Source organism: Zalophus californianus, chromosome 15, assembly GCF_009762305.2.
Source record: "Zalophus californianus isolate mZalCal1 chromosome 15, mZalCal1.pri.v2, whole genome shotgun sequence".
NCBI classification, from domain to species: Eukaryota; Metazoa; Chordata; class Mammalia; order Carnivora; family Otariidae; genus Zalophus; species Zalophus californianus.
In genome coordinates, this window is record NC_045609.1 from 69,751,392 (window position 1) to 69,823,480 (window position 72,089).

General features: G+C 40.8%; 1 pseudogene; it reads left to right on the forward strand.

The window, feature by feature from the left end:
• The first annotated feature begins 7,246 nt into the window (after window positions 1–7,246).
• LOC113920216 lies at window positions 7,247–33,345 on the forward strand (annotated as a pseudogene).
• The last annotated feature ends 38,744 nt before the right edge of the window (window positions 33,346–72,089 follow it).

The window sequence follows — 72,089 nt, forward strand, 5'->3', positions numbered from 1 at the left end:
AATTTGCTGGCATAGAATTGCTCATAATATGTTCTTATAATTGTTTGTATTTCTTTGGTGTTGGTTGTGATCTCTCCCTTTCATTCATGATTTTGTTGATTTGGGTCATTTCTCTTTTCTTTTTGATCAGTCTGGCCAGGGGTTTATCAATCTTGTTAATTCTTTCAAAGAACCAGCTCCTAGTTTCGTTGATCCATTCTATTGTTCTTTTGGTTTCTATTTCATTGATTTCTGCTCTGATCTTTATTATTTCTCTTCTCCTGCTGGGTTTAGGCTTTATTTGCTGTTTTTTTCTCTAGCTCCTTTAGGTGTAGGGTTAGGTTGTGTATTTGAGACCTTTCTTGTTTCTTGAGAAAGGCTTGTATTGCTATATACTTTCCTCTCAGGACTGCCTTTGCTGCATCCCAAAGATTTTGAACAGTTGTGTTTTCATTTTCATTGGTTTCCAGGAATTTTTTAAATTCTTCTTTAATTTCCTGGTTGACCCATTCATTCCTTAGTAGGATGCTCTTTAGCCTCCATGTATTTGAGTTCTTTCCGACTTTCCTCTTGTGATTGAGTTCTAGTTTCAATGCACTGTGGTCTGAAAATATGCAGGGAATGATCCCAATCTTTTGGTACCGGTTGAGACCTGATTTGTGACCTAGGATGTGATCTATTCTGGAGAATGTTCCATGGGCACTAGAGAAGAATGTGTATTCCATTGCTTTGGGATGGAATGTTCTGAATATGTCTGTGAAGTCCATTTGGTCCAGTGTGTCATTTAAGGTCTTTATTTCCTTGTTGATCTTTTGCTTAGATGATCTGTTCATTTCAATCAGGGGGGTGTTAAAGTCCCCCAGTATTATTGTATTGTTGTCAATGTGTTTCTTTGCTTTTGTTATTAATTGCCTTATATAATTGGCTGCTCCCATGTTAGGGGCATAGATATTTACAATTGTTAGATCTTCTTGTTGGATAGACTCTTTAAGTAGGATATAGTGTCCTTCCTCATCTCTTTTTACAGTCTTTGTTTTAAAATCTAGTTTGTCTGATATAAGGATTGCCACCCCAGCTTTCTTTTGGTTTCCATTAGCATGGTAAATGCTTTTCCACCCCTTCACTTTGAATGTGGGGTTGTCTTTGGGTCTAAAATGAGTCTCTTGCAGACAGTATATCGATGGGTCTTGTTTTTTAATCCAATCTGATAGCCTGTGTCTTTTGATTGGGGCATTTAGCCCATTTACATTCAGGGTAACTATTGAAAGATATGAATTTAGTGCCATTGTATTGCGTGTAAAGTGACTGTTACTGTATATTGTCTGTATTCCTTTCTGGTCCATACTGCTTTTAGGCTCTCTGTTTCCTTAGAGGACCCCTTTCAATATTTCTCGGAGGGCTGGTTTCATGTTTGCAAATTCCTTTAGTTTTTGTTTGTCCTGTAAGCTTTTTATCTCTCCTTCTATTTTCAATGACAGCTTAGCTGGATATAGTATTCTTGGCTGCATATTTTTCTCGTTTAGTGCTCTGAATATATTATGCCAGTCCTTTCTGGCCTGCCAGGTCTCTGTGGAGAGGTCTGTTGCCAATCTAATGTTTCTACCATTATAGTTTACATATCTCTTCTCCCGAGCTGCTTTTAGGATTTTCTCTTTGTCTCTGAGACTCGTAAGTTTTACTATTAGATGTCGGGGTGTTGACCTATTTTTATTGATTTTGAGAGGGGTTCTCTGTGCCTCCTGGATTTTGATGCCTGTTTGCTTTCCCACATTAGGGAAGTTCTCTGCTATAATTTGCTCCAATATACCTTCTGCCCCTCTCTCCCTTTCTTCTTCTTCTGGGATCCCAGTTATTCTAGTGTTGTTCCATCTTATGGTATCGCTTATCTCTGGAATTCTGCCTTCGTGATCCAGTAGTTGTTTATCTCTCTTTTTCTCAGCCTCTGTATTTTCCATCATTTGGTCTTCTATATCGCTGATTCTCTCTTCTGCCTCATTTATCCTAGCAGTTAGTGCCTCCATTTTTTATTGCACCTCATTAATAGCCTTTTTGATTTTGACTTGGTTAGATTTTAGTTCTTTTATTTCTCCAGGAAGGATTTCTCTAATAACTTCCATGCTTTTTTCAAGCCCAGCTAGTGTCTTTAAAGTCATGATTCTGAACTCTAGGTCCGACATTGCACTAATGTCTGTATTGAGTAGGTCCCTGGCAGATGGTACTACCTCTTGTTCTTCTTGTTGAGGTGATTTTTTCCGTCTTGTCATTTTGTCCAGAGGAGAATAGATGAATGAGAGAACAAAATGCTAACGGGGTAACAACGTCCCCAGAAAATATACTCTAATCAAATCAGAAAAGACCTGAAACCAGGGGAAAAGAAAGGGAGAGAAAGAAAAAAGAAAGAGAAAAAAAAAGAAAAAGAGAAAGATAGAAACAAACAAAAACAGAACAAAACAAAATAAACACAATGTGATCAAATATGATCAGGCTGGTGCATAGATCAGTGCCATACACTACATTTTGGGTGTATTTTGGTCTGTTAGAAGAAAGTGCCTCCTAAAATTTTAAAGAAAGAAAGACTTATATATGTACAAAATAAGGGTTGATACGATGAAGTGATGGAATATGACTGTAAAGATGAAAATTATTAAAATTTTAAAAAAGAAATTGATAAGAAGATGTTTGAAAAAAGAAAGAAGAGGATTAAAAATAGGAAGGAAAGAAAGAAAAAAAAGGAGGGGGGAGAATGTGATCAGGCAGGAGACTAGAACAAAGCCATACGCTAGAGATTTAGGGTATATTTTGATGAGTTAGAAGAAACTATCTCAACATTTTAAGGAGGGAACAACTTATATATATATCTGCCAAAAATAAGGGTAACTACTATGAAGGGATAGAATGTGACTCTAAAAATGAAAAATAACAATTTTTTTTTTAAAAAAGGGATTGATAAGATGTTGGTTGAAAAAGGGAAAAAGAAAAAATAAAAAAAACACAGTTAAAAAAATTAAGTTTGAAAGACTAATGAATCATGGTAAAAAAGCCATGAATTCTTTGTGCAGTATTCCCCTAGCGCTGGAGTTCTGCTGTTCTCATTGATCGGTAAACTTGGTCTTGGCTGGCTGTTCGTGCTGATCTTCTGGGGGAGGGACCTGTTGCCGTGGTTCCCAAATGTCTTTGCCGAGGTGGAACTGCCCTGCCCTTGTCGGTCCGGCTAAGCAATCTGCTCGGGTTTGCTCTCAGGAGCTTTTGTTCCCTGCAAACTTTCCGTACAGCTTTGGAGGACGAGAGTGAAAATGGCGGCCTCCCAATCTCCGCCCTGGAGGAGCCAAGAACTTGGGGCCCCGCTCCTCAGTGCGCCCTCAGAGAAAAGCATTCACTCCCGTCTCCCTGGTCTCTGGCCACACTCCGTGCTCACCTGGCCTGTGACCGAGCATTTTTATCTCTGGCAATCGACCCCGTGTGGAGTCTACAAACCTAGCAGATCCCTGCGGTGTGCTCCCGCGGCGCTCCTCCCCGGGGAGGAAGGGGAGTCTCCCCGGCTCTGCTGCTTGCTGGGTCCCTGCTGGAGGAGCAGTGGCCCAACTGTCACCAATCACAGTTTATGGCAACCCCGAGCTGAGAGCCTGCACTTCGGCTCTGTCTCTGCAGCCGGCTTCCCTGCTCTGATACCTGGGAGCTCTGCCACACTCAGGCACCCCCGGTCTTTCTGTGACCCCGAGGGTCCTGGGACCACACTGTCCTGCGAGGTTTCCACCCGCAGCTTAGCCACTGGAGCGATGTCCCTCAGTGGAGCCAACTTCTAAAAGTTCCAATTTTGTGCTCCGCTGCTCTATCACTTGCCAGAAGCGGCTGACGGAGGCCCCCTCCCCCCCGCCATCTATCCTCCCAAATATTGCCTCAGATTCACTTCTCCGCACATCCTACCTTCCAGAAAGTGGTCCCTTTTCTGTTCAGAGAGTTGTTGCTATTCTTTTCTTCGATCTCCTGTTGAGTTCGTAGGTGTTCAGAATGATTTGATCCCTATCCAGCTGAATTCTTGAGACCAGAGGAAATCCAGGTCTCCTACTCCTCCGCCATCTTGCTCCACCCCCCTTATGTAAGTTTCTTATCTCTCAAGTCTCTGATTCTCATCTATAAAATGGGAATGATAATTACCTTCTAGAAGCTATTGTTATGATGAAATAGGATTCTGCATGTAGGACACTTGGCTCCTCACCTGGCCTCTGGGGAATCCTCCGTAATCGGCAGTCCCACGGTTTTGTTTCTTTTATGGCTGCTGTCAGCGTAAATTCCCACTGACCCAACTCTGCAGGGGCAAAAGTGGACGCTGTCTTCTGACTGCCCAGCACGTGGTAGGTGCCTTAAAAAGTGTGTGATGAATGCTTAATCTGCACAACAGCCAGCGAAGTGAGCCAGATAATATTTTCCTCATGATCTGACTTAATAATCTCAAGAGCCCCGGGACATAGATTTTATTTCTCCCAGTTTGGAGATGATGACTCTGAGGCTCTGGATCAGTAGGAAATTCGCTCATGGTCACACCGTGACTAGGTACTGATTTAAGTCTACTCCTCCTCCTGCCTGATGCAATACTCTCTTTGTTTCATTGCACTGCTTCCTTTTAGGTTCATTTTTTTCTTAAATCTGTAGGGCTCGGGGACACTTGAAAATATGTCATAGGTGGGAAAGAGGAGATTCTTAATGTTTTGTTTATTGACCACCGAGTAGCAGCTAAGAAAAGGAAAAGAATTTTTTATCATCTACCCTAAATCCAGCTGGCTGCTCTGTGAACCCATCTGTCCAGAATATTGTTTCTCAAAGTCAAGTCTTGGACCCACTGCTTGCACCATTTTGCACATGTCTGAATACCACCCATGCTATTTGATTTCCACTTTCTATATCAGCTCACTTTTCTTTTTTTTACTTAAACAAATGTTTTCAGATGAAACCATATCACTGCCATAAGTGGAAATCTAGCATCACCTTCCAATAATAGAAAATAGCAATAAAAATAAATACAATGCAAGCAAAATTATGTCCTTTAATTCTAAGTGGACGCTGTTGCCTGCAGAAGGCTCTGTGCCTGAGGCCTTTTTCTTCCTTCAAAGTGAGATTAACAAGTGCTGGTTAGTTCCAGGATGGCCTTGACATCCAAGCTTTCTTTCTGACATAATCAGAAGAATTGGGAAACAAAGAGAAGAAAGCCATGAAAAACAAATGCACATATCACCATGGGATTCAGTGCTATTTAATGATCTTAAGGAATCAATACAATCATTTCCAAAGCCTCCAGGAATTCCATTCCCTGGGAAACAACATTCTAGCACATGCTATGCCATCAGATACTATTGTTACACGATAGTATCTATTGTTAGCCGATAGCATCTAATGGCATCAAGACAGGTGTGTCTTGAATCCCCAACCAGTCTGTCTGGTGCACAGGTAATAGGACATGGACTCTGGAGCAAAAGGCCTGGGGTTTGTATTCCAGGTTGGACTCTTAATAACCACTGACTCAGAGAAGTTACTGTACCTCTTCTGCCTGAGTTTTCTCATCTGTAAAAAGAGGATATCTTTTTACTATCTCAAGAAGGTGTTGTGAAGAATTAAATGCATAGTGAAACACTTAAAACAGGGCTTGGCACATGATAAGTGCCCCGTAAGTAAATCCTAGCCTTGCTGCTGGGGCTGTAGATGTGCTCAGGCCAGAGTAGGACAAGGAAGTCCTGGCCTATGTGGTGCATGGCAGAATTCTTCATCTGTCTGGGGATACTGTGCAGGATTCCGCCCTTCTGAGTCTCCAGGCTAAATAATCTCCATACTGTAGTCTCCTTTAAAAAGAAGGTGCTGGGAGGACAGGACTCCAAAGGATGGGGACATTTCTCTGGAGGGAGGTGGCACGCGCTTGGCTCCTGCTGCATACCAGGCACTTTGGCACGCCATCTGTATACTCTCTCCCATAGACCTATAGTTGGTGCCATCCTCCACGTATTTCCTGTTCCTTGACTTCCGTGAGAAATTAGACATATCCACGTGCATGTGACTTCCTGTGGCCAGGGAAATGTAGAGGTGATGCGTGCCATGGCTGGCAGAAGCTTTCAGACCTAGTGGGTAAGTCACCACATTCCCCTCTTCCTATTTCAATAACCATGAAAATATGGAGTTCCTGAGTAAGTAGAACATGAGCAAGAGTGGCCAGCCAGCACACACTGGAAAGTGTGGCAGAGAGGAAAATCAACTTGTTGTTTTAAGCCACTGAAATTTTGTTTAATACTCCAGCAAAGCCTGCCCCTATCCAGCTAAAATGAACTCCTAGATGTTGACACGTACTTGAACTCTTGCACCTCGCAAGAATTTGCTGTTCTTGGAGTCCACGCTAGAGCCTGGGTCAAGGTTGTAGTTGAGGTGGGAGTATAGTACTTGTAAACACTCTCACTTTTTTCCTCTCTCTCATTTCCTTGCTCCTGATCAGTATCTAGTAAAGAAGGGGAGGAAACTTGCACTCAGGACTCTTCCTCAGCTGGTATGTTCTTGCAGAAACTTGAGCAACTGTTTCCACTCTGGGTCTGTTTCTTGCTGAATCTCTGATTCTTGCAGAATCTTGGGGAAAGAAGGAACCCCATAAAGTCATTGTCTTAGGTTGGTCCCTGTTTGCTGGCTGTATCTCCTTTACCTCATCTCCTTATCTAGCTTTTGCCGGAATCATTCCAGAGACAGGAAACTTACCACCTCATCATGAATGGACATAGAGCTGGGCTATGAGAGGTAACAGTCCCTATGCTACTAGATTTAGGGTTTGACTTACCTGAAAGGTGAATGGTTTTGAAGATCTTTACTTTGAGGATGGCCGTATAGTTGATCATCCTAACCAGGACATGTGTAAGAACGAAAGCTGGTGCTAGTAACAATTATCGGAACAATAGGTTTAAAACAGAACTATCGTGGGCAAACCAGGAGGTACTGTTGCTGGGCTTCTATGATTTTGTAGCCACCAACAAATGGTAAAATTAAATTCCATGGGTAGGACTGCATCCCAGCTTTGGTCATTAACCCTGACTTTTGGTCTACTCCCTCCCCAAAACTGTTGACAGCCAACAGAAATCAGGTGATTTCCCATTCTTTTAACCATGTGAGTCCCAAAGCCATTTCAGAGGCAAAGGATGTACATATGGCTGTAATTTCAAGCAAATTTCCCCTATAGGTGCTTCATATTCCTAACTACTATCTTGATCAAATGCATATTTAATGCCTTTTGATGGAGACACAGATGCGAACTGCTGAACCCTTCCTGGAACTTCAGAGTGCTGCCAGGTCCCAGTGCAGTTCTGTGACAGCCTGTGGAATGCCTGAAGGTACGCTCACTCAGTGCCCTCACAAGACCCGGACTCTCAGAAGCTTACTCACAAGATAATAGAAGGAGAGGCAGGGCTTATTAAGTTTCCTTCTGCAGGCTGTTTGATTGCAATTCTGCCCTGGGTACAGGCTCATTTACATAGCTGATTTGTAGCTTTCATTTGAACATTACAGTTACTTTACATAAACCAATACTCTAGTCCCTCTTTGGATTTTTATTTTGACAATCCACTCAATACCACATGAAACCCAATGAGACCAGGAGCTGCTAATATGAGAAGATTTACATTCCCCCTTTCCACCGGGATAGAGGAATATAAAAAGTGAAGAATGGAAAATGAACAAACTGCTAAGTTTCAGAAATGCTTGATTTCTACTTGAGGGCAGACTGACGATTATACACAGTGCAGGCACATTCAGCTTCAGGAATCTTTGATCACTGAGGTTTTTTTTTTTTTTAAGATTTTTATTTATTTGAGAGAGAGAGAATGAGAGATAGAGAGCACGAGAGGGAAGAGGGTCAGAGGGAGAAGCAGACTCCCCACTGAGCAGGGAGCCCGATGTGGGACTCGATCCTGGGACTCCAGGATCATGACCCGAGCTGAAGGCAGTCGCCCAACCAACTGAGCCACCCAGGCGCCCACTGAGGTTTGTTTTTATACGATTGTTTCTCTAAGGGGCACTTTCCCTTAAAGTTGCCTCTTCTTGTTCTTTCCTTTGTTCTTTGCAAAATATAAAGATTTACTGAATGCATACTATATGCCAAGCACTGAGCTACTTAATTAGATTATAGTATTACAAAGGCAAGTTTGTCTTGGCCATCAGGAAAATTATACTCTTGACAGACATTACATATTTCAAGAAAGATATTATACATCCCATTAATTATGTATCCTAAGAATCTGCTGTTCCCATTCCTTCAGGATGAGCAGCCTCTGTATATAGTGAGTGTGTGTATGTGTGTGTATCATATAGTAACTACAGGGAGCTTTTGATCTTATGTCATCTGTTCTTTGTTGGGCACCTTGAAGTTCTTTTTTAATATCAGATATGCTGCTGGGTTTCTCCCAGGCCTGCTGTGGCTCAGTGTAGAGTTCTTCTTTGGAGCTCTAGAGCAAAGACCCATCCATAAGAGGCTGTGCCCTCCCAGTATGGAGCAGGGACCAAAGTATCCTTCCGCTTGGTTGTGGAATCTTTTCAGTCTTCCTGTTTATGTTGGTGTGGATTTTTTACTGAAGATTTTAGATCATAAAAAATAAGTATGATGGGTATTTAGATGGCTTATAGCAGATCAATATTCTCACCAAGAATGGTTGGGAAAGTTGGGTGAAATTTGAAAATATATTTGAAAGCACAGGGGAGATCCTAAGTCTACCAGAACTTGAGGGGCCCAGATGCAATAATGTGAGTCTGACATAGTTAATCTCTTGAGGCATTTGCTTTTTTTTTTTTTTTTTTAAGCTGGAGAGAGACAGCTACAGAGAAACAGAGCCGAATGTAGCTGAAAAGTGAAGTGGCACTTCCAGCAGCCTCATGCTACCAATGAGATTTAAAAAAAAAATTGAAGTTCAATACCTCAAAGGATGAAGGATCCTGGAAATTACTCAAGGCCTTCATGTAGGACCCTTCAAGAACTACAAAATAAAAGTAAGTAGCATTGAATCGAAGCTAGACAAACTTTATGATGTCTAAAACTGAGCCTCAAAAAAGTGAATCTCCTCATTGGAGTGAGGTATTATGCCCCTACTCTAGCTACCTACCAACAACTAAAATCTTTCTTGAAATATGTAATGTTTGTCAAGAGTATAATTTTCCTGATGGCCAAGACAAACTTGCCTTTGTAATACTATAATTAAGTAGCTCAGTGCTTGGCATAATGTTGTAACACTTAATGCTGGGGATGATGTGCTTCCTCTGTAACTCAAAGAGGTCTACCAGATACTGTGTTTCTTTGGGGTAGGGGATGCAAGATGCAGCCATTTGTCTTTTGCTTCGGGGGGATATCCTAGTACCCTGACCACGAGAGCCCTAGAAACCTTTCTGAAATGAAAGATCCGTGAAATTCAAAGGGTTTCTCTCCAATCCTCTTTAGCAATGTATCTTGCCAAGGTGCCACTTCTTGTTTATACTGCTCAATCAATGGCATCAGTGTAATGGATCAATATGACATTCTGTAAGATATCCACAAGGTCTAGATCTCTAGATCTTAAAGGACTGTGATTGGGCTATATTATTATAGAGGGAAAAAGAATTAATACAGGCCTAGGGCAAAACTGTGAGTGAATGTCATTATCTATGCTTCTTTGCAGGAGATAAGAACCTCCTTTAAGCTGCCAAATAGATCCTCTGGCTCTTACACTCAGCCTTTAGCTGTTTGTCGACCATCTTTAGTTTCTCTTTATCCCTCTGTGGAGCATCTGTGCAACTTACCAGTGTCCAGCCAACTCTGCTCTCCTTGTAGGCTTAGTTTCTCCATTATCTTCAAAGTACCTGAATGATCATACTGGTAGGGATGTTTCCCTCCATTAACATGTCTTCTCAGGTTGCTTCAGTGATTCTTAGCTATTGGGCCACCACCTTGTGGCTGAAACTATTCATGTCTCATGTCCCACTCATGACCAGCTAGGTAGTGAATGTGCTCATCCTCAAGCTTTCTCAGACCACTTCCAATACCCGGGATCCATTCAGGTCTTCTGAGAAGCAGATACTAAGATAGGATCAGATGTGCAAGAGATTTGAGGGAGGAAAACCTATGAAGGATAAAGAGGGAAGAGGCAGCGGAGGACTCGAAAAACCTTTGTGGCTGACATCTAAGAAGGGATAGGGAAGAAGGGGAGGACTTAGACAAAGGACAACAGACCATGCAGTTCTTTTTTTTTTTTTTTAAGATTTTATTTATTTATTTGACAGAGAGAGAGAGAGACAGCAAGAGAGGGAACACAAGCAGGGGGAGTGGGAGAGGGAGAAGCAGGCTTCCCGATGAGCAGGGAGCCTGATGTGGGGCTCAATCCCAGGACCCTGGCATCATGACCTGAGCCGAAGGCAGACGTCTAACGACTGAGCCACCCAGGCACCCCCAGACCATGCAGTTCTGAGGAATATTTGGCCAGACCAATGAGGACTCCCTGAGCAAGGTTGCCCTTTAGAAGAGTCCTTGCCTAAGGTCACTCAGCCATTCATTTTGGAGTTGAGATTCAAGCCTATGGTCTCCAAAGTTCATGCTATTTCCATCCTACCATAGTTGCTATACGTTCTCAACTGCTGGTTATAATTGGCAGTTCCTTTGATATTTGGGGCTTTGCTCTTTGGGACTGAATTCAGGTTTATTTTTACCTTTTCTCAAGTTCACTACTGTTCATTAAATCTTGGATCTGGAGGGTTTCCAGGCTCTCAGCCATTTTTTTTTTTTTTTTTTTTTTTTAGTTCTCCTGGCTTCCTATGGATAGGATCCTCTCGAAAACTTAGACAAAGAAGGTTGCAAATGTGAAAGGTTTGCTTAACCCCATGTGAGTGGGTAAGGACCTCATTGACTCTGAGGCAAGGAAATAATATGGAACTTGAGTTTTATATTCTCTATCCGGAGACACATGCACTTTCCTGTATGCATCTCCACCCATTCTTTACTCAATGAAGGTAGGCTCTGGCCACATTCTGAGTGAGGGTAGGTGATGTATAGATTCTAAACCTCTAAGTATCCCTCTAGGATGGTGGCAATCTTTTCAAAATCACAAAATGGTTACAGATGCAGAAATTGAGGAGGAAATCAGATAGGTTAAGTAACTTGCCAAATTCACTCAGCTACTAAATGGTGGTTCTCAAACCTAGGACAAATGGAACAATCATCAATAAAGTGAGACCCTGGCCCTGAGTGTCCTAAGCCAACCTCCTGCACATTCACTACATGCTTTGTGGAAGGTGGTCTTGTAGAGAGGTTAGGGCATAAGCTTTGGAGTTAGGCAGGCTTGGGTTATAAATGACTGTCAATTTCCAAATGTGTGTCCTCAGGCAAGTTAAGTGCTCAGCCCTGAATGTCCTCATCTGTAAAACAGAGTTAATTATACCTAATTTATAAGATCGATAAGATACTTAAATTTGTACATGCAAAAGCAGCTGGTATAGGCAAGCACATGGCAGGGGCTTAAAAAATACTCATTCCCACCTTTGGAAGATATTATTATGATGGACAGAATCACTTCCTCAGTCTCCCAGGGCAGCAAGAAGCTGATCAACAGAGGCTTTCCCTGACCCCACTGAGAAACTGAGGCCTCACTGTGCATCAGCTTCGAGGTTGCCATTTGGAAAGCAGTTGTACCAATAGTAATTAATTTCCTCAGTCCTGGCTTTCCTGTTAATTATTCTGAAAACATACTCACATTCTCTCAACAAGGCTGCTTTCAAAATTGTAGCCATTTTTCATCCTTAATAAAGTCTCTCTCCTCTCTTCTGTTTCACAATGGAAAACATCTCAATACTAGGAATTTAAAGAATATGGGAAAGTAGGAAGTATAGAGCTCCTTTCTCCACTCCCCTAAAAGAGAAGCCGACCTCCCCTTTACCCACTGGATGCAGGGACTTCCCATTCTCTGCCTCGCTCAGTCTTCGCACCAAGGCTCCATGTCTGTGACTGTGAGGTTGTGATTCTCACTTCAGGCAAGAGGAAACCGACGCTAAGGAAGGTGGCTAAGGTCACATGGTAGCTGCTGTCAGAGTTGATATTTGAACCCAATCTGTCTAATATGAAAAACCATGCATGAGTTAGATACATGCCATTTCAGCCTAAAACTACCCCCCCCCCACCACACACACACTCCATACCACGCCACTCATGCAATGGATGCACACACAGTTTACTGCCTCCTATTTCTGGTTTGTTATAGAGAGAAGAAAGTACCTCCCTTCTCTGTCAGCTTCTGTTCTCCATACCTAAAACCATTATTTCCCACTGATCCCAGTAAATGCTAAGGAAAATAGTAGCTGAGAATTAAGCTTCTTTCTTTGTTGAAAAGGAAGGTGTTGCGTTAAATACCATCTAAGGGGTTCTCCTCAGTGGGCCTAACTCAAAAAGAGTGATGATAGTATTTCATAGGGTGATTAGAAGAATCAAAAGCTCTTTGTGTGGGGGGACTACATCATTTACTTTCTCTGGATCCACATAGCACTGAGCACTTATGAATTAATGAAATAAAAGACAGTAAATCGGGGATCATTCTGGTGTTGAAGAAAGGTCTTTGTAGAAGATTAGGTTATCCTGGGGACACATCTCAGCAGCACCGCTGATTTGCCATGTGACTTGGAAAAGTCACTTACCTCCCCTAAGCCGCCATTTTCTCATCTCTAGAATCAGAGGTTGAGCAGGAAGGATAATTCTCTAGGTCCCTTAGTCTCTGTGTCTATGGTGTTCAGCCATGTTTGGGGACTAGGATGTCTTCCAGCCCCATCTCCATAGCTGGGGACAGGCTACTGCAGTAGTAATGCATCCCTTTCACCAGGCACCCCTGCTGGAGGGCAAAAACACCTTTCCACCTTTTTGGAGGATAGTGCACATTTTTAAGTTTACAAATATCTTTCCTCATTTATTCTAATTGCAAATAAATAGGTTCTTCTATCAAAGAAGAGGCAGTCCAAACATTTCAAAACATCTTTCTCAAAGATAACAATGTATCGTAATTTCCCTAAATATTTCAGAATCCCATTTCTGCTGCCAAGTAACCCTTCCTTCAAAGAGCCCTGGTGGGCAAGGCTGAGTCAATACTATTTCAGTCAGAGCAACGTCCATCTTTGCGTTCAGCTGTAGAAGAAAAAGATGTTGAGAGGCAACCGTTAGTTTTCCCTGTGGTTATTGGTTCTGAAGGTGAAGGAAGAATAGTATTGCTGGTGCCTTGAGGCCATCTTTGTCACAGCTGAGAATCATCTCCCTGACCAGTGAAATTAGTAGGAAAGTATGCAAATGTCTCTTAAACACTTCTAACTGTTTAAAGTGCCTTTAGATCAGACTTGGAGCCAAACTCTGAAAAAGAATGCAATGGATCAAAACGCCTCCTCTTTCTGAGGGGGAGAATAAGTAATGATTCCCAATATACGTTGTAAAGGTTGTTCTCTAAATGGTAATGAGGCATCACTAGGTAAATGTTGGCTGGGAATATTGGAAAACAAAATATTTCCATGCAGTCCAACCCAAGGTCATGGATGACTTCAGGGAAGAGAGGCTAATCTGAAGGCAGGGATGCCAAATGCACCCAGTCAGGATGCAAAGTCTTGGGGAGGAAATTCAAGATTTGGTTAGATCTGGTGAGCCTCAAACCAGGCAGAGGCTGAGAATATCATGCAACATCCCCGAACAAGCCAACAGAGAAAATGCTTCTAGGGAAGCCCCTGCATTATTGCTTTTGTCCCAATCTTTTGCTGATATACCATGAAGAAGAGTAACAATAGAAGAAACTGGCTTGATAGTCTTGTCAATATGGAGCCAAACGTGGGAGACTCATTGTGTGAAAGGCAGACTCATGCCCCATGGCAGCCGTCAGCCCTTGCTCCTTGGCCCAGTGCCCTTGTGCAAGACACAACCTACACAACTAGGCATGGCAGCCCTGGACCCTCACAGTCCCTCAGAGGTACGATGTTTTCTCTTAGGAATTTGTACCAGGCTGGGGCACTCCCTACACCTCTTCAGGCCCTTTGCTGGTTTACTGCACCTTCACCTCTTAGGTGTCTGCTTAGACATCACTTCCTTGAACTGCAGTCTGGATTAGATGCCTATTTTAGGTGTCTGCACTTTCCTGCTTATAACTGAATTGCAGTTGCCTGTTCTTGGGATCTTCCCCCATGATTTGGGACCTCCAAGAGGCCACTGATAGTGTGTTTCTCTTTCTTCAGTGCTATCCACGGGGCTGGGCCCAGAGTGGACACCTGCCCAATGTTTGTGGCAAAATGAAGAGAAAGGTGAGGGGGAGGGAAGGAGAAAAAGAAGAAAAGAGGAAACAGAGAGAAAGAGCGAGGAAGAGAAAGTGGGAGGGGAAGAGAGACACAAGGAGAGGGAATTCCAGAGGAAGAGAGCCAAGGGAAAGGAGACAGGGGAGAGAGAAACTAGGCAAGTGGGAAAAAAATAAAAAAAAGAACTTGGATGCCCTGGAGGTGGAGCAGGGCTTCCCTGAGGCCCTGCCTATCTCTCTGGCCTTCTGTCTCTTCTTCATTTCTCACCAGCATCAGCACACCCCACCTCATTAAAGTCTGCCTGTCCAACAGAACTGGCTGGAGCAAAACCTCTTCACCTATGAAATGTCTTGCTTTCTTGCCAGGGTCTTGCTTCTCTCCTCTCCCAGAACTGTGTTCTGGGATTTCCATCAACGATGTCAAGGCCCATATCTGGGGAGTAGGCTCAAGCCAGCTAAGACCCTGGTCATGGAGGGTCTCCTCTTTCAAGTTTAGTAAGATCCTTCCCATCCATGGGGTACTAGGAGGCTGCTGCAGGCTGTGCAGGCTGCAGAGGAAATTGTGTTCCAAGCTTATTAAAAGTACTTCCTTGGGAAAATATCCTCTTTCTGCCAGAGTTGGGGCTCACAGTCTTGTTCTGGGGCTTCGTGTTTAGTGATATGTTCTGGAGAAGGGTTTGGGGTCTGGGATTTCCTAACAGGCTGTTGAGAGAGAAACTCTCTGGGGGATTGAGAATTACATTTAAGTTTTCATTGAAGTTTCTGATTTCTAACTTGGCACAGCATTACCTGGGGAGCTGGTTTAAAATGAGCAGTCTAAGGTCCCCACCCCAAAGACTCTGATTCAGTGGGTTTGGAGAGGGCCCTGGGGCTCTGCCTATTTAGCAGACACCCTCTTCAGGCTTACTGCTGGTGCCGGCCTCAGGGCCCTTTGGCAGGGGCCTGGACGGGGAGGCTGTGGGCTGGCAGCTGTCAGTGCAGTTGAAAGCTCTGTGGAGGACTTGGGTCCCACCGTGAGCAGAAAAGAGGCTCATGGAATCTCCATGCATACATATAGTTTCAGGGAGGGGACACTGACCATTTTTCATCTGCGGGCCAGCTCTTGGTGGGGGTGGAATTCCTTGTTTGGGCCTTAGTTTCTTCTTCTCCAACGGGATTCCTTCTTGCTGGGGCACCGTCACCGGGAAGTGGGCCAGAGCACTGTCTCATTACCTTCTCCGGGAACTCCACCAGGGGATGCGCGCTGCTGGGGAGGGAGGTAACTTCCAGAGAAGCGATAGCCTGGGCAGTTCACAATAGTGCACTGACAAGGACGGACTGAGCAGGGAGAGGGGCTGGCAAGTGACAGCGGGAGGAGGGAAGACAGGGAAGTGAAGCAGGAGCGGGAGTCCCTGCATCCCTATCCTCTCTCAGCTCCTAATTAGTCGTGGGACACAGCTTTTGTTCTCAGGGCTTCCTTTTGCTCCTGCCAAACAGAGAACCTACCACAGGTGAACTCTCAGAGTGGAGTAATTTTTTTTCCTACACTTGTCTCCTCTGAAGCAATGCTTTTCCTTGTTGTTTGTTTTCCCCTATTGCACATTCTCCTCCCCTCCAGGTTTGTTTCCCATATCCCAGAGACTGCTATTGAACTAGTGAGTTCTTTAAAAAAAAAAAAAACCTTTTTAAAAGTTGTGTTTTTCCGCAGTCTGTTCTTCAGTTAATTATTTATTGCTTCACCTCTTTACAAAAACCAAGTGACATGATCATACTGTAAGGACTTGACTCTAGGAAAGTGAGTAGAACATTCCTCTGAGGCACAGCCTCCGTGGCATGGGACCTTTCTTCCAACATTTCTACCAAATCTATACTTGCTGCCCCAGCCTGTTCTTCACCTCTGGCCTCGCTCTTTCCTCTCACCTTCCGATGGCACCAAGGCTCTCTGGCTTCATTTAGATCTTAGCTCAAACATTTCCTCTTTAGAAAGTCTTCCCTTGCCTCCAAATCTTACACAACTCTCTCATTGTTCTAGAATCCCCCATCCCACCTATGTTTCCTTCAGCGCACTTTAATCAGTGATTCTCAAAATTAGCAGCAAATTAGAATCACCTGGAGAGCTGGTCAGTCACGTGGATTCCCAAGTTCCAATCCCTGGTTTAATTGGTCTGCAGTGGAGGATCTGCTATTTTTTTTTAAAGAAGCCCTCCAGAGAATTCTTAGGTGGAGCCGGGATTGAGAACTTCTGCCTCGGGGCGACTGGGTGGCTCAGTAGGTTAAGCGTCTGCCTTTGGCTCAGGTCATGATCCCAGGGTTCCTTCGTGGGGCGCTCTGCTCAGCGGGGAGCCTGCTTCTCCCTCTCCCTCTGCCTGCCACTCTGCCTACTTGTGCTGTCTATCTCTATCAAATAAATAAAATCTTTAAAAAAACACAACTTTTGCCTAAGTATTGTTATATATTTGCTGTTGTCTCAACTGCTGACAAATACAGTAAATTGCAAAAAAAAAGAGGGGGCAACAAATTTCTTCCCAAACTGTATACATGCAATTTGCAATGTATCTTTGAAGTGTCTCCCATCAGGAGATGGAGTACCCCTTACACTGGAATGGCCTTGTGACCGGCTTTAACCAATTGAGTATCATGGACATGACATTGTAGAACTTCTGAGGCTAGTCTAACTGGAGGAAGAAGGGCTATGTGTGGCAGACGTAAGCTGTCCCAGGGGAGGGCCCTTAGACCAAACAGCTGAGAACTAGCACCACCTGCCTGCTGCAGGCCAGGCCATCTCTGAACACGCTGCCCCAGTTGAGGCACCAAATGACTGCAGTTACATGAGTGACCCCAGGTGAGACAAAAAGAACAGCCCAGCTGAGCCCAGCCCGAACTGCTAACCTACAGAATGTAGAGCAAATGGTTATTGCTCTAAGCCAATAACTTTGGTACCATTTGTTATGGAGCAATAGATAATACAGAATGTAAGCTTCAGGAGGGCAGAGACGATGGGGTTTTTGTTGTTGTTTCCTTATTTTCATTACTCTATCCTCATTACCTGCATACCTCATTACCTGGATGCCTATTAAGGCACATAGTAGGTCCTCAATAGATATTTTCTAAGTGGATCAATGATATCTGATAGACCTTTACAAAGAACTGTTTTGCACTATGCTATAAGTCTAGTTGGCAGCATAGATACTTCCCTAAGTCCTTAGAATCAGATAATGAGACAGAATACAACTTGTCTCTTCCCCCAAGATATCCCTCAAACTGCTACAGTGAAGCTCTCCTTTCTCAGTGGGTTGTTTTGTCCAAGGATTATTTAGCATAAATCTTCGCTGATTCAGGAAATCTGCTTTATTTTTTTTTCCCCTAAATCCTCAGCTCAAACACTCCTTAGTTTGGAAATAATATAGACATTGATGGCTTTCTCCGGTCCTCCCCTGAGAAGCGCATCGGGGTAACCCAGGGTGTGGGGGCCCCATGCTGAGCAGTAGGTCAGGGTGGTGGGGGGGCTGGGGCAGTGGAGAATGAGACATTTGTGAAAAACTGGTAATCTGGCTGGTGACACTGATTCAGTTCCAGTCCCTGTTACAAGCAAACTGGGTGTTTGGGTAATAAGTTATATTTAGAAGCCAAAAAGCTGTCATTATAAGTCCCAGTGGGAAGAGGGACTGAGAGAGGGTGTCATCTTATTTGATGTCACAGACAACATGCACTGAGACCACCGAGGCACCAGGCAAGCATTATGTCATTGAATTCCCAACAATGTTGTATGAGAGATATTGTCATGAAAAAATAGTTTGTATCTGAGAGAACAGGCACAAGGAGATGAAATAATTTGCCTAAATCACACAGTTAGAGGAGTTCAAATCCCAGCTCTGTCCCCAGACCTCACCACATTCTTGATCTTTAGCCCCTGTTGCCTCCTTGTGACAGGGAAAATAACAGAGGGTTCCAGGTCAGACACAACTCGTATCGTGGGGTGGACTCTGAATAACTGGATGACTTTGAACAAATCATTCAACTGCTCTGAAGCTGAGTGTTCTCATCTGTAAAATGGGCTTAAGCATCTCTCCCAGTGGGGCATGGGAGGAATAAATGAGAATGTGTGTTGTGGTGGCTGATACACAGGAGGCACGCCACAAAAGTGTGCCCCCTTCATCTCCTACAACTCAGCCTTCTCTCAAGGGAACATCTTTCTTGCTCTCCTCTGTGGTGCTTAGGGGGAAGCCCAAGTCTTGCCCTTGTGCTGCTTTGAGATGTTTTTTAAAAAGATTCTATTTATTTGAGAGAGAGAGTACAAGCAAGGGGAGTGGCAGGCAGAGGGAGAAGCAGACTCCCCGCTGAGCAGGGAGCCCAACACAGGACTCGATTCCAGGACCCTGAGATCAGGAGCCGAGCCGAAGGCAGACGCTTAACCGACTGAGCTACCTGGGTGCCCCTGCTTTGAGATTGTTGACCCAAGAGTTCGTGTAGATCTTGCAGTTGGCAGTGTGCTTCTTAAGGAGGAAAACTAAGTTTGGCCTTTTGTTCATTTTTGCCCTTCTTTTCTCCAGAGCATGGGCTTAGTGCTGGCACCCAGTGAGTGCTTGGTAATGACTACTGATGCCTCTTTTTGCTAATAAGAAAATTAAATAAGTATTTTGAATACAGAGAAATCTACTGACAACCTGATTCTGGTATCTCTGGGTGGCACTTTCTGTCTATGCTGAGCTCTGCACCAGCCCTCAACCTAAGTGTTTGGGGCTTGTGATCAACAGTAAGGACCACTGTCACCAAGTTGGATTCTTGTCATACATATCAGTCAGTCTTTGCAGTTAACTTGATGAGTTTCGCTGGTTCTCCACAACCAACAGCTTTATCAGTAGGGATGCTGCATAATTTTAACAGTAAGCAACAGCTACTATGGAAGATATAGATATTGCCTTTTTTAAATGTATACCCCAAACCTAAGATGTAGGCAGTATTACTATAGTTGAGGAAACCAAGGTACAGGGAGGGTAAGTAACTGACCCAAAGTCACACAGCTAGGAAGGAGTAGAGCTTGATTTGAAATATGTCTCTCCTACAGTATTTTTTTATGGGCTCTGCTGATATTGGGCTCTTGAAACTCTCCCTTTTCCATTCTTCTATATCTTCCCAACCCCCTCCCCTCTGGGTGGATGACACCTTCAATCGTGGAGGTGAAAGTGGGAGCTTGTAGAGCTGGGAGATATCCATTCTTCTTAGGATGACTTTGCCTGTCTTTGCTGAGAACCAGTGGGTCAGCTCCTAACTGACCTTATGGTAAATATTTACACATTTATTTGCTTATTTTCATTCTTTCCGTACTAGGATGTAAGCTCCAGAAAATGTTTCTTTTGTTCACTGCTATTCCCATTGTGTAAAAACAGTTCCTGCCATATTAGTCGGTGCTCTGTAAATATTTCTTAAACAAATCCATTGCTTATTGATTTCATAGTTTAACTGCCAGAGGAGCCATCTTGTTTCTGAGCTATTTGGAGCCACCTCGCTCCTCCCTGCTCTCTCCCGGCAAATGCCATCATCACTATGTTTTATCCTCACAAGATTGTGCTTAACTGGTGAGATCACATACGTGAAATCATTAAGCACTTTAGATGTGTAACCATCATAAAAGCTGGGTCCTTAAATGTCTCAGTCTCTGTAGAGCTGTAATCTGAGAACCCGGTCCAAAGCACAGATTATAATGGGAAGCTCAACTTTTACTTGTGTCCCTCGAAGAGCATTAAACGTGATCCAATTCATAATCTACAGCAATGTTTCTGAAAAGCAGTTCTTCTCTCCTTAATTCTTTCCTACCTACTGTTGTTCTGGCGTCTCTGGAATATTTCTCGATTCCCAGCCCATTTGGCTTTTCTCTGTCTTCCTCCCTTACCACCCGCAGAACTACTGGTGGGTGGACTGAGCCTCGTTGCCTCCGTCGTCTATCTTCCCGCCAACTTCTCCAGCACGCTATCACTTACGAGCTGTGTGACCTCGGGCAGGTAGTCTAGACTGTTTATGCTCCAGCTTCTTTGTATCTAAAGTGGAAATTTAATCCTGTGAGGATTAATGGGTTCATACTCACCGAGTGCTTGCAACAGTGCCTCATACACAGTAAGCACTCAATCTTAGCTGCTATTGTTATTATTATTAGTATGGTATCATCTAACTCCTGATTGTACACGGCTAAGTATCTGAGAATCAACAGACTAAAATGGAAACTTGAGACACAGCAAAAGGAAGGTGTAAATCTTAGTCAGTGAGGTCAAATCTTTCTCTTTTTGTTTCCTATCTGTATGGGAAGGTGGTGTACAGGGAAAAGTGGGGAAAAGTGGAAACTTCATTACAAAATCCTGCACTTGTCAAAGTATTGTAAGCATTTAGATACTCGAAAAATTCTCTTTGTGCTATAGCTCATGGTACCTATTTGCAGTTTTGTCTGTTCTTTAAAATCGTTCCTTTTTTTTGGACCATCCATCTTCAAATATTTTACATCTTCATCTAACACTCTCTTGAGACTCTCTGTTTGTCCTGTCTGACCTTCTCTTTTGATTTTCTTCTTTCATTTTTATAGCTTTCCGCCGATCCGTGTTAAGTCTCCCAGCGACTGCCGAAGGTCTCTTCTTGGCAATTTTCCTGCCACGTGATACCAAGAACCTCCTGTAAGGCTTCTGTGGCACTGGAGAGAGGCAGGGTGAGGGCAAGCCAGTCTGTTTTCTTCTCACCTGTGTTCCATGTCCCAGCAGTGACAGGGCACAGGGCAAACCATGCGAAGATGATAGCCAGAATGGGGGACAGCTGTCAGTGCCCAGAACCAGCCGGCCACATCTGTGAGGCCCACCGCAGAAATGGTGTGATTGCTGTGTGCACGAGGGAGGCAGGGCTTGGGGGCCCAATTTGGTTTGAGCCCAGGGTGGAGACTAGATGAATCCTAATTTGGAAAGGACTATAGTTGAGTCTGTCTGGGCTCTGTTTCCAATATATAAATCGGAAGCAATTTAATGGAATTTAGCATTTCAGGTTTAAAAGATATAGGCAGGAAAGGGGCTAGGATTTTTGCATTATGAACCTTGAATATCCTATTTCTCTAATTACGGGATTTCTTTTTCCAATCACATTTTTCTCCTAACTCGAATTCATTCTGCTTTAGAAAGAGTCATGATTTAAGAAAACCCAAAGTTATAAATAAGATAAAATCAGAAAGTGTTGATTTGCTTCTTCATTTCATTCTAAATTTTATTCTAACTTTTTAAAGCTGAGAACTCTCCTGGGTGCCTTGCAGATCTGTTTCAGAACATTAAGTCCTTGTTCCAGTCTTACAGGAATTAGGATGGTATGAAGGAAAGAATAGGGAAACTGAAACCTGAGGCAGTAGGGGCCACTGCCAATAGAAGCTCAAGGTGAAATGAAGATGAAAATGTGCCTAAATTTTAAGGTAATGCGAAAGGGAAACCCAGTGAGCTCTGGGGAGATTTTGACACACATCCTTGTTAATCTTGCAAGGAGAGGCATAGCCTTAAGGCTTGTGCGGCTAATCTGATGAACTTTCAGAGAAGCTCCGATCTTCTTGAGGTCTGGGAGCTGGTGGAGGGGATGACCGTAGAGAGATCTTGGTGAAGTGACCCAAGGATGCCCAACTAGGTCTGTTTCCAGAGTCCTCAGCTTAATGGATGATTCCATCCTGCCCTTTCTTGACACGTTCCCACGTATTTCCTGACCCTTTCAATGCATCGCTATGCCTAAGAGGCAGTAGAGTGAGGGGGTTAAGAACATAGGTTCTGTAGCTCACCAACATACATTTGAGTTTTACGTACATGGATTATAGTTTGTATCACCTTGATCAAGTCATCGAAAATCTCTGATCGGTAAGATGGAGATATTAAATGCCTCACACTGCCCTTATGAAAATTCAATAGTTCATATAAAGCACTTAGCATACAGCTGGTACTGGGTAGATGCTGCCATTATTCAACGATAATAGTGTTGATTATCAATATTAATTTCCCCTGGAAAACACAAGAGTCTTTCTCTTTGACAAGCAGAAGTCTCAATGGCTAGGTCTAAATTGGGACTTGGTTTGCAATCGCATTGACCTCAGGTGGTGTGAGTGCATCAGATGGAAACCTGAGCTGCAGGACTCCAGCTCCTTCGCCTGCACCTGGCAGGAGGAGGATCTCTGTTGAGATAATGGTGCCTTCACTGCCACCACGGAATGAGAAGCAGGTGACTCACTACTTCCACTGCAGAGGAACTGTGCTCCCTGCAAATACTTGGCTCCAAGCACAGAGCAATGGGGCCTGGTTGGAAAGTGAGCTCAGTGGGGTCAGAGCTGAACTTGGTGAGCCCAGCCCAACATGCCCGCCCCGCCCCCCCTCACTGAAGATTGTCTGTATATTCCTTCTACTGCTCGTCTATGTACTAGAGTCAGACAGACCGGGCCACAGGTCCACTTACTAAGTGCTCAATGAAAGCCATGAGTTCGTCTGTGAAATGGAGGTAATAATGGTATTTATCTTAATGGCTTGTAGTGAAAATCAAATAAGATCTTGGCACAGTGTAAAAAATTCAGTGAACAGTAGTAATTATTGTGTTGGTCCTTTGGCCTAGAGTCCCCTTCCCCTCTCCTCTCTTCTCCTCAGCGTCTGACTGTGTCCTCCCCGGATGACATTGGTCACAGCGAACACCCCCTCCCTTCACTTCACTCCATCTGTTCAGGTCTCTCCTCAGCACTTGTGGACCTTATTTCCAAAGCGCTCTTATCTATGGGTTTTATTATATCAAACATCACTTTCTAAAATTTATATTATGAAAATATTCATTAAGTAATGAATTCATTCATTTACTCAAAAATATGTATAGCATATTGGCTATTTATGCACCCTTCTAGATGTTGATGATTTGGCAATAAACAGGTAAATCCTTGCCTTCATGGAGCTTACACTCTAGAGAATGAGATAGTTACACACATATAAAAATGTCTACAAAAAATAGGTATACAGTTTAAAGAATAAGACAGACCATTTGGTACCTGCCTCTCAAGTGAAGATACAGAACATTTGCCTCTAGAAGGACCCTGTGTGTCCCTTCTCAGACACATCCTTCTCCATTCCCCCAGAGCCCAAAGGAACCGATCATCCTGGCTAGCAGATTGTATGTACCCTTGCCTTGTAGTTTTGCCCCTTTACATAATGAACACTCAATACTATTTTATTTGTTTTTTTTTTTTATATTTCAATGTCGTGTAAATAAATGTATTACCTACATTTTTCTGTGCCTTACTTCTTCTACTCTATATTATGTTTTGGGGTTTATCTTCATTGACACCTAGAGTTATAGCTCACTCAGATGTCACTGCTGGATAGTATTACTTTCCCACACTTTATGTGTACATTCTATGATTGATATATATTTGGGTTATTTCACTTGAAATAATTGTTATCATGCTTCATTGACCATTCTTGAAACTGGCTCCTAGTTCCCATTCCAAGAGTTCCTGCAAAAGGTAAGTTTCTGGATCATTTGATAAATTTTAGAGGGTAGGCCCTCTGTTGGGTGCTTATTGTTACCTCTCACAGAGTGGATAGTCAAAGCTGGTTTAAGGGACAAATTGGAAGGAGACTGGTTAATGTTGAATTTCATGAGTTTCTGGTGGAATTTGGCCTTTATAGGAAGAAGTGAAACACAAGATAAATCATCCATAGACTTCATTTCCTGAATCAGAAGGAGGCTTTCAGAAGAAGGGGATATGAAAGAGGCAGGTCTTCAAAATAGGTTGAAGAAACAGAAGTCGGTGTGATATTATGAAAGAACTAAAGACTGCAAACTTCTTAAAGGCCAGAATCATATGTTGTCAGAAGCGAGAGCAGTAATGAGGGCGGATGATGTTAGTATCCAGTGTGAGGAGGAATTGAAGGGAATGTGCACAATTTGCCTAGTCCCATGTCACTCACCATAGAGTAAGTGCTGGGTCCAGTCTTGTCTAGTCCTTGGCTTTCCAGCTCTGCCACTGACTAGCTCTGTGACCTTGAATGGATTACTTCACCCCTCTGTGTCTCAGTTCCTTTATCTGTGAAATCCCACCCATGAAAGCAATTCAGGTAGTCAGGTGCCAAAGTTTAGAGAGGAAATGAAGTTCCCAGGTATCTCAAAGTCACTGTTGTTGGTAGGAAGGTGTGGGATTCAGCAAACCAAGTAGTATCTCTTGCTGACATGTCAGCATGGGCTCTCAGGCCAAATCAGGAGCAGGTGATATACTCCATCAACTGATTCCTTACCATTGGGCTATTCAAAAAGCTCTTCATATTTCTCTGGTCAAGAGCAGCAAGGCCAGGTATCCCCTTCCATCCTGGTGCCCAGATGGGGAGCTTCAGAGTCCCTCCTGCCCTGGGTGCTAGACTGGAGTTTCTAGCACCAGCAGTGGTAGCCGACTTGCAGCCTCCAGGCAGCTGGGAGGCAAGTTAAGCCATCCGTGCAGCCAGGCAATAAGGAGGGGATTACAGGGATTGATGGAGTGTGCAGAGAAGGGCTCTGGCAGAACAAAGTGGAATCGAGAGGACTCGCCAGGCCGTGCAGAGCATTTCACATTCGTGATCCAGGTCAAACAGCAGGGCTGCCAAGATTTGCTGTTGCTAAGGCTGTGCCAGCACAAAGGAGATAAACCTGGCTGGCTGGCTGCCTGCACCCGCTAGAATCTCCCATCTTGAGCTGATGAACTCTGAAGTCCCCAGTGCCCTTGCAGAGAGGCCAGCAAATCATTTCCTCCCCCAAATGGGATTTCCTCCGGGGAATTGTGTCCCTGGTATGTCACAGTAGATGACATACACTGACCAGGCTGTAAAAAAGCTGCATGTTGGCTCAAAGGGACTTGTCCCTCTTTGGAGCTCAGAGGATGGGTCAGAAAAGTCCTTCGTGGACTCAGTGTCTTAGGAGCTTCACAGATGGGATATCTTGGCTTCACAGATGCTCATTAGGCACTTGCCCTGTTTGTTATAAGCAACAGAACAGGCTGGCTTTCAAAGGGCAGCCAAGGCCTGGTGGAGAGGCTCTCCAGATGGTGGCAGGGCAGCCAGCAGCAATCCCAGCAGGAAGCTCTGGTGGCTCAAGCAGCTTGAATGTGCCAGATCACATAGCCCCAAGAACCCCAACCTTCTGTTGCCTCTGCTCTCTGGAAAGTATAGATGGATTCTCCCTTTAGGATGGAGAAACTTCTTCTCCAGAGCCCATACTATAGAATGGGGCAATACTTCCTTCATCAGATGGGCCAACAAAATTTATAGAAGGTTAACAGGAAAAATCATCTTCAATGAGAGGAAGCACTCCTGTTCAGCTTTAAGATCTCCCTGGCCTTTGGGTTTGCTCTATGAGGTGTCTCCTTTACCTCCAGGGCTCAGCTCAGTGGGACTTGATTCCCTTAGTCCAGAATCATCCTTCCTTAACCTCTCCCACACTATGGCCATCAGGGAGGATCCTAACACTCAAACTCTCACACCTTGCCCCTCCAGGAAGTAGCCCCCCATGTTGCCCTGAGGCCTCTTCTTTGGAAGAGTTAATGCATATTTGGCATCCTGAGTCCTGTGCGTCTGACGCTGGGATCAAGGGAACATGCGGGTAGATGGACCATGATCTTGGGGGTTACAGAGGGTGGTGAGAATTCTGGTTCTGCTGCTTCCTAACCATGTGTCTTGGGCAAGTCACTCAAGGATAAAATAGAAAAAGACTCATGAGCTTCAAGGTTGTTGTGGTGATTCAATGAGATTTTCTAGAGAGAAGGGAAGAGAGACAAGAGACAGAGAACAGACTAAGCACAGTACTTAAGTGCCTTGTTGGTAGTTAAGTGTTTCATTAGAGGGAACCATTATTATTCTGATAGAAAATGCTGATGTGCGCACATGCAAACTTTTAAAGGTTTTAAAGAATTTTAAGAGGACTCTAAATTAAGGATCCTGATCACAGATTATCAGATCCAATGGGTATTTCTCTTTGATTAGGAAAATGAGGCTAAGCCCCAAGAGAAGTGACTTTCCCACAGTCACTTAGTTACTTAGGAGCAAAATCAGATCTGGGAACTGGACTCCTGACTCCAGTGCTCTTTAACCTGGACATTTGCCTTCGAAGGAGCCAAATAGGCCTCACAGTAACACCTACCATCTGCTAAGCGACAGTAGTTGGCAACAGATTCTCCTTACACTGCAGGGAACAGAAAATTGCTCAATTCATTTCCTTGTAGACAGTGAAAATCTCATTCAGGAGAAAAATGGGAGTGTGTGGATAATCAATCTGATGCCGCACTGGTATACCTAACAACCCTCACAGAGGACAGCCTCAGTGTAATAAGCTTTCAGTACCTTTGGGCTCCATCTGTGCTGGACATTTTCTGTTTGTCCCTCCAGATGTGCTCTCCACTGTCTTCACCCTGTTCACTGCCTCTGGAGGCTGACCTGTGTGGACCACACCAACAAGCACCCTTGCCCTTTGGGGTAACCCTTATGGGTTCAGTGCAGCCAATCAGGAGCTCCAGTAGGAAATCAGAGAGGAAGGGAAATGAAGATAGTGAATTATTTCCCTTCTCATCTTTCTGTTGGGTCACCTCCATCTAGCTAAGTTATGCAATACAAGGTCACTGTTCCTCACACAGTGACCAGTTCTAGATGACTCTTTCCTGCGAGATTCACATAACTCTTCCTTCCTTTGGCCTCTTTGGGCTTAGGGGTGGTGACTCTCTTCCCTTATTAACCTTAGGGTGTTGTAGCATCCTTTGTGGTTTTCCTATGCCCTGTCCACATCTTTGTAAATAATCTCTTTGTAAAAGAACTATCCTTGAATTATCCTGAGTGTGCCATCTGCTTTATTTTGAGACTCTAACTGATATACTAGGCTCACATTGTCCCAAATCAAGATCCAGCAACAGTTCCCCCTGGTGTTGGCTAGGGAGAAAATTCCATATCAAATAACACTTAACTTTGAGAATGTGCCTCTATTTTTGCTATATCCCCCTTATGTAGCCCCTTTTAGGAACCCAGCCAGAATTTTGCTGATTGTAGCAATGGGGCTATGATTCATCTTCCATGACATGGGAGATGTGCAGTGTCAGAAGTGACCGGTAAAGGTGAATAGAGGGCGGCGGGGGCGGGGGGGGGGGGTTGGTCATCTGGCCAAATGCCGTCTCTTTTATCTTGTGAACTTCATGGGGCTTCTTTTGGTTTTCTGACATGATTTTGGCTTCACAAAAACAACCTGGAAAGCCATTAAATACAGTGACTTTATAACCTAACCCTAAGCCTAAACCCTATCTCAATAATTAGGAAAACTGAGTTCTTGAGATATGGAGATATAAACTCTTACTAAAGTTGGTAGAAAGAGTTGATGTTGAGTCAAGAAACTAACCCAGAATCCACAATCCATGACCTTTTTGTTCTTACTCTACATTTTCCTGTTTTGGTCTTCCACAGAAAACTAGATGATGAGCTGAGGACAAGAAATATGTTTTTAAAATATTAAGTAATGATTTTTTTTTTGTATTTACCAGTGTTTATTTGGCACCTATTATGTGTCAGACACAGTCTGGACCCTGGAGATACAATGGTTGCTAAGAAAGATATGATCACTGTAGTCAAAGAACATATAGTCCAACCCAGAGCAAACTATGGCTGCAGGCTATCTGTTTTGTTAATAAAGTTTTATTGGAACACAGACATGCTGATTTGTTAATGTAGTGTCTATGTCTGCTTTCCAGCTACAAGACAGAGTTGAGTAGTTGCAACAGAGATGGTATACCTCGCCAAGCCTGTACTGCCTAGCCTTTTACAATAAGTTTTCTGAATCCTGGCCTAGCCATATAACTTCTTAGTATGTGGCATAGACAGAGACACATTTTTTTTTTTCCTCAACAAATACTCTGTGGTCAGATCAAGAGACTCTTCACAGCTGAAAAGCATTGCCATTGTCTTGATAGTAGGAAATAATCCTCAGTGGATTATTTTTAATCTTTGCATCTTAAGGAATTTGCTGAAATTTCTAGAGCTGTTGACATGTGAACAATTTTTTTGCCTTTTTTTTTGTGGATCAGTGTGAATTCAATACACCTGTGCAACTGTGCAAGAAGTTTCAAAGGGGAAACTATTCTGATGCACGGGGGGTAGGGGGAATGGATTGAATAGAACCTTGATTACTCACATTCCAGAATGTGTCATCTGGTTTTCTGCTGCTCTTAGCCTTCTTCTAAATGTACTTATGCTGTGAATTTCTTTCCAACTTTTTGTTCATAAATACTTGAAGAAAAGAAATGAACTCAGAAATTCCTTTTAACCATTTCCCTTTCACTGGTGTTTCACAGCACAAATTTGTGGTTGTGGGATTCTCTGGGATTGAAGCACAGCTGGGATGAGAGTAAAAGCCATGTAATGGTCTGGGACTGTCCATCCTCTGTGAAGCATCTCTGAATAACACTCAGAATAACATTCAAATAGGTGCAAACTGCTCTCTCTGAGTCCTTGTAGGCTTAGGATGTTTATCTTGTTCTGGGAACTCATATGGAGTATTACTAAAATTTGAAAAGAAAAGAAATGTAACTGATTCTCCAAAGGAATAGGTGGGTTTTGTTTTAATTAAAATTAGATGCTAATGAAAGAAGCTGGGACACTGTCTAAAGATAAGAAAAGGGAAGGACAATGTTGTAGTTTATTCTAGGAAAGAGAAAGAAAGAAAGAAACAAACAAGGATAGGTCCAGGCATACCTGTTGGAAAAGCAGATAATTCCTATTGTGATTTGCTCAGTGCCTAAAACTAGCTAATACATAGTCTTCTGGACCATGAATGCAAAATATTATAAATGGAAGTTACCCCAATCCAAGGTAGACTTATAATCTCTGATCATCTCAGTTTATTATCTAGCATGATCAATTCAGTCCAAAAGGAATTTACAAAGGCCCTCCTGTATTATAGGCATTGTGAGCACCCTAAGAAAATATAGCAATGACAGAGGTAACGATGCCTTCCTCAGAGTTTACAATCTAGGTAAGAAGGATAAGAAATAGGGCTACACACAAATAAAACACAGCACTATAATATAACTGCCACACATAATTTAATGGGTGTAAAACCCAGTGAAAGGCAGAGTTAATGAGAGATGGAAATAATGCAGATTTTTTTTTTCGGTATTTGAGCTAGGCCTTGGGAAATAAAAAGAGAGGAAGATATTCCAGCAGATATAACAGTGTGAGCAGAAGTAAAGACTTCATTGAACATTTACATGTGGTTGCATTACAGAAAACCAGCTCTTGGTAAAGAGGTAGAAAAGGTCACCCAGGATTTTAAATGCAGTGTGAAAATGGAAAGTCATTAATCCTGAGAAGTGGATTGGCATCCTTGAAGTTTTTCTCTAAGCTTGAGATGGTAGCTGTGTATGCGGAAGACAGGAGAGATGAGAAACTGAAGATGCGGAGGCCACTTAGATGAGGACTGGGGTATTCCAGGTGAGGACAAATGTGATTATAGTAATGAACACTCTATGGAGATGCCCTAGGCAGATTGGCACCTGTCAGAATACGAGTGATTTACAGAGAGGGCTTCAATACGGGGAGACATGTGGCAATGGGTGTCCCAATCCAGATTGCCGCTAAATGAAGATAAATTAGTTAAAAAATAAACACGATTTAAACCTTCTATACTGACCTATGTCTATTAGGCCTTTTAGGACCTAATTCAAGAATGCCCCTCCTCCAAGAATTTCCTAGCTACAGAAACAAGTCTTGCTTACAGTTCTTTTTTTTTTTTTTTAAATAAGGATTTATTTATTTATTTTTAGAGAAAGAGAGAGAACAAGTGAGGAGAGGGGCAGAGGGAGAGAATCCAGCAAACCGACTCCCAGCTGAGCAAGGAGCCAGACCTGGGGCTAGGTCACACAAGCCACCAGATCACTATTTGAGCTGAAACCAAGATTTGGGCACTCAACTGACTGAGCCATCCAGGCACCCCTTGACCCTTGCTTACAGTTCTTATGCAATTAGGATACAAGCAATTGTGGGAAAATTGTAGAAAAAAGGCAGTGTCTTTTATGCCTTCGTTACCCACTAAATATTCTAGTATAGTGCCAGGCATACAGTAAGTGATACTACATGGGTACAGAATGAATCACCTTGATAGACAACCTCTGCAAATACAGGTCACATACACATCAAAGTAGCTGCTTAGAATGGGGAGATGTGGAAAGGAGAGGTTCTCCAGGGTCAGGGAGATAACCATCAGGCCCATGTGGATAGAACACAGGAGAGTTCTTGAAAAATTTAAGAGTCATTACCGTGGTGGTGAGGGATTCTTGGGGGATTGGGAATGGTGCTTGGAGGGGCTCATGCATAGAGCTGAAGTGGTTACAGAATTGAAACAGAAAGAAATGACACAAATAAAGTCCATTCTGGTGATTTTGGTCAAAGGAGAATTTTTTTTTTTTATTATTATTTGTTTGACAGAGAGAGAGACAGCGAGAGAGGGAACACAAGCAGGGGGAGTGGGAGAGGGAGAAGCAGGCTTCCCGCAGAGCAGGGAGCCCGATGTGGGGCTCAAACCCTGGGATCATGACCTGAGCCAAAGACAGACACTTAACGACTGAGCCACCCAGGCTCCCCTCAAAGGGGAATAATTTTTATTCATCTATTGGTTGTTGAGAAAACAATTTGAGACGTAACTAGGACACTCTTCAGAAAATGCTTTTGGCAGCTCCTTAAAATGATGTGACTGCAGGATAGGAAACTTTATAAAATTAATTATTTTCCAATACTTTCTGTGAGACTAAAGCCTGCACGCATGCGCACACACACCCACACCCACGCACCCACACACCCACACACACACGTTTGCTTTTACTTGTGGGGTACAAATTACATGAAAACTTATGTACCTCAAACACACATATCACTTAATGTTGAAATATTAGAAGCATTCTTACTAAAATCAGGAACAAGAGAAGTATGGCTGTTATGATCAGTACTAGTCAACATTTTAATGGAGATACTAGACAGTGCAGTTAAGACATGGAAAATAAGTAATAGCCACTAGACAGAACGAAATACAGCTGATAGTACTTGGGATTTATCCAAAAATCTAAGTAGTTTGTCAGGTAATCTTTGAATTTTCTATTAGCACTCAAGAAAATTCAGCAAGCTTGATGGATTTCATCTCTCTATCATCTATTTCTGTACACCAGTGATAGTTATAAAATATCATTTTCTGATACAAACATAAAGAAAAGTATAAAGCTTACTGAGAGACAGAAAAGAAGACATGATAAAAATAGAAATATTCCATGTTTGTGTTTAGGAAGACTCAATAAATTCTTCATAAATTAATCTAAAAGTTTAGTTGCATTCCCAGTCAAATTTCTCTGGAATTTGACAAATTAATTCTAAAATCCTTGTGTAGTAGAAAATGTACAAGAGTAAGTCAGTTTTTTTAAGAAAAAGAAAACAGTGATGGAGATATGGCTTCTGAGACACCAAAATACCCTGTAAAGCTGTAGTAACGAACAGGACATCATATTGGAACGGAAGTAGGTAAAAAGGGATCAGTGGGGCTCAACAGAATCCAGAGGTAAATATATTCTAGAGAAAGCACTTCATATAACGAAGGAAAGAACTTGGGACAATTGGCTAGCTATCTGAGGAAAAAGAAAATTAGATCCTTATCGAAAACAATATACAAAATTAACTCTAGGGGAAGGGACCTGGGTCTATATCACCTGCAGAGTAATCAGTGGGTGGCCGGGGAGGGTATGTCTCACCTTCTGGTCTGCTGGGGTCATGTGCCTGTGCAAGCCAAGTGGGCTCTGGGCTCTCCAGCCTCACCAGGGATCTGGTGGGCTATTTTTATAGGAATTCTTAACTTTTGGTTCATAAACCTGAATACATCTCTCTAGTGAATTAATCAGCTGGGGAGATGGCTATTTCTTAGAATATTCTGCCCCACAGTCCTTAAAAAAAATCTTTTGAAAAAATGATTTTTTAATTCTGAGTCAATGTTAGCCAATTTTTGCTTCATAATTCTTACTAATATTGGAAAACAGAAACATTTATCAGGGCATAGCAATTCTGCAGAGAAATTTCTCCCAGGATTTGCCAGATGAAATTAGAGGAAGCATTTAAAGGTATTATGACACTTTTAATATGACTACTACTGAGTTAAATTTAAACTTCCATATTTAAAGATAAGAATTCTTATTAAAATTACAAAAACATAACATTGTTTAAGGTATGATTCATGCAAAGTGTCATCTTTCCAAACTAAAATAAATGGATAAGGGTGGAACCTAAAAAAAAAAGTTCGCCGCCCCCCCCTTCACCTGGCATTCAGGGGGGTGTGGGGCATGCTCTGCGGTCCCTGGCGCTGCCTCTAACCTCCTCCTTCCTGATGCCACTGCTGAGCAGCCTGTGGCTGGTGGGGGCTGGCCCCAATCTTGTGCTGGCCCCGGAGCCGCTGTTGGACCCTTGGCAGGCACACTGACTGCTGATCCATGGCCCTACCTGGCCTGCTCCTGAGCCTGCTGCAGGAGGCCCACCTGGGCACTGTGCAGTTCCTGCACACCTCCGCCCTGCTCACCCTAGCTGTTGGGCTAATAGCTGTCCAGCTCGCAGGCCTCTGCGGGCCCAGTGCAGCTGGTGGCTGCAGCCCCGTGCCTGTGCACCTGGCCGTGCTGGTGGGGCCGGGTTACCAGCCTAGACAGCCCCAGGGGCACCATCATCATGGCTGCTGACTAGATACCGCGGCTCAGCGCTGAGCCACCCTTCCTACAGCTTCTCTGTGGCCTCCTTGCTGGCCTGGCCTATGCAGCCGGGTCCTTCCAGTGGCTGGGGCTTTCTGAGTGGTGGCTGTGGGCGATGTAGGAGGGTGTCTTTTGCAGGCCCCTGGTGAGGGGCTGGCCACTCAGACACCTTCCTACCCCAGGCAGCCTGGCTGTGCTGCCTATCACTCCTCCTACCACCCTGGACCTCCTTACATGGTCTCCCCTAGTCTCTGGTTCTACAGTGAAGGCTCAGCCTGGCAGTCCCCAGGCCTGGGGTCTGTGCAGTGGACAGGAGAGGGCTCCTCAGAGGTGAGCCTGGCCTGGGCACAAATGATCTAACAAAGCACATTAAGTTGAAATATAATAACATTTATGTTGCAAATATTTTCTTTCAGCCCAGCAGGTAAATATTTTTTAAATATATAAGGACTTTCTATTAATAAGTAAGAAAAAGGCAAAAATACAAGCGGGCAATTCACAGAAAAAGAAATTCAAATAGCTAGAACTACACGAAGAGATATGAAACTTCACTTACAATCAGAGAAATACAAATGAAACATCAATGGAATATCAGTTTTGCTCCCATAAACTTGGAAGACAAGGAGGAAGAAGTAGTGAAAGGCTGTGGGGCCGAAGAAAATAATGAAGACTTTTACATCCTGCGGTTGGTACTGACATTGACTGATACAGCCTCTTCTGGAGAAAAATTTCACAATGTTTATCAAGATTTAGTATTTATATCCTCTTATTTGACAACCCATTTTAAAGTAGTATTTTCCTAGAAAAATATTCCCATGTGTCTACAATGCAACATACACATCACAATGTTGTTTATTACAGTGACAAACTGAACATGACTGACTGTCCATCGGGGTACAGTTAAATGAAGTATTTCATCTATTCTATGGAATATCATGCAGCAATGAAAAAGAATGGGGTAGATTTATATGTCCTGTTACAGATCTCTAAGACATACTGTCACCTGAAATAAAAGCAATTTGTAAGATAATACACAATGTAAAAACAAGCAAACAAAACAAAAACATATAATTCTAAATATGAACATAAATACATGTAAATGTACATAATAAGATCTGGACGTATATATACCAAACTGTATAAAATTATATCTGAAGAGGCTGTGAGTTTGGTGTGGCAAAGGGGATCTTTTGATAGAATTATTTGTTTGAATTTTTATAAGAATGTATGAATTGGGGTCACCTGGGTGGCTCAGTCAGTTAAGCATCTGCCTTCAGCTCAGATCATGGTCTCAGGGTCCTGGGATCCAGCCCCGTGTCAGGCTTCCTGCTCACTGGGGAGCCTGCTTCTCCCTCTGCCCCTCCTCCCGCTTGGGCTCTCTCTCTCTCTCTCTCAAATAAATAAATAAAATCTTAAAAAAGAAGAATGTATGACTTAATTGTGTGATTAACAATAATAAATTAAATAAAAACTAAAACAAAAATCCAAACATACAAGATTACATTTTAGGCTTACAAAGAGCTTGACCTAGATATTTTTCTTATATCGTATAACTGCACATTCCTCCTTCCCAGCAAACTTCTTATTTCCCTTTTAGAATTTATCCTTGGAAATGTCAATGCCAGAGACCAGTCCATTAGCTGATTAGGGACATTTCTTGAGTATACAATTACCTTAAGGGATAAAAGATGTTGCATCTCACGTTCAGACCTTGGCTAATATGTAGATCATTAACTCAAGCCTGATTCATTAAATTTTGTGAAGATATAGGAGAGCCCTTCTTATTGTTTTTTTTTTTAAGATTTTATTTATTTATTTGAGAGAGAGAATGAGAGATAGAGAGCACGAGAGGGAAGAGGGTCAGAGGGAGAAGCAGACTCCCTGCTGAGCAGGGAGCCCGATGTGGGACTCGATGTCTTTAAATAAAGTCCTGAAAATTTCAACTCTTCAGTGATGTGAATTTATTGGCCCATAATTAGCTTTTCACCAAAGTTTTACATTATCCCGAGCTCTCTATATAATATTGCTCATATCACTGACTAGAATCTAGCCTTTAGCCATAAACAATGGAAAATAATTGGCTTTTAATTATATAATCAAATAAGCCAGAATGGACACTCTTACAAAACCATTTTTGCTCAACGTTACATTTTCCCTGGAAAACAGAACAGTTGTGAAAAAAATCAATCATGGTGAAACTTAGCTGAAGGCAAAGGCATTTTTATATGGATGTCTGTTCTAAAACATCTCACCTTGGTGGGCCACCTCCTAGTTCCCACTCCTTATTCAACAAATATTTTTCTTTTTTTTAAATTAATTTATTTGACAGAGAGTGGGAGAGAGAGTGAGAGAAAGCACAGGCAGGGGAGCAGCAGAGGGAGTGGGACAAGCAGACTCCCTGCTGATTAGGGAGACGGACACGGGACTCGATTCCAGGAGCCCGGGATCACGACCCTAGCTAAAGGCAGACGCCCAACTGACTGAGCCACCCAGGCGCCCCTTAACAAATATTTCTTAAGCCTTTATGTGTCAGGCATTATGCTAAGTCCTGGGGATATAGCCGTATACAAGACGCTCATGCCATCATGAGCTTCTAATGCGGAGAGGATGAAAGACAGTGAAAACGTGACAATATTGTGATATGTGCTGTGATGTACTGGACATACAGCATCCTAGAAGGGCTTAGGAAGGGTAGCAAATCTGTATTCCACGGTGTCAAGAAAGGCTTCTTTGAGGAAGACAGACTTAAGACATGCAACCAGATGCTTGAAAGGTGAGTAAAACTTTGTAAACCAAAGGATGAGGGGTAGAGGAATTACGGCAGGCGTGCCCTGTGCCAGGTACTGTGCTGGGCACCTGGGGTCCCTGCCCTTACAAGGGTTTGCCCTCCTGTCTCCTCTTCCCCACTCTGGCTAGAATGCTGCGCGTCCTCTCCCTTTGGCCTCTGGCCACCATCCCTGACTCCTGAGCCAGCTCCACGCGTGCTCTGTCACCCATCCGGTACAGCGACAGACCCTGTCTTGAGTCTCCCCATTCTACTCTTAGCCACTTGCTCCTCCTCCTTCACCCTGTCACCACCCAAATGATGGCAAGATAACTGACATCACTCCAGGTTTAGGTAATTCCCTTTCCAGCTGCAGATTCTTGTGTACCAAACCTGCCCTTGTAAAAGCAAGGATATTTATCTTCCTGAGGCTGTTCTGAGATGCCAAATCATCATAATAGCCCCACTTACTGTCCTTGCTTTCAGTAATGCCACAGTCAGGAAAGCCCTCCCCCAGCAGCCCTTTTTCTCTCCTGTTGTAATAGACACTTCCTAATTTGCAATTGAATTTGTCATAATCTGCACTTCTTAGGGGCTACTCTTCACTAGAGAAAGTTTCTGAGTTTGTTCTAATAACCACTTATAGTGCATAGTGTCTATTATACTAAGGAGTTTTCCGGAATCTTTACTTACATGATAAGCAGAACGCCCAACCACCCTTCCCACACTCAGTCCCTGCCAAATTAAAATAAATACATATGCATAAGCAGGACTCCCAACCACCCTTCCCATACTCAGCCCCTGCCAAATTAAAATAAATACATAGGCTGGAATTTGGGTATCTGCCTCATGATTATTCAGCAACGTGACTCAGCAGTTTGGTAGGAGATGGGGGGAGGGGAGAAAATTTGCACTTGTCAGAGGGAGCGCAGAAGGGAGGAGCTGAGGAACCTTTGATCTCTCCCTCCTCCCAACACTAGGAGTCCTTTAGGCAAGTATTTTGTCAATTTTCTTCCTATGTGTTAACTAAAGGTTAAGCTCTTCCACACGGGTGGCTGCACTATATACCTAATTGTCCCCAAATATCATCAGACATAAAGCCTTATACATAGTGGACTAGTGAACAATTTTTGTTCATAGCGATAAGAAAAGTAGAAAAATCTTAAGTAAAAGATAAAAGTATACGTGGGAGGAAGAGGCAAGTGCTGATGCTGACAACGTAGGTCTTCCAAAATGTACCAGAATATTTTCTTTTAAAATAAATAGCTAATACCCAGAAGTGGGATGGCTGGATCATATGGTAGGTCTATTTTTAATTTTTTAAGGGATCCTCATGCTGTTTTCCACAGTGGCTGCACCAATTTATCTTCTCCACAAACTCACCAACACTTATCCTTATAATAATAATAATAATAGGGAGCTTCAAGACACACTACCCCTAAATAGGGTACCTTGGCATATTGAGGATTTCAGCCTGATAGAATTTGAGAAATGGTATGTGTAGGAAGGACTTTCTCGGACCTTCCCCTGAAGCAGTTCATAAAAGCCTCTTGTGAGAGGTGCCCTCCCTAATCCTAGAGAAAGGAAGCATCCTTATCTCTGTCAAGGGCAAAAGGACAGAGAGAAATCTGAATGAACAGGCCTTGTTAAATTCCCTTCAGTTTACTATACTTAGCTTGCTTTTGTCCTATTTCCACAACTCTTCATCAAACCTAGTATAGAAACTCAGGTTTAACCATTTCTTTGGGTCTTCATTTCCTTATGAAGCTTCCTGTTTCATGTAAAATGCATATTAAATAATTTGTTTGCTTTTCTCTTGTTAATCTGTCCTTTGTTACAGGGGTCCCAGTTGAAAATTTAAAAGGGTAAAATAAAAAGTGATTTTTTTCCCTCTCCCCAACAATAGCCATCCTAGCAATTATGAGGTGATCTCTCATTATGGTTTTGATCTGTATTTCCCTAATAATTAGTGATGTTGAGCATCTTTTCACATAGCCGTTGACCATTTGTGTGGCTTCTCTGGATAAATGTCTATTTCAGTCCTTTGCCTGCTTTTAAATTGAGTTAGTTAATTAATTTATTTATTTTTGCTATGTAGTTGTAGGAGTTCCTTACGTATTTTCAAATCAACTCCTTATCAGATATGTGGTTTATAGACGTTTTCTCCCATTCCATAGGTTGCTTTTTTACTCTGTTGATTGTTTCCTTTGCTGCGCAGAAGGCTTTTAGTTTGATGTAGTCCCGCTTGTCTATTTTTGCTTTTGTCACCTGTACTTTTGTTGTCATATCTGTGAAATAATTGTCAAGATCAATGGCAGGAAGCTTGCCCTGTTTTCTTCCAGGAATTTTATAGTTTGGGATCTTATGTTTAAATTCTTCAATCCATTTCTGGTTGATTTTTGGGTATGGTGTAAGATGAGGGTCTAATTTCATCCTTTTGCGTGGGATTATCTTCTTCTGGGTAGATATCCAAAAGAACCAAAATCAGGATTTTGAAGAGATATCTGCACTCCAAATTCCATTGCAGCATTATTCACAATAGCCAAGATATGGAAACCAAATGTCCATCGGCAGATGAATAGACAAAGAAAATGTGGTATATAGTTACAATAAAATATTATTTAGCCTTAAAAAAGAAGGAAATCCTATCATTGTGACCATATGGATAGACCTGGGAGAGATTATGCTAAGTTAAATTTGTCACATAAAGACAAATGCAGCAAGATTCCACTTATGAGAGGTATATAAAATAGTCAAACTCACAGAAGCAGAAAATAGAATGGTGGGTTACCTGGGAATGGAGGGAGTGGGAAATGAAGAATTGTTAGTCAATGAGTATAAAGTGATACAAGATGAATAAGTTCTACAGATCTGTTGTACAACATTGTGCCTGTAGTGAGCGATACGGTGTTGTGCACTTAAAAATTTAAGAGAGTAGATCTCATGGTAAGTGTTCTTACTATACACATACAAAAAGCAAAGGTACATAAGAAAACTTTTGGAGGTGATGGATATGTTTACTTCCTTTATTGTGGTGATGGTATCATGGGTGTATGCGTATGTCCAAACTCATCAAATTGTATACATTAGATATATACAGTTTTTTGTATATCAGTTATATCTCAATGCAGCTATAAAAAATTAGTTAATATGTTTCACCTGTAATTTAACGGGGGGGGGGGGAAGTAAGGGGATATTAACCTAAACTTTGATGTAGGCAAAAGCACTGAAAGATGGAACTCTCAGCTGGGAACATAAATGGGTATTATTTTCTCTTGTAAGAAAATAATGTGTTTGGGGGGGACAATTAAACCACATTCAAAGGTTTATGTTCTTTGATCTAGGAATTCCATTTCTATAATTTATCGTAAGGAAATATTTGGTTAGTATTAGTATTTGCCTACTATTAGTATAAATAACACTGAGACAGTATTACTGGCCCTAAAACATTTATCTCAGTATTATTTATAATTGGCAATATTAGAAACAATCTAAATGTTCATCTCGCTGGGAATGTTTGAATAAACCACAGAACATCTATTTGATTATACATTGTGTAGCAGAGTAGGGTTAACAGACCCCTGGTGGGTAAATTCTGTAATTACCCCTTCTAGTTTACAACCTATAGGTTGTTCTCCTGCTTATGTTTCTTTGTTTGGAAAGTAGTTATAAAAACTCTTGCCTAATAGGGTCATTGCGATATCTAAGACTGGCATCATGCTTGGAATATGGCGAACATCTCATAAATGAGAACTACTAATATAGAGTCATTAAATATTCATAAAGTCTGCATAAAAGCAAGGAGAAATGTTTATGCTATCTTAAAAGTGAAATCATGTAGCATTTCACATTAAAAATAGCAATTGTAAATAGAAAAAATAAGACTGAAGAATATACAAAAAATATTAAGTGAAAATAATATTAATAGATGATAGTGAACTATTTGTGTTTGTCTTCTGCATTTTCTAAAATTTCTTTAATAAGTATATACACTTTTAAAAATAAAGAAAAACTGCTTAGTTTGTTTAAAATAATCCATTCCTATGGTGACCTTTCTGGGACTCCACTAAATTAGTGCTACTGGTAGAAGTAAAACATGAATTGTAGGGATCTCTTATGGGTGGTAGAAAAAAACAGCACTGAGAGTTGAGAGATTTGGGTCTCCTCCTGTTCTGTGACCTTGGAAAAGTCACTCAACTTCTCTGACCTATATTTCTTCCTGGAAATGGGAATAACCATACTTGTCTGATCATCTCATAAACTAATAAGAATATCATACAGGATTACATAAAGACTTTGAAAAATGTAAAGTGCTTAAAAAATGTACATGACTTTGTGTTTCAGGCTTTCATGTCTTCAGAGATTGAATTCTGTCTGCTCTTTACCTCTTTTCTTTGCTGACGAAGCCAACTGAGGTTTCTTCATGTACCACGCCCACTTTCATCCTTATACTTTTCCTATCTCTTTTACAAAGAAAATCAATACACAGGTCTTACAGAGCATTTGTTTTCTATTTTTTCTTCTTTCTAAGTGAGTTTCAGCCAGAAACATCTGTCATATTAGGAGTAGTGACTAAGCTTAATATGACGTTCTCAATTTAGATATTTAGGGTGATCAGCTTTTGCTTTTTGGATCATTTGCTGTTGACTGGTCTTACAAACCCAAACAAGGGGCAGGAAAGAAGAATACCAAATACCCAGTGGCCAAAGGAAAACATTACCCATTAACCCACAAGTGTCCAGGTAGAAAATTGAATTTGTGTCCTGGGTAAAGTAGTAAATAACACTGTCGATGACTGGACAATCATTTCTAGATGTTAGTCTATACTTCCGTGACAAGAGCTACCAAACAAATACTCCTGACGTGCTGGTTATCTCTAGAAGCCAGACACATACCTTTGTTCATCAAGAAAACATTTGTCTTTGTTTTTAAAAAGAAATTCTAATTGCCACCTCAAAGGCACTATATTTTTGGGACTTTGAGTATTATATTTTCATTTCCTTTGCTTGTTACACCTGCCTTTCCTTTTAATCTCTGTACTTAAATGATTCCTCACCCTTTGTCCAGGCAAATCCTCTGATGTCAGTTTCTCCCAACTGATGTCATACCCGAGTGTCTTCCTTCTTTGAATCCTCAAATGAGACAGATAGTCTGACCTTTTCTAAATTTTATTTAATTAGCAAGTATAACTTTTATTTTTTTAAAGATTTTATTTATCTATTTGACAGAGAGAGAGAGAGAGAGAGAGCACAAGCAGGGGGAGCGGCAGGCAGAGGGAGAGAGAGAAGCAAGCTCCCTGCTGAGCAGAGAGCCCTATGAGGGGCTCAATCCCAGGACCCTGGGATCATGATCTGAGCCAAAGGCGGACACTTAACCGAATGAGCCACCCAGGCACCCCACAAGTATAACTTTTAAAAGAGGAAATATTCGCCATATTAAAAAAGTAGTTCCTTTTTGCTTGTGTGAGATTTTATGTCTATATTATACATATGTCTATATAAGTGACATTTATATTTCTTTAAATTATCATTTAGAAAAAAAGTAGTCACTTCATATTTGAGTCCTTATGAAGTCTCTATGTTAAGATCTGTCCTTCTCCCAATTATTTTATTTTGAATAATAAGGAATTGCTTGGGGAACATAGTGGAGCTCAACTTTGGCCACACATTTGCCTAGAGAACTTCTAAAAAATTTCAGCATGCAGGCTGCATCCCAGACCATTAAATCAGAATCTCTGGAAGTGGATGCAGGCATTTGTGTTTTTTAAATGCTCTCCAGGTGATTCTAATGTACAGCTAGGTCTGAGAATCACTGATAACCGGAAATAACCTTAGCACTAGTGTTTGATATCTATAAAGGTCGTCGGCAGAAGCAGGGATTCAATACAGGGCTAATGAGTATTCCTCAGGAGAAAGTCTTCACAATTGCAAATGGCAGGTATCATTATAAAATATTATCTTTAATGTCATTAAAAAGATACATGGTCATAAGTTGCAGGAATGTCAAATACACATCTATAGGACAAATGAAAAGCACTTTCTTCCATTATGGGTTCTAGTGGCATAGGACAAAATTCCCAGTGACAGATTTATGCACAGAATCAAACGGTGTTGTAGTTGAAACAACTTAGTCAGCAGTGAATATGGTATGCAAGAAAACTTTGCTAGATGATTCAAAAAGGGGCTCTAGGGATGATTAAGACATTGACGTCAAAGTTGCATGTGAAAAGTTTCAATCAAATTGTTCCATGAAATTTGAGTGTAGAAAAAGTAATATTTCTGGATCACTATATTAGGTAACATGAATTTAAATATCTGTTGTAAGTAAGTTAAGAAAGTAAATACTGATTATTCCAACTACATCTCTAAGCATGTATAGGTTAAAATTCACCAAAAAAATTATCAGTGGGAAAATAGGAGGGCTGCTTTATATTTGGGGTCTGCTTATTTTGTTGCACTTATGCTATCTTTTTCACTTGCTAACATGAATCTCAGAGGACAGAGACTCTCTCTTATTGATTTGTTTTTAAATATACCTAAATAAAGACATAGGTTTGTGGGAGCAGAAGCATACTCAATTTGGGTAGTCCTTCTCACAGAGAAAAATACAGTGACCATGGGACATTGCTAAGACTCCTCCCAAGGCCAGGCAGGCGAGGGATCCTGAAGCTTAAGCCTCATGAGCTTCATGGGAAATTCATGTCTGCATCCACCCTGGTGCTTACCACCAGGGTCTGGCTTCACCAGAAATAGCAAACAGCAATTTCTTAAGTTGCATTGCTTTCATTAGTCAAATCATCCTAAGATGACTTAGAGCATGCCTTGCTGGTCTCTATTTTCTAAGAAAGCAGAGGCAATTTCTTCCTTTGGGAGAGAGTGGTCAGTTAGCACAATGCTGGCAGAGCACTAAATGGCAAAGATGGATGCAATTTCGCTACTGAAAGTTGAGCTAGAACAAATGAAGACTGCACCTGAAGGAAAGATGTGGCAAGTCATGTTTGGTCTTTGGAGCTCTTGGTATGGAGGTGAGGAGGCATGAAGCATCTGGCAGTATGAAAAGAATGTGGTCCAGTAAAGGGCTTTCCTGTCTGGAGATTCCTATCTGTTGTAGAGTCGAAGGACTCATTAAAAATTGTTTTAGGACTCATTGTTGAAACTGCTGAATTCTGTGTATACTCTTTTCAGGCAAAGGCATCATCTCATTCATCTTGGTGTCCCTAGCATATGTCTCACGCTGTCTGTCTGGCACTAGAATGTTTACTGAATCTGCAGCACAGACGTTTAGGTAGTCATTGAAGATGGTATCAGAATGAATAATCAGGTTCTGCATTTTAACATGACACATAAAATTAATTGTTGGGCATTCATTTCCTTATTCTCTCTTCAACCTGGAATCCCACTGAAGGTGAGGTAGGAGGGAAAATAGCCCCTGAGAATGAGGTGCCCAGGTAGGATTCTAGTCAGACCCCAAACTCAGGAATACATTTTATGGGCAGAAGAATTTTCCAAAACCTCAGAAAATTTCTTTCATTTCACTATTTGACCCTGGGGGCCTTTTGGTCTTTGGGTAGATCTTTAAATTTCCAACTCAATAAACTGGAAGTGTAAAAAGAGAAAACCTACCCATCTTCCATACACATTAGAAGCCCCCCTAAAGTTAGTATCTGAAGCCACTGAAAGGTGACTAAGATTCACACTGAAGATGCAAGCGACCGAGGTGCTAAGCTAGTGAGGACCCATGCAGCCCCAGAGAAAGGAAAAGGGACAGATAAGAAGCAGCAGCACTAGAAGAAGGAAAGATCAAAACATACTACATGGTGAGCAGCAGGAGACACTAATGATATACAGATCCGAGGAGCCCTCTTGACATTTCGCAGTAGTCCTGAAGCCAATGTACAACATCCTGTTGGGAATAATCCTTTCAAGAGCATCAACATGAAAAGAACACAAATATTCTCCATGCTGGGGAAAGAGAGAGATTTTAGGGAGATCTGGGGTATATAACTTAAATCCCAAGATTAATTCTGGCGCATGCACAGAGAGCATAGCAGCTCAAAGGGAGGGGACTGAGGTGTGGGCTCTATTTCAGTCCCAGGTGACAGGAAAGCTTAGGATGATTTCTATTCACATCAATTTCTAGCAAGGATGGTTTTGTGGGGAGGACTTCTATGGTCTCCTTCTTGAAGTAAAAATAAAGTCAAACATAGATACAACTCATCTTATCAGGCAAGGAACTCTTGATGAATTCTATAATCTTGCTCTCATAAAACTGTAATGACAGTGACAGATGCTTTGAAACCCTCGGTGACATTTCCTGGAACACAGACTGCACTCTGAGTCGAAATTTCATTTAACACATTTTAGGCCTGGTGGTTTTAAATGAGGGAGAAAAAAAACATGTTGTTAAATATTACTGCAAAATTTCACTTTGCTTAATGGCCAATAAAATAACACAGTGTGTTCAGGTGGCTCAAACTTCCGGTTTGACCATCTGGTCTGATGAATATACCCAACATCTTTCATCTTTTGCTGGCTTTCTTTCTACTGTCTACTGATGAGTAGCTGGCTGTCAGCATAATTAGCTCCTGCCTGAAATCTGCTTAAAGGAAATGTCCTGATACATATCCAATAATACTCTGGGAGTAAAACAAAAACAAAAACACATCATAACAGAAGAGACTTCAGGCAGTCAAGAGTGTGGGCCTTATAACTTGAAAAACCACTTCAAGAATATTGGTATTTCTTATTCAAACAAAATGCTCAAAAGAAATAGCCACTCATTTCTTCTCCTACAACATTCTGGATTTAATGTTCAGGAAGGAGCACTGACATCTTAAGTAAGAGAACCCTGAATTATCAAAAAGGGAAAATGCTATTGAAAATCTAAAACAAGCTACAAAAATAGTAAATCTGGCCTGCTTAGGCTGATGGAATAAAATTTCCAGAGAAGACTGACAATTGGGAAAAAAAATGAGTCACTATATGGAACACTTATAGACTGTCTTGCCTCAGAGGATGGGGTACACATATAGAAACAGAGTCATTTTGAGGTTTTAAGCCAAAAATATTTCTCAATTTCTTTTTTTTCCTCTCATAAGAACATTTTGAACATCTCATCTTATGGTTTTTTAGAGTTTATGTGAAAAAAATTGAGGAAGTAGATAGCAAATTCATAACAACTTTTTTTTAAAAGATTTTATTTATTTATTAGACAGAGAGAGAGATAGCAAGAGCAGGAACACAAGCAGGGGGAGTGGGAGAGGGAGAAGCAGGCTTCCTGCCAAGCAGGGAGCCCAATGTGGGACTCGATCCCAGGACGCTGGGATCATGACCTGAGCCAAAGGCAGACGCTTAACGACTAAGCCACCCAGGTGCTCCTTCATAACAACTTCTATTTGGAATGCCTTCTTTAGACACAGTTTTCCTTAAAACACACACACACACACACACACACACACACAGAAAACTGAATGACATATATAAGGCAACTCTTTTCAGGCATAGGACAATAGGCATGGATGACGGTAATTCCTGAGATAAAGGAAAATTAAAAGATGAGCCCCAAGATCACCCACCTGTCTGCCTGGGTATAATTTTCTGACCTCAATGCAATGAACAGAGTGCAGCTGTTTTATTGAGGGGGGAAAGTCCTCTCCGCAAATGCTTAGAATTCAGGGCAGCTAGAAGATCTGTATATTCTGTAGGGTAAAGCATCAGAGAGGAGAAAAATACATACTGCAGGGTAGTGGTGGTGAAAGTTTGCATGGCGGTTCCTTGTGAATCCTTGGTTGAGGGCTAGGCTGTGCGTGTACAGGGCAAGATTCCATGGAGGCATATGAGCAAGTGGCTGTTAATGGCATTGGGAAGGAAACAGAGATTCTAGATATCAACGGTGTTGGAAAACATTGGAGGTCCAGCCCAGTCAGAGTGGATAAACTTCATTAACACTCCAACTCCAGGTAAGACACAAGGAAGACTTTATCTTAAAATTAAGAGTCAAACTTTAGAATAAGGCTCCTCCTAAATCTGCCCCAACAGAATCTAAAAGAAAAGACTGAAGAAAAATTCGCAGCATATTAGAAAACTTTTGGAATAATATTGGACACCTTATCAAATATATAGAGTCTCAGAAGGATGAGAGCAAGAAAACAGCATAAAAACTTTGAAAATTAGTAGCCAAATACTTTCTGAATTTGATGAAAAACATTGACTTATAGATCCAGGATGCTTGGTGAACCCACAACAGAAAGAATACAAAGAAAATCACACTTAAACACATTATACTTAAACAGAAGAACTTAAAAAATAAAGAAACAAAACATCTTAAAAGCAGAGAAAATCTAATACATACAGGGAAACTCTAAGTATGATAGTGGACTTCATCAGAAACAATGAAAGTAGGAAAATAATGGAATGGCATTTTTTTAAGTGCTGAAAAAGAAAAATCTGACATCTCATATTCTATATTCAGAGAAAATACCCTTCATTAACAAGGGTGAAATACAGACATATGACAAAAATAGCACAAAGAATGTGGGAATGGGTAAATGTATTATTATTTTGAGGTGTGTAATGGGAATTGGGAAGAAGAAAATGAGAACTATCAGGTATGAAATGTGAAGAGATACAATATCACTTTGTAAATAAACATTGATACATTAAAGTTGCATACTTTTGACCCTAAAGTAATCAATAAAAATAGTAAGTTATAGCTAAAAACCCAATAGAGGTTACTAAGTGGCTCACTACAAATAGTTGAATATGATAACAAAAAAAAGGAGGAAAAGAACAAAAGAAGAAAAACAAACACATTGGACAGGTAGAAAACAAATAGCAAGATAGCAGACTTTAATAGAATCATATGAATAATTACATCATATGTAAGTAAACTAAAGATTTGAATTAAAATGCAGACACTGGCAGGTTAGATAAAAAAGAAGGTCCAAATTATATGCGATATACTAAAATCATATTTTAAATATAAAGCCACAGATACATTGAACGATAAAAAATGGAAAAGATATACCTGGCTAAAAGTAAGCATAAGATAGTAGGTGTGGCTATATTACTATTTGAGCAAGTAGTTATCAAGATAATAAATTTTACAAAAGAATGGATAAAGATGGACATTTCATAATGATTAAAGTTACAACTCACCAAGAAGACATAATAATTTAAAAACATTAATGTACCTAATAACAGAGCAACAAAATTAGTGAATTCAAAAATCAAAAAAGGAATAACAAATCTGCCATCACAGCTGAAAATTTTATTTTATTTCAAGATATCTTATGGTTTTTGGTGCTATTGTAAATGGAACATTTCTGTCTTTTAAAAACCACTGAAGTTTATTGTATGGCCAAGTATATGGTTTTTATTAAAACTCCATGTGCAATCTATACCTTCAATGCCATCCCAATCAAAATTCCAATGACATTTTTCAAAGTGCTGGAACAAACAATCCTAAAATTTGTATGGAATCAGAAAAGACCCCAAATCGCCAAGGAAATGTTGAAAAAGAAAAACAAAGCTGGGGGCATCATGTTGCCTGATTGATTTCAAGCTAATTTACAAAGCTGTGATCACCAAGACAGCGTGGTACTGGCACAAAAACAGACACATAGACCAATAGGACAGAATAGAGAGCCCAGATTTGGACCCTCAACTCTATGGTCAAATAATCTTCGACAAAGCAGGAAAAAATATGCAATGGAAAAAAGATAGTCTCTTCAATAAACGATTCTAGGAGAACTGGACAGCTATATACAGAAGAATGAAACTCGACCACTCTCGTACACCATACAAAAAGATAAACTCAAAATGGATGAAAGACCTCAATGTGAGACAGGAATCCATCAAAATCGTAGAGGAGAACATAGGCAGTATCCTCTTCGACATCAGCCACAGCAACTTCTTTCAAGACACGTTTCTAAAGGCAAGGGAAACAAAAGTAAAAATGAACTTTTGGGACTTCATCAAGATAAAAAGCTCTGCACAGCAAAGGAAACAGTCAACAAAACAAAGAGGCAACCTACGGAATGGGAGAAGATATTTGCAAATGACACTACAGACAAAGGGCTGATATCCAAGATCTATAAAGAACTTCTCAAACTCAACACCCAAAAAACAAATAATCAAGTCAAAAAATGGGCAGAAGACATGAACAGACACCTCTCCAAAGAAGACATACATTTAAATGGCTAACAGACACATGAAAAAATGTTCATCATCATTAGCCATCAGGGAAATTCAAATCAAAACCACATTGAGATACCACCTTACACCAGTTAGAATGGCAAAAATTGACAAGGCAAGGAAAAACAAATGTTGGAGAGGCTGTGGAGAAAGGGGAACCCTCTTACCCTGTAGGTGGGAATGCAAGTTGGTACAGCCATTTTGGAAAACAGTCTGGAGGTTCCTCAAAAAATTGAAAATAGAGTTACCCTATGACCCAGCAATTGCACTACTGGGTATTTACCCCAAAGATACAGATGTAGTGAAAAGAAAGGCCATATGCACCCCAATGTTCATAGCAGCAATGTCCACAATAGCCAAATTGTGGAAAGAGACAAGATGCTCTTCAATAGATGAATGGATAAAGAAGATGTGGCTCATATATACAATGGAATATTACTCAGCCATTGGAAAGGATGAATACCCAACATTTGCATCAACATGGATGGGACTGGAGGAGATTTTGCTAAGTGAAATAAGTCAAGCAGAGAAAGTCAGTTATATGGTTTCACTTATTTGTGGAACATAAGGAATAGAATGGAGGACATTAGGAGAAGGAAGGGAAATATGAAGAGGGGGAAATTGGAGGGGGAGATGAACCACAAGAGACTATGGACTCCAAGAAACAAACTGAAGGTTTTAGAGGGGTGGGGGGCGGGGAGATGGGTTAGCCTGGTGATGGGTATTAAGGAGGGCACGTATTGCATGGAGCAGTGGGTGTTATACACAATGAATCGTGGAACACTACATCAAAAACTAATGATGTAATGTACGGTGACTAATATAACATAATAACAAAAAAGACAGAAATGTTATAAAGTATGTTCTCTAGCCACAACATAGTTAAATTAGTAATTTGTAACAATATAATATCTAGAAAAGTTTCTAAATATTTATAAATTAAACATCCTACTTCTAAATAACCAATATGTTCAAGAAGAAATCCTAAGAGAAATTAGAAAATATTTTTAATTGAATAGTAATGAAAATACAAAATATTGAAAGGTCAAAATCAACCTGATTAAGGGCATCTACAAAAAACTTGCAGCTGGGGCGCCTAGGTGGCTCAGTCGTTGGGCGTCTGCCTTCGGCTCGGGTCGGGGTCCCGGGGTCCTGGGATCAAGCCCTGCATCGGGCTCCCTGCTCCATGGTAAGCCTGCTTCTCCCTCTACCACTCCCCCACTTGTGTTCCCTCTCTGGCTGTGTCTCTCTGTCAAATAAATAAATAAAATCTTAAAAAAAAAAACTTGCTGCTAATACCATCCAAAAATGGTGATATATTGAATGTTTTCTCACTAAGCTTAAAAACAAGGCACATATGTTCATTCTTATCACTTCTATTCAACCTTGTATTGGAAGTCCTAGCCAGTTCAGTGGGCAAAAAAAGGCATACAGATTAGAAAAGAAGAAATATAACCACTTTTATTCACATACAATGTAAATGTCTACGTAGGAAATCCTAAATAGTCTTTAGAAATGACTATGTGAATGAATGAACAAATTTAATGAAGTCACAGGACATAGGTTATAATACAAAAATCTACTAATTTCTACACATTAACAATAAGCAATTAAACATAAAAAAATTTAAATTATATTTACAATACCATAAAAATATCCAAAGATGTGCAAAAGTTCTATGTCGAAAATTGCAGAGCATTGTTTAGTGAAATTAAAGAACTTTAAATAAATGGGGAGATATATCATGTTCATGTATTGGATGATACAATATTGTTGTCAGTTCTTTACAAATTAATGTATAGATTCAACCAAATTACAATCACAATTTTACCAGGCTTTTAAAAAAATTTACAAGCTCATTCTAAAATTTATATGGCAGTGCAAAAGATCTAAAACAGCCAAAATCGTTTGGAGAAAGAAAAATGAGTTGGAGTACTTACATTATATGTTTTTAAGAGTTACTACAAATCTGCAGTAATCAAGGCAGTGTGATGTTAGGTAAATATACACATTTAGATCAGTGGAACATAACAGATATTCTAGAAATAGACCCACACATATGGTCATATGGTTGATTTTCAACAAAGGCATTAACATAATTCTATACAGAAAGAAAATTTTTTATTCCTATGGGAAAAACACAAACCTCAGCCACTCCCTCACACCATATAAAAAGATCAATTCAGAATGGAACATATACTTAAAAGGAAAAGCCAAAAAATAAAATAAATGAAGTTCGAAAGCATCATAAAAACACTTTTTAAAGATTTTATTTATTTATTTGAGAGAGCATGAGAGAGAGAAAGATTGAGAGAACTGGTGGGGGGAGGGGCAGAGGGAGAAGCAGACTCCCCGCTGAGCAGGGAGTCCAATGTGTGACTGAGTCCCAGGACCCTGGGATCATGACCTGAGCCAGAGGCGGCCGCCTAACCAACTGAGCCACCCAGGTGCCCCAAACAGAATCTTTTAAAAAAATTTTTGATTTAAATTCAATTAGTCAACATATAGTACATCATTAGTTTCAGATGTAGTGTTCAATAAAAACAGACTCTTAACTATAGAGAACAAACTGAGGGTTGCTGGAGGGGAGGTGCATGGGGAAATGGGCTAAATGAGTGATGGGGATTAAGGAGGGCACTTATTGTGATGAGCACTGGGTGATGTATGCAGGTGATGAATCTCTAAATACTACACTTGAAACTAATATCACAATGTATGTTAACTAGAATTTAAAAAAAAACTTGGAAGAAAAAAAAGTATCAAGATGAGCCAATGTGGCCAGCTCCACCATTGTATGTATTGTATGATTTCATTTATATAAAGTGAATAACACACCCAAAACAGGCAAAACACTCCGAAATAGAATTCAGAATAGGAGTTTCCTATGGGGGTAGGCATTGTCTGGAAAGGGACACTAAAAAACTTGGAGATGGAAATGGGAAGTGTTTTATATCCTGTTTTTGCTAATGGTTGTGTTCCTTTCTATATTTTTCAAAGCTCATTGATTTGTGCATTTCAAATGTGGGCTTTTTATTGTTTGTAAATTATATCTCAATAAAGCTAATTTTAAAAAGCTGATTTAGAATATTTCCTGTGGAGGAATATAAGTGAACCTTATTTCTACAAATCTCTTTGACACTTCTAAGTCCATCCCATATTGACACCGAAATTCATTGAGACCATTGAGCTTAATTTTGTGTTCAGTGTAGTTTTCCAACACACTGCCAATGATTGTTATAAAAGATATAGATAAATAGATGATAGATCAATAGATAGATAAATAGATTATAGATAGGTAGATAGATAGATGATAGATGATAGATAGATAGATAGATAGAGATTTGTAGAAAAAAAATGGAACACTGTAAAGAAACCAGTAGCATTGGGTTTGTTCGCCATGAATTACTGATCATCATTTACCTAGGGCCGTGAAATAAAAAATAATACTTAAAAATTTTTTTTAAAGATTTGTTTATTTTAGAAAGTGGCGGGGAGGGGAAGAGGGAGAGAGAGAGAGAAGCAGACTCCTCGCTGAGCACAGAGCCTGACATGGGGCTGGATCTCAGGACCCCAAGATCATGACCTGAGCCAAAACCCAAGGGTTGGCTGCTTAACTGACTGTGCCACCCAGGTGCCCCCCAAACAATACTTTTTATTAGATGTGTTCCATGGCTCCTCTTTGGTGGAAAAGGAAGAGAGAATTATGTTTGGGAAATTCCAAAGAAAATGTAACCATAGCATATAGTTACACTGTGATAATAATATAGCCCATAGAAATATGAAAGATGGTCATTCTAAGCCAGTTTGGTATCACAAGAAACTGGGAAAGAAAATGCATTCCAGTTGGTGAAATAATATATAACAATGGGAGACAGGTTGAGAGTGGCTTGAGGGAATTATTGTCAATATTATTCTCTTTCTTCATTGACTTTAACTTTACCACTCACATGCTGTTTACAAATGACTAAAATTAATCTGGACATGGGATAACGGTGGCTGGAATTGTATTGTGGTTAGTGGCTGGGCTGTTTGCACTTGAATGTCAATTCAATTCCCACCAAGGCTTAGGGAGAAGTGGATTTAGTGACATCCATCATCTTGGGAACAGACAATGGCGAATGACAGTAACAAATAACCAATAAAAAGTTCAGCAGTTTAAAAGGTTTCCATTAGCAGAGAAAATAGGAGGAAAGTGGTGGGCTGCTTCTCTATTGAACTGTGTCCAGGTCTCTAAATACAGGGCAGTACAAAGTTCCACACTCATAGGGGATTGATGATGAGTGAGTCTCAAAAACCAAGTATTCGGGTTGACGTCACCCGGGGGGAAGAACAAATGTTTATCTTGCAGATTTTTTTGCCTCATCTCAAACTCAAGCCTGAAAAGCAGGCCTGGATTGCTTTGGGAGAATGGTTTGCAGCTGAGATTTTTCTGGCAATCAGAATTACAGCTCATTTGACCATTTGGACTAGATCTTAGCGTGGAAAAGATGAAGGAAAGCAGAAACTTTCAAAGTCCTGTAATAAATAATTCTTCAAAGGCACATGTTTGTCCCTCAGTGAGCTATAAATATTCTCAGAACTATTTCTTGGTTAATTTGGGGTCTGGGGTATGGGCGGGCAATAAAAGGTTAGGTGTGTAGGCATTAGGCATTGGGTGGCTTTGCCCTGGAGTTAGTTTATCTGCATTGTTTCTTGGACTAGATCCCTATGAATATTTTATTATATGTTTTGAGAGAAAGAATATCATGATGAATAAATATGAGAAATGCAACATATGTTTTTCCCTTTTGGGATGTCATAAAAGAAGTCAGCATATAAGGCTCTCGTTCAGAAGTCCTGCAGTAAGGAAATCTGTTTCCTTAACACTTGTCACCATTCTTGAAGGCCCCAATATCTGTGATAATTTGTCATCCAACTCTTAGGCTCTTTATTTCCTTAATCTTCTCATCTCTAGAGATCTGTTTTTCTGCCATGCCACATTTTCTCATGTTCAAACCCTTGAACTCCCTATTTCAAGCATGCCATTCTCTGACCACTACCCCCTAGCCATCAGCTCACCTAGTTCACGACACCCACTCCAAAAATTGTAAATGAGGCTGTGTCATTTAGTGTGAGCTTGGCATCTGTGCTGTCAGGCTTCTAAAGCAGCATTTAGCAGCTGTGGGGGTGCTCACAAGTCCCTGAAACTTTGTGTCCTTCAGTTTATTCGTCTTTAAGAGGTAAACAATAACAACCCATCTCAGGGTTTTGTAATGATTCAGGAAGTTAATATATATAAAATACTTCAAACAGTGCTAAAAACATGGCATTTGCTCAATAAATATGAAGGCTGTCCAGTCCTTGGAGTTAAACTTGTCACGCTCCATTACCTCCCTTCTGCGCATCCTTACTTTCCTCCCTACCTAGTGTAAATTTCCTTGTCCATCTTTACAATTGGTCCCTTCCAAACATGTGAACTCCCTCGTTTGATTATTCCCAGTATATATGTACATATGTTGCAACGCCCCAACCTGGTTAGAACAAACTACCAACTTTATGCCTTCACCTGAACAACTGCTGGAGGATATTGCCAGAGGAAACCACCGAGGGTGCTGATGCTTCTCAACTGCAATTAATAATTCCACACCTCTAATGAATTCTTAACACCACTTGGCAATCTAACTGCCCTTCCTTTCCCCTTCCCAAATTATCTGTTTCATACAGTCTCCTTTCTTCTTTCACTTTCAGTGCCACCATAGGTATTTCTTAGCTGATGAGTTTATTTCATACGTCACTGAGAAAGTAGAATCCACCTAAGGGAAAGGTATCTTCTTTTCTCGTACCAAATCCACTGGCCCACTTGTGAACTTTTTTTCCCCTCTCAAAATTCAGAGGCCAAATTTTGCACTTGCAGTTGGTAGAGTCCCCTCTGGTCTCCTTAGACTCTTCCCTGTCTTTCCTGTATCATCTCTTTCTCCCTCCCTCTTGGATCCTTGTCATCACAGAAATGATCTAGTGTTTCTTCTTTTTTAAATTTTATTTTATTATGTTATGTTAATCACCATACATTACATCATTAGTGTTTCTTCTTTAAGGAACAATTTAAAAACTTTCCTCAAAGATCCAGATGGTTTCATTGGTGAATTCTACCAAATATTAAAGGAAGAAATTATACTAATGCTCCACAATTTCTTTCAGAAGACAGAAGCAGAGGGAATATTTCCTAACCAATTCTAGGAGGTCAGTATTACCCTAATATCAAAACTGGAAAAAGATATTACAAGAAAGAAAACTATAGACCAATATCTCTCATGATCATAGATGCAAAAATCTTCAACAAAATATTAGCAAATCAAATCCAACAATGTATAAAAAGGATGACACATCATCTACTAGGTATGCAAGACTGGCACAACATTAGAAAATCAATTAATATAATCCATCACATCAAGACACTTAAAAAGAAGACCCAATGATCATATCAACAGAGTCAGAAAAAGCAACTGACAAAATCTAACACCCATGCATGACAAAAACTCTCAGTAAACCGGAAATAGAGGGGAACTTCTACTTGATAAAGAATATCTACAAAAAACCTACAGCTAACACGATACTTAATGGTGAGAAACTTGAAGCTTTCCCACTAAGATCTGGCATAAGGCATGTCTGTCTCCACTCACCACTTCTTTTTAGTATCATACAGGAAGTCCTTGTTAATGCAGTTAGACAAGAAGTGGTATACAGATTTGACAGGAAGAAATAAAAGTGTCTTTTTTCTCTTCTTTTTTTGCAGATGACATGATAGTCTATGTAGAAAATCTGAAAGTACAGACAAGAAAACTCCTAGAATGAAGCCATAATTACAGTAAGGTTGCAGGACATAAGGCTAATATACAAAAGCATACCAGCAATGAATAAATGGAATTTGAAATTAAAAACACAATACCATTTACATTAGCATGCAAATAAATGAAATACTTAGGTATAAAGATCTATAACAGTTGTACAAGGTCTATATACGAGGAAAACTACAAAGCTCTGATAAACAAAACCGAAGAACTAAATAAATGGAGAGATATTCCATGTTCATGGACAAGAAGACTCAATAGTGTTATGATGTCAGTTCTTCCCAACTTGATCAATAGATTCAGTGCAATCCTAATCAAAGTCCCAGAAAGCTGTTTTGTGGATATTGGTAAACTGATTCTAAAGTGTGTATGGAGTGGTAAAATACTGAGAATAGTCAACACAATATTGAAGATGAACAAAGTTGGAGTATTAACACTACTGGACTTTAAGACTTACTAACTGTAAAGCTATAGTAATCAAGACAGTATGGTATTAGTGAAAGAATAGATAGATCAGTAGAACAGAATAGAGAGCCAAGAAATAGGCCCACATATAGTCAACTGATTCTTGACAAAGGACCAAAGGAATACAATGGAGCAAAGAGTCTTTTTAACAAATGGATACTTACATGAAAATTAATAAATCTGGACACAGACCTTACACCTTACATAAAAATTAACTCAGTATAGATCATAGACCTAAATGTAAAAAGCAAAACTATAAAACTCATAGAAAATAAAATAAGAGAAAGCTTAAATGATCTTGGGTATGGCGATGACATTTTCAATACACCAAAGGCATGACCTATGAAAGAAATAATGAATAAGCTGAATTTCATTAAAACTTAAAACTTGTGTTCTGCAAAAGACAATGGCAGAATTAGCAGACAAGACATGGACTGGGAGAAGATACTTATGAAAAGACATATCTGATACAGGACTTTTATCTAAAGTATACAAAGAAGTCTTAAAACTCAACAATCAGAAAACAAACAACCTAATTAAAATATGGGCAAAAGAGCTTTACAGAAACCTCATCAGAGAATATATACACAAATGGCAAATAAACATATGGAAAGATGTCTACATTATGTGTTATCAGGGAAATGAAAATTAAAATGACAACGAGATACCACTACATAGCTATCAGAATGGCCAAAATCCAAACATTGACAATACCAAATGTCAATGAAGCTGTGGAACAGTGTGGAATTTCATTCATGGTGGAAATGCAAAATGGTACAGACACTTTGAAAGATAGTTTGTGGTTTCTTACAAAACTACACATACTTTTACAGAATGATCCAACAATTGCATTCTTCTGTATTTACCAAAACAGTTGGAAATTCATGTCCACATAAAAACTTGCACATGGATGTTTATAGTAGCTTTAGTTATAATTGACAAAAAGTAAAAGCAATCAAGATTTCCTTCTGTAGGTGAAGAGATAAGCTAGTACATCCTCACAACAAAATATTTTTCCATGCTAAAAAGAAATAAGCTATCAAACCATGCAAAGACATGGAAGAATCTTTAATGCATATTACTAAGTGAAAAAAAAAACCCAATCTGAAAATGTTATATAGAATATGATTCCAACTATGAGAACTTCCAGAAAGGCAAAACTACAGAGAAAGTAAAATGATCAGTGGTTGCCACAGATTGGATGGGGTATAGAGGGACGAATAGGCAGAACACAGATTTTTAGGGCAGTGAAAATATTCTGTATGATATCATAATGATGAATACATGTCATTATACACTTGTCCAAACCTATGGAATGTACAATACCAAAGGTGACCCCTAAGGTAAACTATGAACTTTGGGTCATTACATTGTACCAGTGCATGCTCATCAGTTGTAACAAATGTTACAATTCTGGTGGGGTAAATTGATAATGGGGGAGGCTATGCATTTATGTCGGCAAGAATTATATGGGGAATCTCTTTATTTTCCTCTCGATTTTCTTGTGAACCTAAATCTGTTCTTTAAAAAAAATGTTAAAAAAAACCCCAAATTTCCCTCGACCTACATTCTTTTCTAGCTCTTGTACTATTTCTCTGTTCTCCCTCACTGTACAACTATTTTGTGACATTTATTATGACAAATTTCAAGTATACATAAAAGTAGAACTTTATAATGAGCCCCCATGTACTCGCCATACAAATTTAAAAATTATTAACTTTGGTCATAATTCCTTCATCACTCTTTTCATTTTTTGTTTTAACACTTTAGAGCTAATATCAAACCAGTGACATTCCACTTTTATATATTTCAGGGCATTCCTTAAAAATAAGTGCATTTTATTACATAACCATGATAACATCATCACATTTAATACAATTAACAAAAATTCCTTAATATCATCTAATATCTGCTTTAGATGCACATTTCCTCAATTATACCCAAACTGTATTTTCTTGTTGGTTTTGTTGAATAAAAATCCAGACAAGGTTTCTATATTGGAACTGATTTTATCTCTTACATAGTTTAGTCTTAAAAGGGGTTCAGTCTGGAACATATATACATATATCATATAAACATATATGCATATATATATATTTTTTCTATGTCAGGGACTTGTTAAAGATTAGGTTAAGCTGTCTTGGAAAATGCCCCGAAGAGTATAATTCCTAAGAGAACTCCATTCCCTCACCTGCTCTTCTCCCTTGAACACCCTCAGTTGGGTTTCCTGCTCTTATATCCCATGAAGACAACTCCATGATGTCCATATTAACACAACTAATAGACATGCCTCTTTCTTCACTTCACTTTCAGCATCACTTGGCAGTTGACCACTCTTCACTTCTTGAAACCCTCTCTTCTCTTGGTTTCTGAGATCCATACTCTCCTACATTTCTTCCCATCTCAAGAATAGCTCTTTCTGTCTTTTTTTCTGCCTTCTTATACTCTGTCTGCAATCTAAATACTGGAGTGCCCCTGGGGTTCATCCTGGGCTTCCTTCTCTTTTCTTTCTTCCCTCTGTGCTTAGCTAATCTCATCTAGACCCATGACTGTAAATATACAGAGAAAAGATACAGAGAATCTGGAAGACAGTGATATCCTTGGGGTGGCTGAAACCTGCCTGGCTTATATGACAGAGAGGGGGTGCATTTCATGAGGGGGAAGTTCAGAAAGGAGGAAGGGAGGTAGGACCTTGGAAGTTTTGAAGGTTGAGAGGAGGAGTTGAGCTTTTATTTCATCTGCAGTTGAGATTCACTGAAGGGGACAGTGTTGGCAACTTTGGTGACTCTAAAGGTATGTGTGGGGATTCTTAAGGGGGACAGTTTCCATAGGTTTGTGTCCTCTTCGGGAGCACTTACAGGCATACCGAGAAGTGTATATACTACTGATCCTATTCACGTTCCCTTTGCCCTTGTTTTCTTCACCTAAGGCTTTTCCTTGATATTTTCTACAGAATTTGTGGGCCTGCTTCTTATAGATAGATCAGTCTTTGAAGACAGAGACAATGATTTTTGAATGTTCTATGTTGGGTCTAACAATGTGTTTTCTCTAAAACTACTGCATGTCTTAGCACATATTTTCTGAATTTTCTCCCTAAAACAGGAGTGCTAAGGAGAAGGGGGAATTTCCTCTTGTTTATTTTAGAGCTTTTCCTGCTGGAAGAGAGAAATGTGTATTTAATGTGTATGCCCCATTTCAATGAACAAAGAAAAATAACAAGTGAGGGGAATGCAAATCTCCTCCTACTCCCCCAGCACATGTAAGACACACAAGCACACACATACTCACATTGGATCTACCACCTGGATGCCCCCACATTGTTTTAGTTTAGTGACATTTGTTTATCTTGAGAGAGAAAGAGAGATGCATACATAAATAATACATAAATATTCTGAAATCATTTTGAGAAACACTATATGCCATTTGTAATATTTTGTAGTTGGAGTCTCTTCACTTTCACAGGAAATCCTAGGAGGTCTCAAAGATGGAACTTTCTTTAAAGAACCTTTATTAAAGATGCTTCACTGGGAAGTCAATTTCCAGGACAGAGCCTGCAGAGGGGAGCCCTGTGTCCCTAATTGTGTAGATGTGAACTCTAATGTGTTTACTTTTGCTTTGGGCTATGAGCATGTTTCTTTAAGAAGAAGTAGGGGAGGGAAAGAATACCCAAAGGCTCCAATAAGTGACTAAACCAGAAAAACTATAAAATCAGGGTATTAAGTCACAGTGACACTGCAGAGGCCTGGAAGCAGCAATCTATAAATTCATACCTGGAACTGAGTTGAGATGGGTTAAAGCATTTATGTGATTTCATCTGAGGAGGGAATATGTAGTGTTCAGGGCTCCTGAAAGAAAAAGGCTCCACAGAACTCAAAATCATCCCATGGGCAGGCATGGGGCCTGGTATGTTTCTAAAAGGAATTCAGTGAGCCTTGGCTAGTTCCTTTGCCTCGAAGGATGAGAGTATGTCAAGGGAAAAGACTAGAAATTTCCCAATGATGCCAAGAGCATGAGAAAGGCCTTGGGGTTAAAAGCACAGCATTCAAAGATACCTATTTCTGGGTTTGCTGTTGACTGTGGGTGACCGTGGGTATTTTGCTCCATGCCTCAGTATCTTCCCTCCAGGAGAGAGATAAGCACATCTACCCAATATTTCTTCACGTTCACCAAGTGTTAGTTTATTATTTTATTGTTCTTCTCTCCCCTGCAAATGTAAGTTCCACAAGGAGGGGGACATGTGGTGTTTTAATACACTGCTATATCAAAATTCTGAGCTTCTGTACAAAGCCCAGAACATGGTAACACTGAATACATTTATGTCAGGCTATGAATGAATAAATGAATGTATGAATAGGGCTGCTCTTTGTGTTAAATGAGCCTGCTTTAAAGTGGCTAGTAAAGTGTCTGCTACATACTAGTGTCCAATAAATGGCGGCCTAAACTTTTGCCCTCCTTATCTCTTCTCCTTTTTGGAAAGGGACAGATATTCCTGGCTAAATACTTTGGGAGAAGATCTCTGTATGCACTGCTTAACAGGGGCTGAATTCTCTGATCAAAAATGAGGACAGGGACCCAACGTTTTCTTAAAGTCTTTTTTTCAAAAAGATTTATTTATTTATTTTAGAGAGAGAGTGGGGGGAAGGGCAGAGGGGGAGAGAGAGAAAAGCAGACTCCCCGCTGAAAGGGAGCCTGTCGCAGGGCTCCATCTCACCACCCTGAGATCACAACCTGACTCTGAAATCAAGAGTCAGACGCTTAACTGATGGAGCCACCCAGGCACCCCAGGGACCAGCATTTTCTAAGCAACATCTAGGAAAACACATTTTCCCATTTCTTTTGTTTTTTTGTTTTTTTAATTTTTTATTGTTATGTTAATCACCATATATTACATCATTAGTTTTTGGTGCAGTGTTCCATGATTCATTGTTTGTTCATAACACCCAGTGCTCCACGCAGAACGTGCCCTCCTCAATACGCATCACCAGGCTAACCCATCCCCCTACCCCCCTCCCCTCTAGAACCCTCAGTTTGTTTTTCAGAGTCCATCATCTCTCATGGTTCGTCTCCCCCTCTGACATACTCCCCTTTTCTTCCTCTCCTGTTATCTTCTTCTTTTTCTTTTTTCTTAAAATATGTTGCGTTATTTGTTTCAGAAGTACAGATCTGTGATTCAACAGTCTTGCACAATTCACAGCGCTCACCATAGCACATACCCTCCCCAATGTCTATCACCCAGCCACCCTATCCCTCCCAACCCCCACCACTCAGCAACACTTAGTTTGCTTCCTGAGATTAAGAATTCCTCATATCAGTGAGGTCATATGATACATGTCTTTCTCTGATTGACTTATTTCACTCAGCATAACACCGCCCAGTTCCATCCACGTTGTTGCAAATGGCAAGATCTCATTCCTTTTGATGGCTGCATAATATTCCATTGTGTACATATACCACACCTTCTTTATCCATTCATCTGTTGATTTTCCCATTTCTTTTGAATCCTCACATCTTTTTCTTACCCACACACTGCTCAGCCTTGCCTTTCACTTTGGGTCTGACTCTGGATCCTGCCAAGAATCACTTGCCTTTTCTCTTCCAAATCCTAATTATGGAAGGGCCCATCTCAATCACTGCCTCCCCTGTGAGGTCCTCCCTGCCATATCCCTCCTCTAGCACCTTCTCTAGACTGCTAGTTTGTTTTCTTGGCACATGTTCAGCACAAAGCATACATTGCTGGGGCCTTTCAGGGCAAACCAGCGCAAGCCGTGAGGACTGAGGTCTGATCTACTTGGACTGGAGACCCTTCTATTGACCAACACTTGTTGAATTCCTACCCAATGCACAGCGCAGTGCAAGGTGCTGCAATAGAGACTGACAATGTGTTAGGAACAGCTCTGGAAAGACCAAGTCCAGAGTTCAGCTGCTTTGGGTTTTGGCTTAAAAAAGAGAGAGAACTCTAAATCCTAGAGGGTTAGCCCTTAATTAACTGAATCTGTGAGCATTCTGTTCTCTGCTGCAAAAGCTTTAGTGATGCACTAGTCCAGACAGGTTGTGAAATTTCTTCACATACATGCCAAGGAGCTTCTGCCACCTGGTGTGCTAAGAAGGCATCGCAGTGTGATGGGAAATAGGGATTTCTTACTTCCCCTCGTGAATGCCATGAATTTTCTAATACAGTAATAGCAGTCAATTTTTCTTTTCAAAGTGTGACTTTTTCAATAGAAATATTAAATAGAACCCTAATATATAAAATAGACAAAAAATGAGCTGCTCCAGATAGTGTTATGTTCCAGGAGAGGTTGAAAGTCTCTTTGACTTTCAAAGTGTCTTTTTTTTCCCTTTTTTTTTCTCCAGAACATTGCTGATGCCTTTTCAAGCAACCCAGAGGTCATGATCCATAATGGAGAGTCCAAGACAAAAAAAAAAAAAAGCTGCAAGGGTCAGGTTTTCAATTTTTTTTTTAAATTGTGTTTTTGTTTCTTTGTTTTTTAGATGAACTTTACAATCCCTTTAGGGAAGAATAATTCACATTGACTGAACTCTTCTTTTATGCCTGGCCTTTTATATGTCTTATTTCATTATGTATTCACACACTTACCCTGTGAAGGAGGCTCTGATATTCCCATTTCACAAGGAAGGAACTGAGCCAAAGAGAGACTTAGGATTTTACCAATGGCTACCCAAGTTTTAATGGGTTGAGGCAAGATTCAAACCCAGGACTTCCTGACTTCAACGTCACAACTTGTCTGCCCAAATTACTTTCAGCTTCAAAACTGTGTGCCTCTGGGGACGGGCAGTGGCAAAGCTGTTACCAAGAGCGTGGAGGACAGAGAATGTTTTTAAGATCACAACCATTCCTGGTGGTCTCTTTTGTTTCCTGAAGGCCCTCTTTTTTCCTTTTGTGCCAAATCTGAAGGCCAGTTTGTTTGGTAAAGAACAAGTCCAGGGCCATACATACAGAGTATGAGTGGGACACTGGGGGGAAAAAGAGAGGTTCTAGGACTTGTCCAGGTCACTAGATCTGTGCCAAAAGACCTTAGACTTCCCACCTCAAAACTCTGGGTCATAAGATTGACTCCAGTGAGAGTCTTGAGTCTCTGGGAAAAAAAGTGGATTTTTTGCCTTCACCAGAGCCTGAAGGCTTGTATGTGTCCCAGGGACGAGAAGCCTGGAAAATAGCCCTCCTATGAGAGCTGGTCATCTGTGGAAGATGAACAGGGAATGCAAAGCCCAGCTCGGTACAGTTTCTGCTCTCCAGACTCAGATCTGCCAAGTGCAGAATCTGTTCTCTGATGGGCGCCCTGAGGAATGGCACCAATGCAATCACTTTTAATCAGCATTTAATGAGGCTATAAGTAGCCTTGGCTTACCTCTGTTGCAGAGAGGCAACTACACATAAAACCTCAATTACTCAGACATTTAAAAATCAATTTCAAATAAAATGTCCGGGTGATGGAGCTGAAGGGATTGGAAGGATCAGAGTGTGTGCCCAGGCCTGGCAGGTCTTGTCAGTGCAACTGAGGCAGACAGTTCCTGTGAGGTAATAAGGGTGGCCAATCTTGTGCCCCGAGGGGTTAAGGGGAATAGGTCTTATCTCTCCACTTCCCCCAAAGCAGAGGAAGATTCCAGCAACACAAAGAAGGGAGCACAGCAGTGACGTCTGAACGCTCAAGCTGCGTTGGGAATGTTAGCTTTATCTCATTTTGTAGTGCGAAGAGGAAAGGTAGCCTCAGGCTACCACTCAAAGTCCTCGTCCCAACCTGGCCTCCATCTGTACCACCAAAACCGGATATATTACTATTTCTATAGATCTTGACTTTTTTTTTGCCAGCCATATTTACTTATCCCCAACAGCAGCCTGGTAATGTAGGTCAATAAAGTTTTACTGAGCATGTACTATGTGGCAAGCACTGTGCTGAGCAACATGGGGAAGCAAAGGTAAGGAAGTTATAATCTCTACTTCAGTTTACAGAGTAGAAGAAATGAGGCCAACTCCGTATCAGATCAGGGTTTACAGTCCTGCAAAAGCAAATCACTTGTATCGTTAAACATGGCTGGCTCTCTCCCCTCTGAGTTTCAGCCAATATGGAGAAGCCCTTTAGCTCTTCCTTTGATTCTGTGAGCACAAGATACTTCCTTTAATAATTTCCTTTATATATTTTATTTGCTAACACTAGTAGGAGTCAAATATCTGTTACTTTCAACTGAAGAAACAGCTAATACACAGGATAATACCATTAATAATAATAATTACTAGCATTTAATGAATAAGTGTTAAGCAGTAAGTATGGTGCTAAATACTTGACTTGCACTATCTTTCTACCACCAAAACTACCCAATGAGATGGGGCTAATATCTTAGTTTCTCCATTTTGTAGGTTAACATAGCTTATAGAGTTGTTGTGTGGATTAAATGAGGCACAGTGTGGTGGCAACAATAGAGTTGGCTCTCTAGGACTACCACCCCTATCTTGAGACTTAGCCCCCTCCCCATTCACGTTGTATTTAAAGGTGTCCCTTGGAGTCGCCAAAGTATAACTTTCCAAAGTTAAAAACATGACTCATGCAAAATAGAATGAACAGGAATCAAACATCTGTTCAACTTAATACTTAATGAGGGGATCATTAAGATGGCAAATCTGGCTCAAAGGAGAATTTAAGGGAGGGAATTTATATAGTCAGTAGGTCAAGGGGATACGGAAATGAATCTGTTGATATATAAACTGGTTAATATCTTACAGCGCAATGTGGCTACAGCCTTCTGCTTACGCTTTCCATCCTATAGAATCCATCCTATAGAATCCATCCTATAGAATCCATCCTATAGAAATCAGCCAGTAGACATATAACTTCAGAATATCTGGGCTCGAATCGAATAGTAAATAGCAAATTCAAACATAAGTACATTACTCCAGGTCAGGGAGCCAGCAAACTTTCTAAAGGGTCAGACAGGAAATGTTTTTGGCTTTCCAGGTTTTCTGGATTCTGGTGAAGGTACTTAATTCTGAGATTGTAGCATAAAAAACAACTTTAGATAGTACATAAACAAATGGATATGGTTGCTCCAATAAAATTTTATTTACAAAAACATGTGGCTGTGGGTGGGTGATACTTTGCCCACTCCTACCTTAGATAATTAAATAATACTTGGGTGAGCCAGTTAATGTGTAAGGTGAGTGACATTGATGGGGTATGAAATTATTGCTGTATCTCTATTTTTTTAAATTCATTTTTCTTTAGAGCACTAAAATGTGAATGCGGGCCTCCTGGATTTGCTGATGCCGTGTTCCTGCCCCCCACCCCCACCCCCCTCACCCCCTCCATGTATGTGGTTACAGCGGAAACTTTATGTTTATTCACATGGACACCATTCTCTCCCTGCCTGCCTTCATCATCGTTGACTAGACCACAGTTAACGCTTGACCCAAACTCCAAATTTGAAATGGGTCAAATTTGCTGGTTGCTTTCTTTAGTGGAAGAGACATAAACTGGGGCTGATGAAGGAAGTCATTTTCTGCCATTTCACCTAGAAAGCAGGGGAACTGAGGTCAGAAGGAATCCACTCACTGCCTCTCTGTGCCTCAATTTTACTTTCCGCACCGTGGGCTGGAGTACCCCATGCAGTAGGTATGTAGTTTAATGTGATAACGTGTGTAAAGCACCCAGCTTGGTGCAGCATGTGCACTGTAAAGATTACTTCTCTTGTTTTGAAGATTCCTCTCTCTGTCTTTCCCAAGTGACTCCAGTGCCAAATGGCTTTACCATGACACAGGAATTATGCCGATACCACAACTCTGTCTCTTTGCCTGAGCTCAATGCCCTTTCTTTTCCACACTGATGTCTTATTTCACTGTTGGCATCTAACCTTTTAATTTTACTCAATTGCTTCTAGTAACTTCATGCTTTATAGTTGAGTAACCAAGCTGACTTCTCTATTTTCTTCTGTGAGTGAGGAAGAATGGGGGGCAGACGGGATCAGGGTTGGCTGGGCTGTAGTGTGGCTGAGTGCTTTCAATAGATCATCTTTAATGCTCACAACCATCCATTTCTAGGGACACTGTTATCCCTATTTTATAGACCAGGCTCACAGAACTTTAAGTCACTGTACCAAGACTAGGCATCCTGAAAAGAGTTGGAGGGCTAGATTCCAACCCAGCCCTAACTGACTCCAAATATAATAAATGCTTTTATCCACTGCAACACACTTTCATCAAAGTGCTTTTCATTTGGCTGCTATTTTGCCTTTTACTACCTCTCTTCTTTTGGCAAAACTAATCCTCTGTGGCCTGAAATAAAGGAAACAAACATTGTTCAGTACTGAAAGTCAAACAAGTTTTTAACATGATGTCTTCAAATACCTCTGTAACTCATATACCATTTTTCATTTTTGAGCAAGTCAATAGTCAGTATCTCCATCATGGATGTCTCACTTCATGGATGTGCTCACTGGTAATCTTACTGGGCTCCAGAGAACTTTCACCTCTGAGCATGACAAGAATTCAGAGGCCAGACTCAGTTATGCACAGCCAGGTCATCCTAGAAACTTTATGTCTGTCAAATGCAGCCATAGCCCTTGCAAATGTGGGCTCATGAGAGTACGAGCTATAATTGACATACAACATTGTATTAGTTAAAGTGTACCACAAAATGATTTCATATACGTTTATATCGCAAAATGATTACCACTATACGTTTGGTTAATATCTATCATCTCACATAGTTACAAGTTTTTGTGTTGTAATGGAAACCTTTAAGATCTATTCATTCAGGGCGCGTGGGTGGCTCAGTTGGTTAAGCGTCTGCCTTCGGCTTGGGTCATGATCCTGGAGTTCTGGGATCGAACCCACGTTGGTCTCCCTGTTCAGCAGGGAGCCTCCTTCTCCCTCTCCCTCCTGCTCCTGCTCTCTCTCTCTCAAATGAATAAAATCTTAAAAAAAAAAAAAGATCTACTCTTTCAGCAACTTTCAAATATACAACACAGTCTTGTTAACTACCTACCTATTTTTAAAGAATCATGGTAGCTTGAAATCAAGGCCCCTCTTCTGTCCATCTGCATTACAGATCTCTGTCTTTCCGCCAGCTCCACGGTGATAGGGCATGGTCATGTGACACTGGATGACCAGAGGCTCACAACCAGGACATGAATCTCAAGAATGTAGCACATCTATACAGGGGTAGTTAGAGATTAATTATTGTAGATCTGCTAGAGCTTAAAGTCTTTTCGGAAGTGTCAAGGTTGGTGACAGCAGTCCACAAAGACTGTTTCTGCCACAGGATCTTAATGGTGCCCAATCTCCCTTGTTTGTTTGTTCCCCACCCCCACGCCCATTTCTGAGCTCAGTTCCCTAGCCTCTCAGTGTTGTGAGCTATCCAATAACCAATCTAGGAGATGTTTGTTACTTAAGATAGCCTAATTTGGCTTCCACAGCTAGCACCAGGGTACCCTGAGTGAAGTACTCCTCAACACCCACCAACAGGCCTGGGCTCCTTCACATATTGTGAACTCTGTTCAAAGGAGATTTTCCCAGGACAGGCTGTCAGAGTTCCCACTCAAGTGGAAGAAAAAGACAAAAAGCCTCAGAACTTAATTTATTTAGAACCTTAGCACTAAGGGGTTATGTTGGCTATTACCCTATTTTTACTAATCCACTACTCTGAGATAGATGTGCATATAGGAGTCAAGACAAGGATTTTCCTCCTGCCATCAAAAGATAAGTTTCAATAATCTCACATCAAAGCCCAAGTTATTTCTTTCATAGAAGTAGAAGATTCACAAAATAAATCAGGTCAAATTTCTGCTCTTCTGGTCATTAAATAAGGAAGCAAAAACCAAGTTATGTAGGGCTTATATTTGTTCCAGTGTGTCCTAGATGCTGTGTAAATTGCATGAGTATAAAGTGATGAGGGAAACTGATATTGGATGCTTGCACTATTGCATTCATCCTTCCACTCTGCATAGTGAGGTAAATCCTATTACACTCATTTTTCAGTGGAGGGAAGAGGATCACACAGACCAAAGAACTTGCTCAGCCACAGAGCTGGTAACTGCGCAGCCAGGGTTAAAAGTGACTCCAAAATCTATGTACTGTCCACTCTACCAGCTTTGGAAAACCTGAAGCCATTGTAGCTGGTGAATTCAATCACAGGTGAGACCATTCTGGCCAAAAAGGGAAGAATCTACTTTTGCCAAATAATACAAATGCATCATAGGGATTGTTTTAATTAAGCTAGACTTCATTTCAAAGGAATTCTTTTAGTGGATATACAGAATGCTTATCACACAGTAGGTAGTAAAAGAAATATTGACTTGGATTCAGTAACTTCTGACTGGTTAAGAGGGAAAACAGTAACAGACATAGAAATGAATTAATTTGGGTGTTTGTGTGGTATTTTCCATACTTTTCAGTTTGTTTTGCTGCTTGGCAAAAACAAAAGTCCAAATTCTTTCTGGGCTGTTTCATAATTGATAGATGAATTTGTTCTAATTGTTGATCCATAGAGAATGGCTGGAAATACCAATACCCTTGGGGTGAAATTTCCCAACTTTTGTTGTGGAAATATTTAGTCAACTAATGATCTCCTTTATCCTCTGCTGTTAGCTTTGGCAGGAACTGCACTCTTTGCTTTTAAAGAAACATGAAAATAATCCTCAAGGGAGATAAATACCTGTATGAAGCTTCCAAAAAGCTGCAATGGGGATGGCAAAATACGGAGAAGGGTATTTAAATTCCTTGCTAAAAGAATAATGAAAAGACAACCTATAAATGCAAGAGTGTGAATCTATGATTTGAGTGAATTAAGCAGAAAGAAAAAGCACATCCAGGGACCCAAAGGACTGGTTGGAAATTTTTAAAATGTGGTTTCTGCCAAGTAAGGTCTAAGCAGCCTGAATAAATTTTTATTTGAGGCTAGCTTCATTGACCCCATCCATCATCCATCATCTATCCATCCATGCTATATGTTGGAAATCTATTGAGGAGAACACAAAGATGTGAAGACAGGCTGTTACCTTCAAGGAGCTCAATGGAAACAACACAACCTGTTCTTTATATGTTTATTTTAGCTAGTATTTACTTAGCATTGACTATGCAACAGGCACAATGCTTAAAAACAGAACAAATATCCCATTTGATTTTCACAATGATCATGTGAGAATATTGTTATACCATTCTCCTTTCAGGAAGCAGACGTATAGCAAAGTCATATAACATATACACATACAGTGGGCTAGTGGAAGATCTAAGCTTCCAACCCAGCCCATCTGACTCCGAAGTCAATGGCATGCTTTTCAGTTCTTTACTATAATGTCAGTTTATACAAGACAAACTCAGATACGAACAAAATTATTTTCTGAGGTCTGGTAAATAGTGAGAGTTAATATTTAGACTATGAAAATTACAATTGTTATAAGGTGTGTGTGTGTGTGTGTGTGTGTGTGTGTGTATGTGTGTATGTGGTGTGTTTCCTGGGGGAATGCTATAAACTCTTGGATAATGGATTAAGGAGGGAAGACATGGGTCAAGAAAGGCTTTATGGATTCTTGGCCATAAATTTGATCCTTAAAGTAATAGATTGGAGGAGAATATCATGGTAAAGAGAAAAAGCATGGAAAGAAAGATGTGCCCTAGGAGTTCAGGAAGATTAAGTCCATATAGGCAGTACTAATGAGTAACTGATATCTTGTACTCAAATAAGTCAGTTCTCAGTTTCCAGAATCCACATCCACCATTTGAGAGAGATTCCTTTTAGACATCAGGGGTTTTCAGTCTTCATGCTATCAACAAGAACAACATCCTGTTAAGCATCAGAACTCTTGGGAGGGGTGTTAATCTAAGCAATTGGTTCTCAACTGTAAAATTAGGGTCCTGGCAGGGAAGAGAGGACACAGTAGGACACTCAATTGTGTTACAAAGGTGTGGACAAAGTTAAGAGGAACCAGCAAGGGTTGGTTAAGTACCCTAGGGTTAATAAAAAGGAGGTTTCTATCTCCCCTCTTCCCTCACCCTTGGGTAATGAGGGAAGGAACCATTCCTGGACACTAGGGAGAGCTGTAGCTATAATGAGGTTTGCAGATATGGCAGAAGACTGCCTGCCAGGATTCAAGTGGCCTTTGGAAGAGGGTCTATGGCCAGCAGAGAAAGAGATGAGAACAAATATACTAAATTCCCCTTTCTCATGCTTTCCAGGTTTCTGATGCTATCTCCACCGGCTAGAGGATAAAGAAACAGAGGTGAAGCAGGTCAAAAAGGTATCCTCCCAGGGCACAAAGTAGAACGGGAAGGATGGGGAAAGGATCTGGAAAGGAAAGCCAGCATTAAGAGTTACAGTGGTAAGATGGGAGAGAAGTAATTTGTTACTAGTTGCATTTAAAGTGATGCAACTTGCAAATTATTTTTCTTTGTAAATTAAAGCAGATTCAACATTATCCCTGCAATAGCTTTCTCTTACTCACCTGCATTTAGATTTTCTTCTATGCTTGTGAGAGAAAAGGGTGGAGTTATCACTGGCTGGGAGCTGGGAATTATACATAACCCTTTACAGCCCCAGCAGTTGTGTCTGACATGTGAGTGGCATCCATCACATGTGTTGTGTGGAGTATCATTGCTTCAAGTCAGCCCTATGATAGGAACTGGTACTTGATCAGACCCCCCCTCCTAGGCATTAGTGTTGGAGGAGGGGAGGGAGAGCAGTGAAGTTGGGAAGTGTGTGATCAGAACACTGGGAAAGGGGAAAGAGAAGAAGGGACAAAGATGAAAATGCAACAAGGTTAATATTTGCAAGAGCTGACCCTTGGTTAATAAGCTTCCTGCCTCCTGACCTAGGAACATGAAGCCAGTTGTAATGGGAGGAAAAGAGCATTATGCCTTTTTTCTGTTTTTGAGTAGAAGATAGTCTCTGTCTCTTTGTCTCTGTCTCTGTCTTTGTCTCTCTCTCTCTCTCTCTCTCTCTCTCTCTCTCTCTCTCTCACACACACACACACACACACACACACACACACAGACCTAAGAGTAAATTTTTAAAGTAGGAAAGCAATGCATCCAATTTGCCATTATTTTAAGTGGAAGGTAGGGAAAAGGTTGTTTGAAGAATGATTCTCTCTCTTATCTCAGAGTCAGCTTGTTATGCAGAGGGCATGCTGAGTCAGGGTGGCAGAAATCTCCCTCTGGGCTCTGAGAACATATGTTCTCCAGGGAATCTGAGAGAAGGAGTCCCAAAAGTGCTGTGTTTATGCTCATAATTATCTCTTTCCCTATTAAGAAATTGGCTCTCATAGGCTATTACTGGCTGGATATTGAATATCTTCTTGAGGCAATTTTGAAACAGTTTCTCTTTCTCTACACACACATGCACCCACACACTTGCACACAGAGCTATACATGGTGGCATGCATAATGAGATTTGAAAACTGAACTGAAGCACACGGTGGTAAATTAAATAACACAGATATATCCTTGGCATGAATTGGAAAAAAATGCTAGATTTTCCCTAGAAACAAACAACTCCATAATAACAGAACTGAAAAAGAAAAAAAAAAATAAATGAAAACTTTCACATCTGCCTCAGTTACATGGTAAGTCCACTAAAGTTCTTGTAAGAAGCTGTTACCAAAATCCTAAAAATCCACTCTGAATTCCAATGATTTACTTTCCATTCCAAGTTGTTACTTACTGGTGCAGCATTTCCATTATCCTTGTTGAGCAATGGCTTATAGATGAATAAGAAATTTAGAATCCAGTATTTGAATTCAGCACGCTGTTTCCAGTAAGTAATTTGAAACCCCAGGAAATGCCAAAAACATAATTACTAATCCAAATAGCCCTTTGTATCTGCATAAATAAAAATGGAGATCAAACTCTGGTTCATAGAGATCATTTCCTATCATGGTCATATTTTTAATGTTATGACATGGACTGCAACAAAGGCTTTTTACCATTATATTGTAACTGTCACTTGAAACACCCAAGAGGAGAGGTGATTGACTTGAAATGTACTAGCAAGGTAGTCTTCCTCTGCAAATACTTGCCCTAAGACTTGGGGAACACACTGGAGACCGTTGGAAGAGTATCTCCCTGGCTTTTCCTAGAGTTTTCATTCAAATGCCAGTGCTTTCAGGAGGCTCTCCTGATAGGAAAGAAACCTAGGGTGCTCATCAGGACTCAAAGGAGTGGGGAGGGACATAGGATTCTTGCTATATCTCTTACTTGAACTAATGATGTGATGACAAGTTCTGATCCACTCACTCTAATTTCTTTTTTTAAAAATTTTTATTGTTATGTTAATCACCATATATTACATCATTTGTTTTGGTGTAGTGTTCCATGATTCATTGTTTGTTCATAACACCCAGTGCTCCATGAAGAATGTGCCCTCTTTAATACCCATCACCAGGCTAACCCATCCCCCTACCCTCCTCCCCTCTAGAAACCTCAGTTTGTTTTTCAGAGTCCATCATCTCTCCTGGTTCGTCTCCCCCTCTGACTTACTCCCCTTCATTCTTCCTCTCCTGCTATCTTCTTCTTTTTCTTTTTTCTTAAAATATGTTGCGTTATTTGTTTCAGAGGTACAGATCTGTGATTCAACAGTCTTGCACAATTCACAGCGCTCACCGTAGCACATACCCTCCCCAATGTCTATCACCCAGCCACCCCATCCCTCCCACCCCCGACCACTCCAGCAACCCTCAGTTTGTTCCGGAGATTAAGAATTCCTCATATCAGCACTCACTCTAATTTCTTCAGGGTAGGGATGATTTTGTTCCCTCCAGACAACTTGTAAAGTTCTTGAAAGACCCAGGAAGACTGAACTGTACTTCAAAATCCCAGGAATCACTGAAAGGGCTGTGGGTCAAAGGAGT